This window comes from Lactuca virosa, chromosome 4 (assembly GCF_052849685.1).
Source record: "Lactuca virosa cultivar CGN04683 chromosome 4, Lactuca_virosa_CGN04683_v6, whole genome shotgun sequence".
Classification (NCBI taxonomy): domain Eukaryota; kingdom Viridiplantae; phylum Streptophyta; class Magnoliopsida; order Asterales; family Asteraceae; genus Lactuca; species Lactuca virosa.
In genome coordinates, this window is record NC_136429.1 from 141850821 (window position 1) to 141922909 (window position 72089).

The window sequence follows — 72089 nt, forward strand, 5'->3', positions numbered from 1 at the left end:
GAGTTTGATATTGAAATTATTGTTGGGAAAACATGTGACTAAATGGTATTTGTAATCGATCAAATCATGGTAGATCTTGTGAGCTTGTAGTTTTGTCTTTTTCGCAGTACGAACCCAAGTTTTTAGAATTTATGTATGCTGAAAACATTTTTAGGAACTTAAAAAATGTAGGTGAAAAAGAAATAAGAGTATAGAAGGTTGCGAGAATGGTATGAAAATGAATAAGATTTAGTAAATATGATCCCTAGACGATCGGATTGAATGACCCATTACAATCGACAAGAACACAAATAAAGAAAAAGAGAACTCCAAACGGATTCTAAATTGATAATCGAATAAACTGTATAACACAGGAAAAGAAATAGTTATAATGAAACCTTAAGAAATTAGATTGATTAGGAAAAGATTCATAATCAATTATCTAAATCAAATCTCAAAAAATAAATTGTCGAAAAAACCCATAAAAACATAATTTTGATGCCCTAAACGAACCCAAATCACCGAAAAACACCACGCATCATGATAAAACAATGAGTTTTTTTAATTGACTCATTTTACATGTCGTGTGCGGATTTCGTATAATTCCGAATTGTCCGCATATATTTTAATGTTTATCACATTTTCATTTGTACATCAAACTATATTTATTTAATTTAAAAAATTCAAAAACTAGCTGCTCTTTCTCTTTGAAATAACCATGTCAATGTGTGAATGCGGTGTAATTTTTGAAATAACCGAAAGATTTCGTTTTTGATTTCATGTGACAACTACAATATCTTTGCTCTACTTTTCTGGCAAAGTCATCAAGGGCAATTCTTATTCATATAATTGGTTACTTTTTCTAAAACATGATATTTTACAAGATATATAGAATATCGATTATCGAACATAAATTTATGGACATGAAAATGAAATCTGATTATTATTATTATTGTATATAAGTAATAAAACAATTATGATATTGTCTACTAAAGCATGATTATATATTTTTTTAGGAAAGCCTGAAAATATATTATATTTGTATAAAGAGAAACTGTAATTTGTTTTGAAAAATGGAAAATCAAAAAAAGCAAAAAAGCAAAAAGTTGCAAGACACGTCAACATCGTCATATCGTGGCTACTGTGAACTTGTAATCCAACGTTGTCCTTCCTTCTGTTGCTATTACACGTCCTTTTCCGTCATTTAAATTTGTTATGGGAAATAAATTAAAATATTGATGTTTGATAAAGAAAAATTGAATTTAAATATATTATATATTTAGAACCAAGGCCATCATAAATTGCAATATTAAAAAAAAAACAGTTTTTTACCAATGACCACCACTTGTACAATTGTTAAATTTCTAACTGTGAATTATTCATCGTCACAAAATTATTTTAAAATCTTCATAAATAAGAAAAATTCATATTTCGTTATATCAATGTAACACTGTTAATATTTTTAAAAATTATGACGTCATCTCTAAAAACTACTTTTTATTTTTCTTCGGATTTTGTCAACAAAAAGCAATTTTTCTAAAAATTATGAAGGGTAAATTACTCCAATTGTCCCTCATACACATGCCAGAAAACGTGTTTAGTCATATTTTCAAAAATTAACTCGGACCGTCCCTCATTTTGTTTAACTTTGCATGCTTCGTCCCTCAAATACGACTTTATTGCGAACTTAGTCCTTTCCAAAACTGAAATGACGATAATACCCTTATGTTTTAATTTTCAATTAATTTAATGTTTTTATTGTTTTTGTTATCAATTTTTTTAAAAGAAAAATAGACCTTACATTTTCCCACCCTTCAATTGTTGCTAATCGGAAACAAACTCACAGACTTCCTAAAATTGTCGGCTAAATCGCTGGCCACAATCATCGTCCCCACCTCTGGAGAAGGTGACCTCGCAGAGCCACCATCACCACCTATCATTGCCTCCATCCAACTCCCTCGCCCACAATCACATCCCATCCATCGATGTTCAAGCCACTTCCAGCGACATCTGAGGTCGTCGCCTCGCCGGATAAAGGTGAACTTGCAAAGCCATCATCACCACCTGTGTGACTCTTCCAGACCTCCTATCGCCACCACCTGAAACCTATCGCCACCTTCAGACGCACATCTAAAAAGACGAAGGGATACGACATCGATCTAGGGTTTGTGTTATGACACTTCAGATGCAGACGACGATTTAGGGTTTGCGTTTACCTGTCTCTTGTTCTTCTCTGACCATTTCTGACAGGGTTCGTCAACCTGTTCTTTCTTTTTGGTCCATGAAATGGAGTTATTAAAGAGAAAGGGCTACAAGAAAAAGAGAATGGTGAAGTTCTTAGAGAAAAAAATGGAGTTCTTTCTTTTCTGTTCAGAGTCACCAGAGATGTTTTTGGGGTAACCGGAGATAAAAATGACAAATATTGAATCTGAGAATACGATGGTGGTGATGTTTTGGTCTTTCCAGATAGTTAGGGAGACGAAAGAAATGTAGGGAAAGAAAAGAGGGGAGGGGTGGGTAGGTGTATATATATATATATATATATATATATATATTAACTGAAAATGATAAAACAAATAAAAAAATTAAAAAAAACAAATTGTAAAGGGTAAAATAGTCTTTTTATGTCTTGAGGGATGAAGTGTACAAGATTAAAATAAACGAGGGACGGTCCGAGTTAATTTTTGAAAATAAAGACTAAACACGCTTTCTGGCATGTGCACGAGGGACGATTGGTGTAATTTACCCAATTATGAACTCATCTCTAAAATCTGATTTTGTTAATCCGTGTAAAATAGATGAAATGAGTTCAAAGGAATTAGGGCCATCTTCTTTCGGTCTTCCAAGTGTCCTTTCTTTGAAAACCAAGGATGAAGGTAGAATGTTGAGTACATATTGAACCGTTAAATTTTTTATACATTTAAGTTGGTCAATGAAAAAGTTATTGTCATTCTATTTCTTATTTTGCTCCAATATTGATAAAATTTCAACTTTTTTATAAGATTTAACGATTCATTTACTCAAACTTTTGATTGAACAACTCATTACTTAAACTTTTGATTTTGTGTATAGATTTATAATTTTTTTTCTGTTTGATTTAGAAAAAACTCTAATTTATAGAGTGTATTATGAGATTAACAGTAACTTTTATATTGTTATATACTTTTCTCATTTTGAAGATTTTACTTAGTAATGATAATATTCTGTATTTATCGAAATCTTATAATTGTTAACCTTGTTGAGATGTTACACCTAAATAACGCATGGATCTACCCATGTCATCTATTATGCAACATATGAAGTATTTTATTTTGACTGAATGAAGTTTCGACAGTCAAATTTCTATTTCCTATTCAATTCCCACGTTTTCAATTTTCAATTTTTTTAGTTTATAACGTGACGAAACGTTTTTTGGTTTCTCTCTTAGTCAACCACACGTTATTTTTCAAAATCTATGTTTTGTTTGATTGATTAATTATGTTAAAGTAATTAAATTAAAATTTATATTATATATATATATATATATATATATATATATATATATATATATATATATATATATATATAGAGGCAAGATCAATAATAAAGAACTAAACTGGGCAGAGAACTAACAAACTTTTTATCTAAAATAAATTTAGTTACTATATTTCACTTGTACATGTTAATACATATATTTAAGAGGATTACAAAAAAATGAAAAAACATTATATGCTTGTATATATGCATTTTTTTTTGAAAATATATATATACATAAAAAAATATAAATTTGCATTAAAATACATTTTTTTTGAAAATTTCTGTTTTTAAATCTTATTTTCGAAATATAAGGCATATTTTCATATATTTTAATTTTTTTAATTATTTTAATTATTTTATTTTAATTTAATTTTTTTTAAATCTACGAAAATATTTCTTAAATTTCGAAATTAATATTTGAAAAAAGAATTTTTCAAAAAAATGCATTTTTAATGCATATTCACCTATATATTTTTTTGTGTATATGCATATTTAAAAAAAAAACATATGCAAATGCACATGCATATTTAAAAAAAAAACATTTTTAATACCTCTATATACATAAGAGTAAGGTATGCATATTCATATCCATATGAATAAGTGTATGCTTATCAATATACTAGAATGTAAAAACTATGATCTTCGCATGTTCATACCAAAAAGACAAAAAAAAAATTAGGATTTTAATATATTTAATAAGTATTCAAATGTTTAATAACTATGAAATAAGAGTTTCTACGGTGCTTAATCTTTTGTGTGGTTCTATTTGAATCTCTCTCTCTCTCTCTCTCTCTCTCTATATATATATATATATATATATATATATATATATATATATATATATATATTGATGACGTGCCCTAGCGCGCACAGAGGAGTCGCGCCCGGTCGCGCAAGAGAATGCCCCAAGGCATGACGTGCCCGGCAGGCTAAGACCTACAGAATCCAGCGCCCGTCAGCGCTCCTAAAACCACGACGCTCGCGGAGAAAGGCTCGGCCCCGCCTGGGGCGCCTTCCACTCCGAGACAAATATAATGTCACACCCCAAAACCAGAATGGCGGAAACGTTCTGGGGTGGAGGACGTCATGTATAGCATCACAACTAATGTATAATAGCAATCATCGCAACGCAACCATTACATTGAATACTTAAATAAAAATGTTTACATCAATTTGGAAATCGTCTGAAACTTGTTTGGATTACATCATATAGTTTGTATGAATATAAACATTAAACTCTTATTGCTCCAATTCCTCAAAAACCCAGCAGGTACCTGTCTACTGATTTCCTGAGAATACAAGCAGTTTGAAAATATCAGCATAAAGCTGGTGAGTTCATAAGCAGTAGTTGTAATGAAAACTTGTTGATGAGTTAGCAGAAATGTTTGTATAGTTTCAAGAAAATCCGATATTTTCTTGAATGAAGATGTAGTGTTATTGATTTCCGTATAAAACCATGAATATTCGTTACTGAAAACTGTAGTGATATGCGAAAATACTACCCCGTGTGACTAGCTAAAGCTAATCATGAAGTATAAGTGTTTTATATGTGAAACCATTGCATAATCAGTTTTGTTTGAAAACCCTGGCTTTAGCTAGTATACATAGTGTATTTTAGTTTTATTTAGTATAAATAAAACCATTGAAGAGTGCCAGGTTGTAAACTAAAGGTGATTTATGCATAATGTGAGTTGTATAACCATACTTGATATGACTAGAGACCTTTCCAACGTTCTTCAGGCGTCGAGTTAAATGACATTTGTCACCCTAGGCGTGCCTGCCTAACTGTACCTAGCAGTTCGGGTGTGGGATTGTCAGTCCCGAATAGATCTATTCACAAATCTCACGCTCTCTTTCCAGGAGACTCTGGTTATACTATGATATGATTTATCCCTGTACACCTAAGGGTACAGTATTGAAGTAGTGCCTCACAGTATCGTACAATCTAGTTTACATGTAGTGTAGTAGCGTTCTACCATAGTGAAAATCCGTATATATACCGTGTATAGTGATATTTATAGTGATAACGTAGTGATGTAAACTGTAAACTATTTCTGTCTTAGTGCATATGTTTAGTAGTGAAAATTCTTGTACTTGTTATATTTAGAAAATCCCAAACTATACCGATTATAGATTGCATGTATAACGTAGTGAATAGCGAATCCAGAAAACTATGCAATTTTAGTGAAAAACGACCCTTATGCTCAACACAGTACAAAAGGGGTTAAAGTATGAGAATTGCATGAGTTTTGAAAGCATTTATGTTTAGCTTGTATCCTCCCCCTGAAAACATTAAAAACACGGAGAAAGTAGGGGTATGAACTCACATCGGGTAAGTGGTTTGATTGCAGGATCAATACGAAGAGTCGAGTGTTCAAGTGAAGCCTTGAACACGATTCGATCCTAATAACATGTAATGACACATAAACGAGTCAAATGAAGGTATTTCACCACTATAAGTGATGGAAAACCACTCTAGGGACTTGAAACTATTTGCACCAAGTGATATGACCTTGTAGGATTGAGTGTAGGGGGTGTATGGCCATCTAGAGTGTGTGTGTGTGGCCATGAGTGTGTGGCCCAATGGGTGTGCGGCCGTACACTCATGAAATGAGGTGTCTTCGAAGTGTTCTCAAGGTCCACACTCACATCCACGAAGTGTTCTAGGTCAATACTCAATTGTAGTGCAAGATAAGGGTCCTAGAAGTGGGTTTATGGTCCTAGAATGAGTGTGTGGTCGCACACAAGAGTGTGTGGTCGCACACTTGGAGTGTGCTGCCGCACAAGGGTGTGTGCGGCCGTACACAGGTGTGTGCGGTCGTACACTCCTCAAAATGATGCCCAAAAGTCCATTCCAAGGTGTATCAAGGCTAGGGGCACATCTACATCGAATATGGAAGTTAAACTCTCACTTTGGAGGGTGTTTTAGGGGTGTGCGGCCACCCTAAGAGGGTGTGCGGCCGCACTCACTTCCAAACACGAAGAACATGTCGTTTTTGCACACATAGAGCTTGGATAAAGTGGTATTTCATGGATTGTAAGCTAGAGGAAGAAGTACTCACGTTCTTGAAGCTTTGGAAGGTTCAAAGTTGGAGAAACTTGAGAGGAAATGATGTTGTGTGCTGCCAAGGTGCTAAAGGAATGAAAGGAAGGGGGCTACCCTTTATATAGGGGTAAGGGTGCTGCCCAAAAGTGAGTGTGCTGCCAAGGGAGTGGGTGTGCGGCCGCACACCCATGTGTACGGCCGTACACTCCTCCAAGAGGTGTGTATGGCCCGATTTTCTCACTATTCAACACTCTGACTCATTCCTAAACTCAACCTTGGTTATATACAAGCTTAGAACACTTAAATGAACCCTTAAATAGCACCAGAAATCAACAAAACAAGTTGAATATTAATTGAATTGACTAAGTGTACAAGATTGAAGTTTCCAGGTTGTCACATCATCCCCCCTTTAGAGGGAATTTCGTCCCGAAATTCAAGAATAAAGCACAGTCATGAACTTGGAAAGAGATGGGGATACTTCTGCTTCATTGAATCCTTGCGCTCCCAAGTGAATTCAGGACCCCGCTTGGCATTCCAGCGGACCTTCACTATCGGGATGGGGCTCTGTTTTGTACGCTTGACTTCCCGATCCATGATTTCGACAGGTTCTTCCACGAAGTGTAGAACCTCGTCCAATTCGATCTCGTCGAGAGGAATCACAAGTGTCTCGTCGGACAGACACTTCTTTAGGTTTGACACGTGGAAGACAGGATGGACGTTGCTGAGTTCTCGCGGTAACTGTAGTTTGTATGCTACGAGACCGATCCTAGCAAGGATCTCAAATGGTCCAATGTACCTTGGGTTTAGCTTTCCACGTTTTCCGAAACGTATCATGCCTTTCCAGGGTGAGACCTTCAGGAGGACGCGGTCACCAACCTGGAATTCCAAGGGTTTTCGTCTCTTATCGGCGTAGCTCTTTTGTCTATCCCGAGAGGCTTTCAGTCGCTCTCGGATTCGTACGATCTTTTCTGTTGTCTCTCAGATGATTTAAAGGTCCAATGAGAGTACTGTCGGGGACTTGACCCCTGGCTAGCTGCGTGTCACCCACTTCAGCCCAACACAGATGGGATCTGCACTTGCGGCCATAGAGGGCTTCAAACGGCGCAGCCTTGATGATGGTATGATAGCTGTTGTTGTAGGAAAATTCGACCAAAGGAAGATGAGCGTCCCATGACATACCGAAGTCGATGACACATGCCCTCAACATATCTTCCAATGTCTGGATTGTCCTCTCACTCTGACCGTCTGTTGGAGGATGATAAGTTGTGCTCATATCCAACTTAGTTCCAAGTGCCTTCTGAAGCGATTGCCAGAACATAGAGGTGAACCTGCTATCTCGGTCGAAGATAATGGATACAGGTACCCCGTGAAGGCGAACTATCTCTCGAATGTAGATCTGCGTGAGCCTCTCCATTTTGAAGTTTTCTTTGATTGGCAGGAAGTGGGCGGATTTTGTCAACCGATCGACAATTACCCAGATGGCGTCGTGCCCACTCGGGGATCTAGGTAACTTGGTGATAAAATCCATTGTTATCATTTCCCACTTCCAGTCAGGTATTTCTGGTTGCTGGAGTAAACCTGAGGGCTTCTGATACTCCACCTTCACCTTGGCGCAAGTCAAGCACTTGCCCACGAAGTTTGCAATTTCTGCTTTCATGTTTGGCCATCAATAAAGTTCCTTGATATCCAGATACATCTTATCGGAACCTGGGTGAACGGAGTATTTTGTCTTGTGAGCCTCATTCATGACAACTTCTATGTACCCGCCAAACTTTGGGGTCCAGATCCGGTTCATGAAATAGTACACTCCGTCTCCCCTGACCTCTAAGTTCTTGTCCATTCCCCGCAATGCTTCATCCGTCACTTTCTCTGGTTTCAAGGCTTCCAGCTGAGCCTCCCTGATTTGTGCGGATAGATGGGAATGAACGGTCATTGTCAATGCCTTCACCTTTCGCCCGGAATATTCCTTTCGGCAGAGGGCATCTGCTACCACATTGGCCTTGTCGGGATGGTAGCGAATTTCGCACTCGTAGTCACTGAGTAGCTCTACCCATCGTCGCTGTCTCATGTTTAACTCTTTCTGATCAAAGATGTGCTGCAAGCTCTTATGGTCGGTGAAGATAGTGCACTTGGTTCCATAGAGATAGTGTCTCCAGATTTTCAATGCAAAGACCACTGCTCCCAACTCTAGATCGTGAGTTGTGAAATTGACCTCATGTGTTTTCAACTGCCTCGAGGCATAGGCGATGACCTTTCCTCGCTGCATGAGCACACAGCCTAGGCCCTAATTGGATGCATCACAATAGACCACGAAGTCTTCCGTCCCTTCGGGCAGGGTGGTGGTTGTCAAGGCCAAGAAAGTTAATAACCCTAAATATAACACACTAAAATAGTGTATAGTGGTAAAGGGATCGAATCCACGGAGATTGGTTCAATTTTATAACTCTATGAAAAATCTCTTTGTAAAAATACTTGTAAGATAACAATAAATGAAAAATGGGGGGGGGGGGGGGAGGTGGTCTTTTGAGATACTTGAAATAACCTAGAATTAAACTAAGATTTAAATAGACAATTTCAACAAAAATAAGAGTTTGATGTAAAATCAATAAGGGAAAGATGGTTGACTTAAGGTTTCCTCACTTTGACTTTTGATGAACATATCATTAGAATCCAATGGTGCAATACTTGATTTAAACCCTTAATTTGGCTATAGTAAACCAAGGAGCTTGAGATTACCTAGACTTTTCTTAATTGTTGAAATGGTTAGAGAAGCTCATAACAATTTCCTTAGTTAAAGTCACTAATTCCATTAAGCATGTAATTAGTGAAAGTCAACTAGCATTAAGAACCAAAAAGTCACCAAATCCAAGAGGAGTCAAAAGCTTCCACTACCATGTTGGAGAAAATGTTTTTATGATTGTGTGAAGTAAAACTAACACAAGAATCACTTGTTGCTTGCTAATTTGAAGATCCTTTACTTAATCAAGAAATTAGCCAACTAATCACCACAAACACATTTAAACTCATGAATAAAAACATGCAACTAATGATAAGATGTTAAAACACAAAACATTTTCATAAAGATTCAAACACAAATTCATGGATTCTTCAATATTCAACAAAAGTTCAAAGGATTCAACAATAGTCAACCAAGATTTGTTTAGCCAAGCATGGCTAAACTCAAGAAAACAAAGTTAGTGAAGATTATACCAAACATTTAGCAAGAATTAAGAGATGAAATGGTGAAGTTCTTGAGGGTTCTTGGCCTTCAAAATGCTCCCAAACTCCAGAGAGAAAGCCTCCAAATCGGATGTCAAAGATAAGGCTGAAGAGGCACACCAACCTTCCCAATATAGAGCTCTAGGTAAAATCCCGAAATTGCCCCTTTCAGGAATCCACGCGGGCCGCGGGATTTCTTACGCGGGGCGCGTGGCTTTGACGGGTTTTTGGGCTCCTTCATGTTTTGGGCCCCCACAGCTAGTCCATTGGCCCAATTCTAGCCCAATCAGCTTCTAGCCCATTTTTATGCAATATTTCTTCATTTTAAGCTCAATTAGCCTCTCCAAATCACTCGAGGCTTCCACAAACTCCCGATCATCGATTCCCGCATACTTGAAAATCCCTCGCATCTCGCAGATTTAAAGTTTAATTCTTCCAACCCTTCAAATAATTGACAATCCCACTCCATGCATCACCTCCATAGCCATCAAGCCCAAAACCCTCGTTGTCCTCCAAGTCCAATCGCTTCCAAAAGATCCCGCACATTCCCGCTCCGCTAGTCTCCTTAAAATCTGCAATTAAGCTCACGAAACTCGAAAGTACCCGAAAGTGGTCATAAAATAACAAAAAGGAAAATATGCATGGAAATTATCTAAATTGTGATTGAAATATGCTAAAATAAACTATAAAAAGAAGTAAATAAAATGAAGCTATCAAATCACCCCAAGCTTAAACCTTACTTGTCCTCAAGTAAGACAAGATTAAAATGAACTGGGGATGAACTATCCTAAGGAAAATAAAAAGAATGGATAGAACCGTGGAACCTGATCACCGTTAGTCAACGTGGTCAGAATTGATCTTGCTATTATCTCATTAATTTTTCATCCGATGACAAAGGGACCATAAACCACAGCTAGGACAACTCCTCTAGGTGAGTAAGGAGGGATGGACAGTCGCAGCCCCAATAGAACGTGTATACAATGAAGAACATCTGTAGTAGGGAGAAAGCAGCTGGATGGGCTCGTGTGGAGCTCTTCTCTAAGTGTACACTCTGATCTCACGTCTGCCGGTTTCTCTCATGTGTAATTGGGTTTAATCGCTCGGGCACCGTTGTAGGAATCAGTTCACTTAGTGTTGGCCCAAACCTCCCGTAGTATCCGACTCGACAGTCTCCCTAACATCACCAATTTGCGAAAAACAACTCGATCTATATACAATAAAACAAGCCTAAATAAATGAATATCAAACGCCGGGTGACCAAAATGTTGGAAAATTTGTTCAATTATTGAACCGGTCACCCTTCTCAGATAGTTGCAGCTGGAAATTTGCATGCCATTTTTTTTAAGTACTTGAAGGTAATGTATTAACAATCGAAATTTTTAACAAGAAAACCCTTTGAATCAAAATTTGGTTCCCAAAAGTGTGTAAGTGGAACTGAAAGGGTAGTAATATAATCCGAAGGGTCTAAGTGTGAAAATGACCATGTGTGGAGCATAAAGATGTAATCTAAGCTCCTTTTCAAACTTGCAATTTTTCAAAAGTAATGAAAATGTCCACATGCGGACTAAAAGACTCTCTAAAATCCTAAGAAAATTGCAAAAAGATATGGTGATGTAAAGAGACCGGATATGGATTCTACTCGGGGACAAGCACCAGTGCTTCATCTTAACGGTTCAAACATGATCAAGTGTGATCCTCTCAGCGGTAGTGACCGCAAGGCTAAGAACATCCATTGTTATAGTATATCCTACAATTGTTAGTATTGCATGCATAATTCTTCATGAAAACTACCTGGCCATGATCACTTACCCCTTTAAGCTTCCAACATCTGATCCCAAGTATGAAGTCCCAAACTGCAGCTGGTGGTCCCGGTTCGATGGGTGAGTTAGCAACAAGATCCTGGACCAATAATGATACAATAACTATGAACCTGTTCCATGACATCCAAGGGGGTGAGAATAAACTGACAACAAAAATGCATGAATGCTAATGCCCTAAGCTAAATGTTATGCAAAAATATAAAAGGTGAAAAAGAAGAAAATAAAATCTTTTTGGAATTTTATATAAATAAAAAAATGAATGAAAATTAGCTTAAAACTAAAATGTTATGCAACCTAGTTAAAAAATGCATGAAAAAGTAAAAGAAAAGGGAAATGCCCCACCCCAAGCTTAAGAACAAGCATTGTCCTCAATGCTTAAGGAAAGGGCAGAAATGACCTAAATCGGAGGGTCGGGCGGCGGGAAATGCCCGTGGCGATAGTGGTAGTCCCACATATCCTGGACCTGGCGGGAAGGACTACTCCAGCCGATCAACACGTGTCACCACATCCTGGATGGCCCGGGTGTTCTCCTGCGTCTGAGTATCGATTCGCTGGATAGTGGAGAACATTGTGGCGAACTGGTTGAAGAAGTTAGGGGGGAAGTATTGTGGGATCTCGTGTCCCCCCTGCTGCTGCGGCTGATATTGAGGCTCGACAAAATGTTGTGGAGGCTGAAATTGGTCATCTTCATCATCCACAGGAGGAGGGTAGTCGGATGGAATGACCCATTGTTCGGGGTCGGTTGGTTCGAAACACCCTATATACTCGTGCGGAAGAATGATGTATGGTTGATTGTCAAGATTCCAAATGGGACCATCGACCGAATCCCGGATGATTTGCATTCGGCGGAGTGCATGGCCGTCAAGGCTAGAGGGGTCGGGATCCTTCTCAAATGGGAGGGTGGAGAGATGAAGTTGAAGCGGGGGCCGGGAAGCAATAAGGGTGATCAATCCCCCAATGAAAATGTCTCCTTTGTCCATAGTCGTGAGGTTGTAACATTTGGTGAAGAAAAATGAGGCAAAATCCGGCCGGGGGCCATTCTCACGAGTCATGCACCAAAGAAAAAATAATTCCCCCTTTGAAATTTGACCCACTTCGGAGCGGGCAAAAATGGTGCATGTGAGTACTCGATGCGCTAGGCGCAAACATGGGTGAATTATGGAGGAGGCCTTGGACGAAGATGATGAATATCGTGGCTCGTTGGTGATCTGCTGCCAAAAATGATTATCGTTGAAGTTTCCGGGTCATGGTTCTTGTTGGTAATATAGGTTGTTCACCGGAGTGCCCATCAGGGCATTCACGACCCGATGCGGTATGGATCATTTCTCTCCGAGCATTTGGAAGGTGACGGTTTCGCCTTCCTCTTCGGGATTGAATGTGGTGAGAAATTCCAAGGTTGGTTCAACGTAGGTGGCGGCGCGGTTATAGAGGAATTGACCCCACCCGATGTTGTTAAATAACGCTTGGACTCCATCGAGTACCCCAAGACTAGAAAAAGATTCCCTATGGAGGAATTTTGTTGACTTGACTTGACGTTTGTTGGAAACGAGAAAATCATATGTTTTTCGGTCCTCACGATTCAACAAACGAAACGGGGGATCCTTGGATTTTCCTTTTGATCCACCTTTTGAGGAAGTAGCTCCCGTCCCCGTTTTTGCACGTTTAGACATTTACTCGGGACAAAATTTTATCAACAATAATCTTCAAATGACACCAAAGACCACAAAATTCCAACAACTAATGGGTAATCAAGATGCAAATAATCAAGATAAAGGAATGAAAGTACCCAATTTTCTTAGACCCGGAACGAATGGTGGAAGAGGAATTAGAGCCACCAAAGAGATTCTCCAAGACACACCCCAAGCTTATGATTTTGCTTCGTATATGACGCTTTAATCGCTAAAACAACCCCACAAACGAGCTTCAAGATGACCTTCCGGCGACTAGAGTGGCGGCACCCCGAGTTGGTCGGAAATTTTTCGTGAGTTTTTGGGAAAAGATGGGTATGGTTAGAAAGCCCTTGATGAGAGAAACAAAACCTCGTGCTCGGAATCTCCAATGGTGGCCGGAGTTGGCCGGAAAATGCAAAAGAAGGTGGTGGTGGGTGGTGGTGGCGCCCGGAATTCCGGCCACAGATCGGGCCGGATTTTGGGTGGGGTTTGTAGAGGATGAAAAATGGTGAAGAATGGCGGTGGTCTCGCAAGATTCCGACCGGTAGAACTCCGGGAAAATGGATTTTTGTGAGAAGTGGGTTATGGTGTTCTTGAGCTTCTAGAGAGAAAATGGTGGAATTTGTTAGGTTAGAATGAAGAAGATGAGTGCTGGAGATGTTTAATCCATGGTCAAGAAAGGTCAAACCCGGTCAATGTTGGTCAACTCATTAAACCCCTTGGTCAACAAAAGTCAAAGCAGTCAACAACTCAAAAGAATCAGTCAATCGACCAACACGCGGGCAGGGCGCGGGCCGCGTGCTGGCCGCGTCTACTTGCTCGAAAAGTGCTGATGCTTTCTGATCCCTCACGCGGGTTGGACACGGGCCGCGGGCTGGCCGCGGGTGCTGAACTGCAGTTGGACCCTTGAGCTACGCGGGCCGCGGGCGTTTCTTCCTATTTCTCAAGCGGGCCGCGGGCCTTTCCTGCACTTCAAAAATTTAGAACTTCCACCAAACTTGATTTTTAGCTCAAAAATGATCCCCGTAAGGCCCGGTTTCAAAATTCTCGACAAAAGTGGGAACAAAACGGGGAGTGAAGGGTGAAACCGTTCAAAAATTTATTTTTCAAAATCCCGTAAACGCTTTGTAAAATGATTTATTTGAATTTGAAAAAGTGAAAGCACAATGCTTTCCAAAAATGCCCTTCTTTAACGTCTTTGGCGAGACGTCCTTCCCTTTCGATTTCAGTATACCGGGGCATCCAATTGGATGACATCTAGGACGTTTGCGTTAAAACCTTCATAGAAAAGTTTCAAACGATGCCCATTGACTTTAAAGATTTGCCCCGTTTCTTCACTTTGGATCTCAATCACTCCGTGCTCAAAGACTTTTAGCATAACAAATGGACCTATCCATCTTGACCTCAACTTTCCGGGAAATAATTTCAATCGCGAGTGGTAAAGCAAAACCCTATGCCCGGTTCAAAATGCTTCCGGGTGATGGACTTGTCGTGGAAGAGCTTCGTTCTCTCCTTGTAAATCCTTGAGTTTTCATAGGAGTCGTTTCTCAATTCTTCCAGCTCTTGGAGTTGAAGCTTCCTATGTCTCCCCGCCTCATCAATATTGTAATTACATTGCTTGACCGCCCAAAATGCACGATGCTCTAGTTCGACGGGTAGATGACATGACTTTCCGAAAACCAACCTAAAGGGCGACATTCCTATCGGGGTCTTGTAAGCGGTCCGATAGGCCCATAAGGCATCATCAAGCCTTAAACTCCAATCTTTCCTTGTCGGATTCACTGTTTTCTCTAAAATACTCTTCACTTCACGATTTGAGACTTCCGCTTGACCATTGGTTTGATGGTGGTAGGCGGTAGAGACACGATGGGTCACGTTGTACTTTTTCAGCAAGGCCTCCATCATCTTATTGCAAAAATGCGTCCCTCGATCACTAATCAAAGCCCTAGGCACACCAAACCTCACGAAGACATTAGATTTTAAAAAGTTGATAACTGTTTTGGCATCATCCGATCTTGTGGCTTTGGCTTCAACCCACTTAGAAACATAGTCAATCGCGAGCAAGATGTAAACGTTGCCAAATGAGACGCGAAATGGGCCCATAAAATCAATCCCCCATACGTCAAAAATTTCACAAACAAGGATTGGATTTTGGGGCATTTGGTTCTTTTGCGAAATGTTCCCCGTCCTTTGGCACCGTTCACAACTTTTGCAAAACAAGTAACAGTCGCGTGACATGGTTGCCCAAAACAGTCCACACTCAAGGACCTTTCTCAGGGTCCGGTTAGGTCCGAAGTGTCCCCCACAAGCAAATTCATGACAAAATTGCAATATGGATTGATGCTCTTGTTGGGGCACACATCGCCTAATAATTTGATCAGGACAATGTTTCCACAAATAAGGTTCATCCCACACATAGTATTTTGCATCACTTTTCAATTTATCTTTTTGAGCACGTGTGAATGTGTCAGGATACCTTTTTGTGACCAAAAAGTTAACGATATCGGCATACCAAGGAGTAGATTGAGTAAGGGAAAAGAGATGCTCATCCGGAAACTCGTCCCGCAAAGGGAGAGGAGTTTCATTTTAAGTGATCCGGCTTAAGTGGTCGGCAACAAGGTTCTCACATCCACTTTTGTCCCGGATTTCCAAATCAAATTCTTGCAATAATAAGATCCACCGGATGAGTCTTGGCTTTGCATCTTTCTTTGTCATCAAGTACTTGAGAGCCGCATGATCCGAATATACTATAACTTTGGTGCCAAGTAGATATTGCCGAAACTTCTCCAAAGCGAACACTATGGCCAATAGCTCCTTCTCCGTGGTAGAGTAGTTGCTTTGAGCATTGTCTAGTGTCCTTGATGCATAGTAAATCACATGGGAGGCTCTTCCATTCTTTTGACCCAAAACGGCGTCGATAGCATAATTGCTTGCATCACACATGATCTCGAAAGGGAGATCCCAATTTGGTGCTTGTATGATGGGGGCGGATGTAAGCAATTCCTTGAGCTTGTCGAAAGCTTCTTTGCACGCCTCATTGAACTCGAAATCGGCCTCCTTTTGCAAGAGTTGGCACATTGGTCTTGTTATCTTTGAAAATTCCTTGATGAATCGTCGGTAGAAACCTGCATGGCCCAAAAAAGAACGAACTTCCCGAACACAAGTCGGGTAAGGTAAGCTTTGAATAACATCGATCTTGGCCTTATCTACCTCAATTCCTTTTTCAGACACAATGTGACCCAAAATGAGACCTTGACTCACCATGAAATGACATTTCTCAAAGTTTAAAACCAAATTTGTTTCAATGCATCTTTTCAAAATTTTGGTGAGATTGGTCAAACATTCTTGAAACGAGTTCCCATATATCGTAAAGTCATCCATAAAAACCTCAATTATGTTTTCGACATATTCGTAAAAGATACTAACCATGCAACGTTGGAAAGTGGTCGGGGCGTTACACAGTCCAAATGGCATTCTCCGGTATGCGAAAGTGCCAAATGGACATGTAAATGTTGTCTTTTCTTGGTCTTCCGGTGCCACCGGGATTTGGTGAAAACCGGAGTACCCGTCTAGACAACAATAATGAGATTTCCCGGCCAACCTTTCTAACATTTGGTCGATGAAAGGCAATGGAAAATGATCTTTTCTTGTGCTTGCATTGAGTTTGCGGTAGTCAATACATACTCTCCACCCGTTTTGCACGCGGGTGGGGACCATCATACCTTTGTTGTTCTCGACTACCGTGATTCCCGTCTTCTTTGGAACGACTTGCACCAGGCTCACCCATTTGCTATCCGAGATTGGATAGATCATCCCCGCATCAAGGAGCTTCAAAATCTCTTTCTTCACAACTTTCATCATAGGCGGGTTCAATCTTCTTTGCGCATCCCGACTCGGCTTGCATTCATCCTCCATCAAGATCTTGTGCATACAAGTGGAGGGGCTTAATCCCTTGATATCCGCAATCGTCAAACCCATGGCTTCCTTGTGTTCCTTCAACACCTTGAGGAGTTGCTCTTCCTCAAATTCGGTTAGATGAGTCGAAATGATAACCGGAAGAGTCTCATTCTTGCCCAAGTAAGCATACTTCAAATGTTGAGGTAGGACCTTTAATTCCAATTCGGGTGGTTGAACAAGGGATGGAGACAACTTCGTATGGGTTGGGGTCAACTCATTTTGCTTGACATCAAATCTTGTGGATTTCTTCACCTCTAAGTTATTGACCAACTTCTCAACCTCCGGATCCAAAGAATAAAGCTTTAATTGCTCGTCTAGCTTCCCACAATCAAATCCCTTGCTTAAAATCACACATCACCATTAGACAACTCGAACAATTCTTGGGTTAGTGGCTCAACAACATCTACAAAGTACAAAGATGAAACATCACTAGGATATCTCATAGCATCATAGATATTAAAGCTTATTGTTTCACCATCAAACTCCATTGTCAAACTTCCCGCATACACATCGATCTTCGTCCTAGCCGTCTTAAAAAACGGTCTCCCAAGCAAGATTAGAGCCGATTTGGAGGACACTTGCTCATCTAGATCAATCACATAGAAATCAGCCGAGAAGACCAATTGGTTAACTTGCACTAGGACATCTTCCAAAACACCTCTAGGAAAGACACTTGATTTATCCGCAAGAGAGATTATGACATCGGTTTCACTTAAGGGTCCGACATTCAATGATTCATACACTGAATAGGGAATGACATTGATAGAGGCACCAAGATCAAGCATAACACTACTAAAAGTGACATCTCCAATCTTGCAAGGAACCGTGAACATTCCGGGATCTTTGAATTTGGGTGGAAGTTTCCTTTGTAAAACCGCGGATGCGTTTTCATTCATCAAAATTTTCTCATTCCCCTTCAACTTCCTCTTATTGGTACAAAGTTCTTTCAAAAACTTTGCATATCTCGGGATTTGCTTGATTGCATCAAGTAGAGGGATGTTTACTTCCACCTTTCGAAAGGTGTCCAAAATTTCTTTCTCCTCCATGTTCTTTTTCGAAGTCGCAAGTCGGGAGGGGAATGGCGGTTGAGTGGCTATGGGTGTTATTAGAGGGGTAGTCTTCTTTGGAACTCCAGCTTGTGTATCGTTCTTGACTATAGGTTCTTCAACGGGAATAACTTATATTTCTTCCTCTTCATCTCTTGGCTTCTTCTTTGAACTACTCTCTCCTGCTTGTTTGCCACTTCTCAAGGTCACCACATTGACATTTGGGTTCTTTTCGGTTTGAGAATGTAATTTCCCACGGGACTCCAACTTGCTTATGGATGTAACTATATCTCCCATTTGTGCTTTAAGGTTGGAGATACTAGTTCTTGTCTCTTTTTGGAATTGGTGGGTACTAGTGGCTAAGGATTTGACAATGTCTTCAAGAGACATTCCGGAGCTACTTGTTTGGGATTGAGGGGGTTGTTGGTGATGTGGAGGGTGTGGTTTGGATTGATAGTGTGGTTGTAGATGTTGGTAGTGAGGTTGTGGTGGTGGATATGAAGGTCTAACCAATGCATTTTGAGGCAATGGTCTTGGGTTGTAGCTCATGTTGGGATTTGGCTTCCAACTTGAATTGTAAGCATTTTGGTAACCTGATGGCTTGTTGTGATAATTTTGAAACTCTCCCGTGGCATTTACATGTTCCGCATCCTCTTGAAGAATGGGACACATATCCGTAGGATGTCCCATTGTTGCACATATCCTACAAACCATCACTTGTGGAGTTTGTCCCATGGCTAGCTTTTTTGGACAACGGAGGTTAGATCTTTGATTTGAGACTCGAGGTTCGATGATCCCACTTCATTGACTTTGTGTTGTGTATCTCTCTTCATGTCTTGGCGCGGGCCAAAGTGTTGGGAGTTTGCAGCTATGGTGTTGAAAAGTTGTCTTGTTTGTTGTGGAGTTTTACTAAAGACATCTCCACCACTTGAGGCATCAACTAGTCTTCTCTCCATTGGTAACAATCCCTCATAGAAGTGTTGAATGAGGAGTTGTTCCGGGATTTGGTGTTGTGGGCAACTATAACATAAATTGTTGAACCTCTCCCAATAATCATGAAAAGTCTCGTTTTGACCTTGGCGAATTCCACAAATCTCATTTCTAATACTTGAGACTCTTGAAGCGGGATAGAACTTGTCAAGAAAAGCTCTTGCCATATCGGTCCATGAGTTGATTGACCCCGGTGGAAGATAGAATAACCAATCTTTTGCTCTATCAGCCAATGAAAAGGGGAATGCCCTTAGCTTGATTTGGTCATCGGTTGACCCTTGTGGCTTCATACTAGTGCAAATAATGTGGAACATCTTCAAGTGCTTATGCGGGTCTTCGTTCTCCAATCCATGAAAATTCGAGAGGTGATGGACTAAACTTGACTTCAATTTCGAACCTCCTTCCAAAACCGGGTAATTGATACCGGTTGGAGTTTGTGTAACATTGGTTTCCATCATTTGCCTCAAAGTTCTTTCGGGAACTTCTCCTCCGTCCGCCATTGCAATTGGTTCAATAATGGGTGGATTTTGTTGTAGAGGTGGTGTTTCGGGAATTTCTTGGCGAGGGTCGGGACTAGAATCGGGTTCCGTGTCACTTGATGAAGCGGGTTCAACCTCCGGATCCCCGTGAGGGTTAGAAGTTTGACCACGTTCAATTCGCTTTTCCTTCGCCAAACGCCTTGCTTCTTTTTCAATTTTTAGGTTGTAAATCAAGTCACCTGTACGCTGAGATCTGGGCATAGAGAAACAAATTGATTAAAAATAAACCAATCCCCGACAACGGCGCCAAAATTTGGTGGTTGTCGAGGCCAAAAAAATTAATAACCCTAAATATAACACACTAAAATAGTGTATAGTGGTAAAGGGATCGAATCCATGGAGATTGGTTCAATTTTATAACTCTATGAAAAATCTCTTTGTAAAAATACTTGTAAAATAACAATAAATGAAAAATGGGGGGGGGGGGGGTTGGTCTATTGAGATACTTGAAATAACCTAGAATTAAACTAAGATTTAAATAGACAATTTCAACAAAAATAAGAGTTTGATGTAAAATCAATAAGGGAAAGATGGTTGACTTAAGGTTTCCTCACTTTGACTTTTGATGAACATATCATTAGAATCCAATGGTGCAATACTTGATTTAAACCCTTAATTTGGCTATAGTAAACCAAGGAGCTTGAGATTACCTAGACTTTTCTTAATTGTTGAAATGGTTAGAGAAGCTCATAACAATTTCCTTAGTTAAAGTCACTAATTCCATTAAGCATGTAATTAGTGAAAGTCAACTAGCATTAAGAACCAAAAAGTCACCAAATCCAAGAGGAGTCAAAAGCTTCCACTACCATGTTGGAGAAAATGTTTTTATGATTGTGTGAAGTAAAACTAACACAAGAATCACTTGTTGCTTGCTAATTTGAAGATCCTTTACTTAATCAAGAAATTAGCCAACTAATCACCACAAACACATTTAAACTCATGAATAAAAACATGCAACTAATGATAATATGTTAAAACACAAAACATTTTCATAAAGATTCAAACACAAATTCATGGATTCTTCAATATTCAACAAAAGTTCAAAGGATTCAACAATAGTCAACCAAGATTTGTTTAGCCAAGCATGGCTAAACTCAAGAAAACAAAGTTAGTGAAGATTGTACCAAACATTTAGCAAGAATTAAGAGATGAAATGGTGAAGTTCTTGAGGGTTCTTGGCCTTCAAAATGCTCCCAAACTCCAGAGAGAAAGCCTCCAAATCGAATGTCAAAGATAAGGCTGAAGAGGCATACCAACCTTCCCAATATAGAGCTCTAGGTAAAATCCCGAAATTGCCCCTTTCAGGAATCCACGCGGGCCGCGTGACTTTGACGGGTTTTTGGGCTCCTTCATGTTTTGGGCCCCCACAGCTAGTCCATTGGCCCAATTCGAGCCCAATCAGCTTCTAGCCCATTTTTATGCAATATTTCTTCATTTTAAGCTCAATTAGCCTCTCCAAATCACTCGAGGCTTCCACAAACTCTCGATCATCGATCCCCGCATACTTGAAAATCCCCCGCATCTCGCAGATTTAAAGTTTAATTCTTCCAACCCTTCAAATAATTGACAATCCCACTCTATGCATCACCTCGATAGCCATCAAGCCCAAAATCCTCGTTGTCCTCCAAATCCAATCGCTTCCAAAAGATCCCGCACATTCCCGCTCCGCTAGTCTCCTTAAAATCTGCAATTAAGCTCACGAAACTCGAAAGTACCCGAAAGTGGTCATAAAATATCAAAAAGGAAAATATGCATGGAAATTATCTAAATTGTGAATGAAATATGCTAAAATAAACTATAAATAGAAGTATATAAAATGAAGCTATCACAGGGACAAGATAGGTGCGCTGCACAGGGCCTGCTTCAATGTTTGAAATGCAGTGTCTTGCTTGACTCCCCAACTAAAGGTTACACCTTTCTGTGTCACGGTAGTTAAGGGCTTAGCGATTCTGGAGAAGTTCTGGATGAACCTGCGATAATAGCCCACGAGGCCCAAGAATTGCCGGATTTCTGTGGGTGTCTTAGGTGCAGACCAATTCTCTATCGCTTTGATTTTGGAAGGGTCCACGTGTATAACTTCCTTGCTAACCACGTGCCCAAGGAAATTCACCTTCCTGATCCAGAACTCACACTTTGAAAATTTTGCATATAGCTTTTCCGCCCTTAATGTTTCCAGCACCTGCCTCAAGTGCTGTTTATGATCGTTCTCACTCCGAGAATAGACAAGTATATCGTCGATGAACACGATCACAAACTTGTCCAGGAAAGGGCGGCACACCCGATTCATCAGATCCATGAATACTGCCGGTGCGTTGGTCAAACCAAAGGGCATCACTACAAATTCGTAGTTTCCATAGCGAGTTCGGAATGCTGTCTTGGGCACATCATTCTCGTGAACTCGCAACTGATGGTACCCTGACCTTAGATCTATCTTTGAGAAATAACTGGCTCCCTGAAGTTGGTCGAAAAGATCATCGATTCTGGGTAAGGGATATCGGTTCTTGATGGTCAGCTTGTTCAGTTCTCGGTAGTCAATACACATCCGAAAGGATCCATCTTTCTTTTTCACGAATAAGATCGGAGCTCCCCAAGGTGAGAAACTCGGCGTTATGAACCCCTTGCTGATCATCTCATTGAGCTAGCTGGATAGCTCTTGCATTTCTGCTGGCGCTAAACGATAAGGAGATTTAGCTACAAGAGTAGCTCCAGGGATTAAGTCGATACGAAACTCAACTTGACGCTCGGGAGGAATTCCTGGGAGGTCTTCAAGGAAGACATCGGGGAAGTTGCAGACTTCGGGAAGACTCTCGAGGTATTTACCTTTTTGTGTCTCATCAACAACATGAGCTAGAAACGCATGGCATTCCTTCCACATGTACTTCTGAGCTTTGATGCACGAGATGATACGAAGGTTCGAGCTAAGCTTATCTCCGTAAATCATGAGGGTTTCACCAGAGGGAAGATTGAGACGGATAGCTTTCTCAAAACAAAGAATATCAGCACGATTGGATCTCAACCAGTCCATGCTGATGATGACATCAAAGCTCTTGATGGATACCGACATAAGATCGATGGGAAAGGAGTGATTGTCTAGGGTAAGAGTACAACCTATGAATATGTCGTTAGCGCTCTCTTTCTTTCCGTTAGCCATTTTGACAGTGAACGTTTCGGTTAAAGGTTGGGATTTACATTTGATTAGATGCTTGAATGCATGACTAACAAAACTCCTCTCCGCACCAGAATCGAAAAGAATGCATGCATAAGAGTTGTCAAGGAGGAACGTACCCATAACAACGGTAGGATCAGCGACCGCTTCATCCTGGCCCATCGCCAAAACTCTTCCTGTATTGCCACCAGTTGTTGCCTTGGGGCAGTTTCTCCTGAAGTGCCCAACCTCTCCACATCCATAACAAGCTTGACCCGCACCTGCTCCCGCAGTCTGGTTGGTTGGTTGTGCTGGCACCTTGCAGTATCGACCTGTGTGACCCTTCTTCCCACAGCTGTTGCAACTCAACTCACGACAGGGTCCGTGATGATGGAAGTTACACTTGTTGCACAAAGGTAGTTTCCCAGCATAAACACTGGTAGGAGCTTGGGTGGTTGGAACAGTAGCTGGAGCAACAGCAGGAGCAGTAACATCATGAACTGCCACTATGTTGTTTCTTGGAGGGCTCCTTCGAAGACTGACCCTTCCGCTTGTTCCATGATTTCTTCTTCTTCCCACCACTTTCCTTCTGTGGCTCGGAAACAGCTGCCACCTCATCTAGATCAACCCCATTATCGATCAGAACCTGCGCCAGATCCTTGGCGCTCTCAAATGTAGTCGGTCTAGCAGCCAAGACATTTCCTTTGGTTGGTTGTGTCAGTCCCCAGATGTACCTCTCGATTTTCTTGCTTTCCGGGGTGACCATTCCCGGACAGAGAAGCGCCAGATCACAGAATCTAGCAGTGTAGGCAGCAATGTCAGAACCCTTCATCTTCAAGTTCCAAAGTTCGTGTTCCAACTTTTGCACCTCGCCCCTCGGGCAGTATTCGGCCAGCATGAGTTCCTTCAGTCTTTCCCAACCCATGGCATTAGCCACTGGCAGGGTTAGGGTTTTGACTCGACCATTCCACCAGGTCAAAGCTCTGTCGGTGAAGGTGCAGACGGCGAACTTCACCTTGTTTGCTTCGGAACAGGCGCAAATTTCGAAGATGGATTCGATCTTCTCGAACCATCGAATCAGCGCGATGACTCCTCCGTTTTCGTTGAAGGACTTGGGTTTTGAGGTCATGAAGTCCTTGTAGGAACACTCCTTTTGATGCCCGTGACTTCCGTCTTGCCGTTGGGGGTCGGTTCCACCTCCAGCCCCACAAGAGTTCACTTGTGCCCATGCTGCGGTTACAGCGGCGGTAACTACTTCCTGGAACATGACCGGGTCGAACTGGGGTGGTGGTGGTGGCGGCAGAGTGTCGTTCCTTCTGTTGGGTCTTGGTCGAGGAGGCATCTTCTTCTAGAAACAATCAGGAAGAATAGGATGGTAAGTCCTCAAGATCTATGAAACATGATATATCTCATCCTGATAATGAAAGCATTCTACCAAGCGATAAGCACAGGAATGTTACTAATGCAAGAAGGTTATCGCTACGAAATAGATAGGTAGCAACACTAAGAATGAATCTCTTCATTGAATTTGGCTCTAGAAAAATACTCCTATAGTATTTTATGATGAAAGTTTTTGGTAAGTTTTAGGCCTGCTGTAACACCACCGTCACTCCCAAGCACATGTTGGTCATGTTTTGACTGAGTATAGTTGATCAGGCTATATTCACCTGAAACATGATTACATAACAGCCCAGGTTTGACCGCAGTGTCCCAACATCCAAATACTTTTTTTGTTGTTCCACTAATGACACGAATTCTGTTATGTATGCATGCTCGTATACTTTTTATAAAAATACTTATATTTTTGAAAGTATACTTTTAGTGTAGATCACTTAGGCCCCTTTAGTGTTTATAGTTGTATACCATGTAAGGTTCGATATACTAGTTCACTATAAACAAGGGCTCTGATACCAATCTGTCACACCCCAAAACCAGAATGGCGGAAATGTTCTGGGGTGGAGGACGTCATGTATAGCATCACAACCAATATACAATAGCAATCATAGCAACGCAACCATTACATTGAATACTTAAATAAAAATGTTTACATCAATTTGGAAATCGTCTGAAACTTGTTTGGGTTACATCATATAGTTTGTATGAATATAAACATTAAACTCTTATTGCTCCAACTCCTCAAAAACCCAGCAGGTACCTGTCTACTGATTTCCTGAGAATACAAGCAGTTTGAAAATATCAGCATAAAGCTGGTGAGTTCATAAGCAGTAGTTGTAATGAAAACTTGTTGATGAGTTAGCAGAAATGTTTGTATAGTTTCAAGAAAATCTGATATTTTCTTGAATGAAGATGTAGTGTTATTGATTTCCGTATAAAACCATGAATATTCGTTACTGAAAACTGTAGTGATATGCGAAAATACTACCCCGTGTGACTAGCTAAAGCTAATCATGAAGTATACGTGTTTTGTATGTGAAACCATTGCATAATCAGTTCTGTTTGAAAACCCTGGATTTAGCCAGTATACATAGTGTATTTTAGTTCTATTTAGTGTAAATAAAACCATTGAAGAGTGCCAGGTTGTAAACTAAAGGTGATTTATGCATAATGTGAGTCGTATAACCATACTTGATATGACTAGAGACCTTTCCAACGTTCTTCAGGCGTCGAGTTAAATGATATTTTTCACCCTAGGCATGCCTGCCTAACTGTAGCTAGCAGTTCGGGTGTGGGATTGTCAGTCCCGAATAGATCTATTCACAAATCTCACGCTCTCCCTCCAGGAGACTCTGGTTATACTATGATAGGATTTATCCCTGTACACCTAAGGGTACAGTATTGAAGTAGTTCCTCACAGTATCGTACAATCTAGTTTACATGTAGTGTAGTAGCGTTCTCCCATAGTGAAAATCCGTATGTATATCGTGTATAGTGATATTTATAGTGATAACGTAGTGATGTAAACTGTAAACTATTTCTGTCTTAGTGCGTATGTTTAGTAGTGAAAATTCCTGTACTTGTTATATTTAGAAAATCCCAAACTATACCGATTATAGATTGCATTTATAACGTAGTGAATAGTGAATCCAGAAAACTATGCAATTTTAGTGAAAAACGACCCTTATGCTCAACACAGTACAAAAGGGGTTAAAGTATGAGAATTGCATGAGTTTTGAAAGCATTTATGTTTAGCTTGTATCCTCCCCCTGAAAACATTAAAAACAAGGAGAAAGTAGGGGTATGAACTCACCTCGGGTAAGTGGTTTGATTGCAGGATCGATACGAAGAGCCGGGTGTTCAAGTGAAGCCTTGAACACGATTCGATCCTAATAACATGTAATGACACATAAACGAGTCAAATGAAGGTATTTCACCACTATAAGTGATGGAAAACCACTCTAGGGACTTGAAACTATTTGCACCAAGTGATAGGACCTTGTAGGATTGAGTGTAGGGGTGTATGGCCATCTAGAGTGTGTGTGCGGCCATGAGTGTGCTGTTGGATTAATTTCTAAGTCCATAACTATATTTGGTATGTACTTGACCCGACCCGGCATGGTCCATTTGGGTTGCACTTCACCGACACAATTTATATGGATAGTCTTTTGAGAATAGTATATTTATGATTTATATTAATATATTATAAGTTCTAATATATTAATATATAATCATATTATTTAATTAGTATTGATCAAGAATTAATTTATAATTAATTAAGTGATCAAAATGAACTAATTAAATATGGACTCTTAGATATATATATGTGTAGTGGGCCAAGTTCATTTAGGTTGGGCTAAGTCTTCATGGATAGTCCATGGAGCTTTAACCCATGGATCCTAGGAAATGAAAGGTCATGGGTATTAGGGTTTAACCCTAATCCTCCACACTATATAAAGGGTCTTATGGTCATGAAATTATGCTAGTGGCTAGTGTGGATACACTAAAGAGGGCAATAACCGATTTCATAGTGTGAGCCAAGTATCCATATTCTCTAAAGGTTTTCCAAGGTGTTTTGGTGATTTGTGATTCCACTTGAGGCTTCCACACTATTGAGGCTAAGCTCTTAAAGCTTGAAGACATCAAGCTACATCAAAAGGTATGTCATCTAACTAGAACTTTGTAGTATAGGTGCTTCATAATATGCTAGTTAGGATGAAACCTTGGAATACTTAATATTTGCATGTATAATAGAGAAAACATAGATCCAAAGTTTATAGGGTTGCATGTACACCATAGGAATGTTAGAATGCTCAAAACCCAACATGTACGGCCATAAGTGTGCGGCCCAATGGGTGTGCGGCCGTACACTCATAAAATGAGGTGTCTTCGAAGTGTTCTCAAGGTCCACACTCACATCCACGAAGTGTTCTAGGTCAATACTCAATTGTAGTGCAAGATAAGGGTCCTAGAAGTGGGTTTATGGTCCTAGAATGAGTGTGTGGTCGCACACTTGGAGTGTGCTGCCGCACAAGGGTGTGTGAGGCCGTACACAGGTGTGTGCGGTCGTACACTCCTCAAAATGATGCCCAAAAGTCCATTCCAAGGTGTAGCAAGGCTACGGGCACATCTACATCGAATATGGAAGTTAAACTCTCACTTTGGAGGGTGTTTTAGGGGTGTGCGGCCACCCTAAGAGGGTGTGCGGCCGCACTCACTTCCAAACACGAAGAACATGTCGTTTTTGCACACATAGAGCTTGGATAGAGTGGTCTTTCATGGATTGTAAGCTAGAGGAAGAAGTACTCACGTTCTTGAAGCTTTGGAAGGTTCAAAGTTGGAGAAACTTGAGAGGAAATGATGTTATGTGCTGCCAAGGTGCTAAAGGAATGAAAGGAAGGGGGCTACCCTTTATATAGGGGTAAGGGTGCTGCCCAAAAGTGAGTGTGCTGCCAAGGGAGTGGGTGTGCGGCCGCACACCCATGTGTACGGCCGTACACTCCTCCAAGAGGTGTGTATGGCCCGATTTTCTCACTATTCAACACTCTAACTCATTCCTAAACTCAACCTTGGTTATATACAAGCTTAGAACACTTAAATGAACCCTTAAATAGCACCAGAAATCAACAAAACAAGTTGAATATTAATTGAATTGACTAAGTGTACAAGATTGAAGTTTCCAGGTTGTCACATATAACAGTTAGGCGACAAGGCAGATGCTCAGAGCATTACCGCCTGGACCAATCGTTGACTCTAACAGATTAAGGAGCACGATCCACCAATCGGCGCCCTTGATCCTGTCGGGTCTGACGCCCTTGTCCTGTACGGACTAGCAGAAGGGTCTAGTATAAAAGGCTACTCCAGGTGCCTTGGGAAGTAAGTGACTCTCTCTCAGTTTTACCCACAATACAACCCCAAGTCTATCCACTGATTTGACCGTCGAAGCGTTTTCCCAGGAGCTCCTCCCGGAGAACGGCTGACGGCCCATTTCTTGCTGTGGCCTCGCAGGTTCGCCGGACCTACTAAGAACGAAGGGCGTTACTGAGGAGGAACCATGTCACATCATTTGGCGCCATCCGAAGTGTGACGAAAAACAAACCAAAAGCACACTACTCATCCGTGAAAAATGGCGTCCGGTGATACAGGAGAGATCGGTGGAACGCCAACTACCCCCATTAGGTCTATGATGTCACTGGAGCAAACCACTACTCCGACTCCCACAATAATCGCCGACGAAGCGTCAAAAGAAGGCGGTTCAGTGGTAACTGTTGCGCCAACAACCGGACAAGAGCAACCAGTCGATGGAGGACAACCTTCTTCCACCGTTGTGTCAACGCAAAGCACTCTGATACAAGCACCCCAGCTAGCAGTGATACCAAGCAGTACGATGACGCCAACGGTGGAAGACGCTAGCGCCACACCGAGTCTCTTCCAACAGCTACCGCAAAATCAGATAACATGCGCACAACCGGTGGTTTTCCAGACACCACCACCGCCAAATCAGATGGCAGGCGCACAACCGGTGTGTAACATCCCGATTTCCAGGTATGAGATTTATTATTCAAAAGGCAAGTTTCCCTTGGAACTCGGTGAGTTGATGGCCTCAACTCGACGTGTTGGAAGGCTTTGGGTCGCGCATCTTTTTGGACCAACTCGACGAGTTGGAGAGGAAAACTCGACGAGTTGGCGGCTGATTATGAAACCCTAAATTTTAGGGTTTGCACCCTATATAACCTCCTTAAGTCCTTGAGGCTGATCTTTTATCAGCCTCCAAACTCTCATATCGGCCTTGTGAACCCTAATCATCATTCCATCTCTTATTGTGAGCTAGTGTGGCATTTTGGAGCAAAAGAAGGAGAAGATTGAGAGAAAGAAGTAAGGATCTAGCAAGCAAAGCTCTTATTTTCAGTTTGGCACTCTTTTGGACCATTGTAAGTGTTCAAGATCCGATTTTTATCTATCTATGTAGCTAGATCTTGTGTTTTGTCCCTTTTTCTCCTTATTATTGGATGTTGCAATGGATGGGCTTCATAATGTTTGCAACTTTATGAATCTCCAGGTCAATGTGACCTAATAGTAGGGCTTCATATGTTGATATAGTGCGGTTGGGTTGAGGCAATACTGCTTTGTGCGGAAGCCAAAAAACCTAGGAGCAAGCCATATATAAGTTGTGGGCCAGAAAGGCAAGCCAAATTTATGGTGTAGGCTTGGGAGCAATCCAGACATGAGTTGTGGGCCAGATGGGCAAACCAGACTCATGTTGTGGGCTCAAGGGTAAACCAACCCGATGGTTGTGGACCCGGTATGCATGTTGTTATATATTGTGTGGTGGTATTTTGGGGAAACTCACGAAGATTTGGTTTACAGTTTAAGTGTTATGTTTTAGGTACTTCCGATGATCGGGCAAGACAAAGGCGTGATTATACACATCCTTCAGTGAAGTGATTTTGTAAATTTCATGATACTCTGATTTTGAAATATTTGTATTGGATATTTGGTTCTTATGACTTGGGTTTTGATTGAAACAATGATTTTTACTAAATTGAAAAATTAAAAATATTGTTGTGATTTTTTTTGGTGTTGCATGTATACAAGGAATATCTTATAACACTTATAGTTCAACTTCTTCTTATCTAGCTTCTTCCACAACACCATGAACCTCTTCTATAAGTTGTTCCACAACTTCATGAATTTCATCCATGTTTTTTGGCACACATAATTCAACTTTTTCTCACTATTCTTTTTGTTCTTCCACAACTGATTCTTCATTATGATGGTATTCCGATATTTTTTTTATGATAAATTGATTGATATATCATCTTTTACTATGAATAAATTGTTCTTTTTTTTATGTTTAGAATAACTCGATTCTAATTTTCTAGTTAAAGGCATCTTTTCTAAATAAAAAATCAATGTTAATAACTTAACATTATATACTTGTAATATTTATCAAAAAGGTGATGTTTAAAATAGTTAGATCATCAAACAAAATTCTTGTTTTTTTAATCATTCTAAGTATTAGATTATATATATCTATCTATATCTATATCTATATATTCTATATATCTTATAAAGCTAACATTTTTCTAAGCATCACATTGATTTGAAACCCCTTTGTCATTTCATATTCTCAAAACTTATAAAAGAGACAAATTTCCAAGCACCATATTGATTTGAAACTCCCATGTTTTTTCATATTCTCCAGTGACTTTTCAAATGCATTTTAGTAATGATTATTAATTGCTTATACGTCAAACATGTTATATAAGTTGTTACATGTGATTTATGAATCTTTGTTTCTCTCTTTAGTTCTTGGTTTCCTAAACATCTCACTTTGAGTGAAATTCTTTCTGCATCTTCTTAGTTTATAATGTCACCAACTTGAAACATTACAGTTTTAGCAACATTGCACCACACTTCTCCAATCACTCATGTAAGAAGAATGTTGATTACATTGTGTTTTTATATAGAAAAGGCAAAATATGATTTATTGTGTTATGGATTTAAAAAAAAATGGTGGTCGGATGTTGTATATTTAATTGTAGTAGATGTCTGATATTAAGATTTGGTTCATAATATTCTTTTTATATGTTAATATCCTTTTGTTTATGTTATATGAAGATTATTGTGCAATGTGGGTGGTTGTGTGGTAACTTTATGTTTGTAATTATATTTTAGTTTTCATTTATGGGTGGTTGTAATTGTACTTTATATTTGTAATTGTATTTTAGTTTGTATTTTACTTTGCGTTTATGGTGTTTACGGGAAGAAAAATATGAGAATGATCGATACTTTGATTGTTGGTGTTTTCTTGTTGTATGCATCATATCCACGTTAAACATAGATGAACATTTAACCTTATAGTTTGTGTTATGATAGTGTAAAAAAAATTATATTTGTTTGATTTAGGTACCTTTATCTTTGTTTTGAAAAAGTCTTGCTACACAAGTTTTATCTTTGTTCCACTTATATAGAAGAAATTCTAAAATGTTTACCTTTTTTTAATATTGGAATGCGATTGTCTTTTCTATTTTTTCCCTTTGGTGCACGACACAAATGAACACAAGTAAGATTTAAAATAATTAGCATTATTAATAACTTATTTATAAATAACTTAAAATTCCATACAGTTGTAGTATATGAAATATTTTCAACCAAATGCTCAATTTCCTTAACAATTAAACACCAATAGATGTTTATAATTCTCATTTTATTAACAAATATTATTTTTTCTATGATAAGTAAATAAAAATTGTTATAACTATTTTCTTAAAACAACATGATAACAATAATAATTTAAACAACATAAATTAAAAAAAAATAGATTATGATACACTGGAAAAACGATTAATGTTTGAAATTAATCATAAACGAAATAAAAAAAATGTTTAAATAAATGGTTTTCCAATTAACAATGTCAATAGTTAAAAAATGTATCAAATAAAAAATTACATTTAACTAACTAAATTCACACACAACATATAAATGGATACCAGTGAGATGATATGATCCTAAAATACATCTATCTAAATTGATTGACCATAAGTAGATGCTATTATAATGATTTGGTTTTAATATATATATATATATATATATATATATATATATATATATATATATATATATATATATATAGGGAAGGGTTATTTGGAAAACAAAAAAAGCCTAAAAAAACCCCAAAAATCATAAAAATGCATAAAAAACTACCTAGAGATCACAAAACTTTTTTTGACATTTTTTATGAAAAAATCGCAGGTTTTTAAAGAAATTCGCTGAAAAAAAAAACTAAAAAAAAAAAAAAAAAAAAAAACTTAATTTTTTATTTATCCGGATACGTCGCATTCGGGATCTACCACCGGCTCCAACAAAAGGTCGAGAATGTCCGAGTCAGATATTGTGTTAACCTCGACCTCAATGATGAGTTCGACGCCACCGAGGGGGAGGGTCCACCGGACGTCCAACTTCGTCGACCACCGGGAAGGGACAAAGAGAGAAAAGGGCGTCTTCTAGCGGAAAATCAACCAACGAGGATGTACTAACGGAGAAAATAGACAAAACTCTAAATTTTTTAGAAAAAAAAATTGAATCAACGGAGGAAGCTCGTCGACGAAAATTGGCACTCACCGATCTTCAAATTATAAACACGGTGACGCAACCGAATCTCGACCCGGAAAATTTAAGGGTGTTTTTAAAAATTCAACAATAAGTTCTCGACAAATATCGCAACTAGATTCTATGTTTTTTATGCTTTTTAATAATTTAGGTTTAATTTTCTATGTTATTTTTGTGTTTTTTTAGTATTTTAGTTTTCATTTTCTATGTGTTTTTATGTTTTTTTAGTAATTTAGGTTTAGTTTTCTATTTTTTAGGTTTAATTTTCTTTGTTTTTTTAATTAATGTAATGTGGTTTCAATTAATGTAAAATATTTTATTATGTTTTTATTTAATTTATTCATAAAAAAAAAATTGTGGAGTGGTAATTATTTCCTATGTCTAGTAGGTTGGTGGTGAAGCTGACGTAACACAGAGATGACAACACTTTTTCGGTTGGTTGGTGTTGACCACTCTCCATAGTCTTACTTGTTAGGTTAATCCTTTTAATTGTGACATTTTTTGCTAGGTTTGAGTTTGTTATTTGATTATGTCACGTAGTCAAATAAATATATCACGTTAGAAAAAATATATACTTTTTTCTAAATTTTTTGATCATTTGGATTTTTTTTTTTAAGAAAAAAAACCTTATGTATTACAAAAGATTATCTAAGAACCGAATAAATGAGAAAATAAATAATTGATAACATGTGAAAAAGTTTTGCTTTAGCAAAGAAAACAAAATGTCACCCTATCCTTTATACCTATAGCAAATAATCTACTATATATTTTATTGACACTTTTGTCATTTGGATTAGATTTTAGAAACAAAATGTTAGAATACATAAAAATATAAATATAAACGAAATATTTTAAAAACAAATTAATAAAAATACGCTACTCTTTTTTCTTTATAAATTAGTATAACGCTAAAAATTTAAAATACCATTTTTATTACACATTACTCTTTTTCTTTTTAACCTCCCTTAAAATACCATTTTTATCACTAGTTTCCAAACACAAAGTTATCGCCTCAAATTGCTCCAATTTAATGCACCAACCTTAAGCAAGTAAGCATTTCTTATCCCCAAATTCAACTGTACTCTTCAGACCCCACCACCAAATCCTCCTTCCCAATGGGTTGCTGTCTAGGCACCACCGCCGCAAACAACCGTCAACCGGATAAATCCAAGCTCAAAACAGAGCCTCGACCAGCTTCCCACTCTCCTCCGCCGGCATTCGAAGAAGAGACGGTAAAGGAAGTCCTTTCTGAAACCCCCATCGTCCCCAAAACTCCACCGACAGTCATCGTAGACCGCCCACAGATTCTTCAATCGGAGGAACGCAGAGCCGTTGATTTAACGAAAAAACCATCAGAGGAAGTTCAAGAGAATGTTTCCGAGATGTCGGAGATGTATAGTTACAGTGAGAGCTTCTCTGCTGCAACAACGGCGACGGTGGCGGATGCTAAGAAAGACGAAATCGAGATGGACGATGAAGGTGAAGTCACCCAAAAAGTGAAAATCAGGTCTCCGCCGGCCAAGAGGGTTGTCAGAAAACGTCCGATGGCGACTTCAGGCGAACTTGCTGGGAAGAAGGAACGAATCACCAGACCTGCGGCTAGAAGGCAAATGGCTCCTTCTCCGGAGAAAAAACGTCAGTCGCCGTCGAGGACTACGACGAACGTACAACGCCAACGAAATGTAGGACAACCCAATGATGCCCGGAGAGAAGTCACGGCTCGGAGATCGAGGTCACCGGCAGTGCGTGGTGAAGCAGGTCAACGTCGGAAAATAAGAGACAGAAGTCCCGCTGAGAAATCCAGTGACGTGATACCTGTTAACACCGTGGAAAGTGAAGAAAAGAGTACGGTGGAAAAGGCCGACGACGGTGCCGCCTCGCCGGAGCCGCAGACAACCGAGTCGTTGGAAAACCCTCTTGTTTCCCTAGAGTGCTTCATTTTCCTATAGTGCCAAGTCGCCGACTTAGACGACGCCGTTTGCCTTGTTTTTTTGATGAAATGTACTTATTTATTTTTCATCGAAATGATATTTTTTGGGTTGTAAATATCGTATTTACTATTTAGTACTTTTTAATTAGGAAAATGCTACAAAAGCTTTTAAATTTGCTTCCTTTTTTTTTTTTTGACGAATTTACCCTAACATCTAGACCTCCCAATGGGGCGGGTTTGGAGCGAATCGAACTTGATTCAAACCCTTTTAACAAATTACAAAATCCGATCCAAACCTGCTCCGTAACCCGCAGGGTTTTGAATAATCAAACTCATACCCTTATCCACCGAATCAACAGATATCCAAACCCGCCCCGTAACCGTAGGTTTTTTGAATAATCAAATACATTTTACTTAAATCATAAAATCACATTTATTAAATAAAACTAAGTGTTGATTTAGAAAACACATTATGTACTTGAGGACTTTCTATTGGAATTAAAATCATTACTTTTGTTACTTCCGATTAGTTTTTGACCGTCGATTGTATTGATAGAGAATAACAATTACAAACTTTCTTCTGGTTGATAAATGACCCTGTTGATTTATAAATGAAATTGGTGATTACATGATGAAATATAAATGAAAGGAAATCATGACTCTTGGGAGAATACTGGAAGTCTAGAAGTTGAGCCCTCGAGCCCTACGTAAAAACAGTTTAGTCTTCGGTCTTTTCTCTTTGGACTTCCGATTGGAATTTAATGTAACTTTAGGAAATATAAAATATAAATGTATAATTCTAAAATTTATATGGGAAGGGTTATAAACGGATCGGATCAGTGATGATACATACCCGACCCTTTTAATAAAAGGGTTAGCGGGTACGGATCATTAACGGATAAACGGATCAAAAACTATGCTCCAAACCCGTATAATTGTTAAGGGTTTGGATCGGATCAGGGTCAAAACTCACTCCATTGCCAGGCCTACTAACATCCATTTTTTTGTTAAAGTGTTAAACTTGCGAAGTTTTTTTTTCAAAGTTAGCATTAATCACATAACCATTTCTTTGGCTGGTTATCAATGCTGTGGGTTGTGTATGGTGAGTAGTGTGCCACACGTAGGGCACCATCACATGGAGATCTGTCAATTCGAGACTCGAATACACGAATCTATTGTCAGAGACACGACAAAAATACATCTTCAAAATTGAGATAAAGCTTATTTCTCATCATATAATCGTATCGTGTCAAATTCGTGGCTGACACGTTTTCATGACACGAATACACAAATTGTTAGGTCTACTCATGAAACATATATAAAAATCGGGACCCACTTTTACTTTTTTTCATATTTTATTAATATATAAGTAATAAATAATAATTTCTAAAATAAAAATTATATTATAACGAACCCTCGCTAAGAGGCTCGAGATCAAGCTTGCTTATTACATGGACTTTATTTTAGCGTTACGACTCAACTTATTTCGATCTTTTAACGATCTGAGTTCAGATAACTCGCGAGTAGCTCGTCTCATTTGCATCCATAACAATATGTTTCCTTAATAAATGAGAGATACGTTGAAAAGAAGAAAAAAAAAAGTTTTCATGTCAGTAGAATGTCAACTTCTTCAACCAAAAACAAAGTTGTTGCTTAATGCAAGTGTGGTGATTGTTCGTCGTTCAGTGCAAGTGTGGTGATTGTTCGCACAATTTCGGTCGGAAGAACATGGGACACCTTGGGAAGAAGGTTTTGAGCTTTCTTTAATTTTAAGGTAGTTTTCTTTCTAACTTTTGAAGAGATTTTAGTTAAATAACCTTACTCTTTTGGTAGTACCTTAAAGATAATTGTAATTTTTAAAAATAGATTGACCCACCAAGTTGAAGTTATGAAAGAGAAGATGGGAAAAGTAAAAATTTAGGATGATACTATACCTATCATTCTCACATAAATTGTCAAATCATAGGATATACATACACTACTTTGTTTGGTTGTTGTTATTGTGTGTTTTTTTTTATTATTTTTTGTATTTGCTTTATATGGGAGTGAAATGTAGTTTTGTGTGGAAGATGATATGTAAATGTACTTTGTTTGTTATGTTTGAAATGGTAATGCATTTTTTTTTGTAAGAGATGAAATGAAAATGTAGGTTGTCTGTCATGGAACAAATTGTAATGTATTTATGTTGTCATTTAGTAAATAGTGTTGTACTTTGGCTATAATTGAGCATATGTCAATGTATTTTGTATGTAATTAAACAAATGGCAAGGTACTTTGAATTAAACAAACGAATAACATTATTAGGGTTAACCATTACAAAAGCTTTAATGTTACTAACATGCAACATCCATCCAATTGTACCAAATGTATAAACAAATTTTCAAAAAAAAAAAAAAAAAAAATCAACCATAATGATAACAAAAAAACAAGATGATTAATGTTGCAAGTAGCGGGTGAAAAGATGAATCAAAATTGGGCTACCTAAACATATGCCCAAGTAAACTATCCCATTACCACCATCTTTGTAAAAAAAAAAGAACTTTATTCAGTTTAGTCTCTCATATGGTTTCCTTTTCTTATTGTTGAACGAAAGTTGTTTCTCATGGCCTTTAGCATCAACTTCATTCCATACATCATCACCTACATTAGCCTTATTGAATTTTGCTTCATGTGTTTGAGCATCACAATCACCTTCATCAACATCACCTTCACCATCATCATCCTCATTTAGTTCATGTTTTTGATATATAGATATATAGCTTAAGTAATAGGACAAATGTAGAAATGTTTCATAATTTAAAAAGATAATGACTTTAGTATTACCAACACAACCGGTTGCATGTTATGATGTATAATTTGTTATGTCTATTGCTTTCAATTTCCTCATTTTGTAGCGTGACTCTAGTAACATGATAAGTTCATCACTACCTTAAGGACATTATCATATGCATTGCCCTCATCAAACTCAGGTTCAACAGTAGCAACTTTATTAACATAATCCTTAGATTGACTAACATCAACAGTTTGAGTCCATTATCACCCTCATATAGACCCAAAATTTTAAACTTTCGTTAATATTTATGGGTATCAAACTATCAATCACGCCTTTAACTTGGAATAATATTTCTTTGTACATCTATGTTGCATAAAGTTTAAATGGGCATAAGTTCTTTTCTTTCCTCTTTCCCTATCTTGTTACAATCCTTGTAGTGCCACACTTCTCAAAGTAAATATGATAACAACTTGAGACTACATAGTTTGCGATACAAAATTTGAGTTGCACATGGGACTCACAAATATCACCAACCATTGGTTTCATTTTGTTTCATTCGGTAGTTAGATCATAAATCATGTATTTGGTACTTATTTCCTCCTCATCCTCCTTCAAGTTGCCAATCACTAGCATGGTAAACTTGAGCTCTAATTTCATCACTTATACTTGTATTATGTAAATTTTCATCACTCAATTAAAATATTAAGAAATATGTCCTTATACTTATCTATTGTTGTAACGGATTATTCCTCTAGTCCATGATCCATGTAACATGAAGCTCCAAGTTTTTCATTCGATCCAAAAAGGGTTTGTATAAACCAACATATGGGTTCTTGAAACAATCCACTAATGAAGCCATTTCTAACACATACACAACATTACGAATGTCAAAAACCTAATACATTCTTTTAAGAAACCACAATTAAAGAAAGATAACAAAAATTACATTAATATGGACTAATACAAACTTACTTTGTGCATGGATATCTTATCCAAATCCTTGAATTACCTAAACTTTTATTTGATTCTGGAAACTAAAATACAAATCTAACATTTTGTTTCCTATTAAACACTTCTTTCGTGATTATTTCTTGGAAATATCCAAGAAATCATGCTTGATCAAGTACGTAAATGTGATGTGTTGAGAAGTCTTTGGTTTCTCAAGGCGTAACGGTTGCAAACAGAAGGTGTGTAACAGTTTTAAGGGTTTAACGACCATGTTGAATGCCACATCAACAGAGATAACCAAATAAGAGAAGAGTTACTTGATAAATATCAATTTTGAGAAACTTTACAATGTAAGACTTCCACACAAAAACTTCGATGTTGGGTAAATTCATCAAAAAAAAAAAAAAAAAAAAAAAGCAAACTTAAAGACTTTTGTGGCATTTTCCCCTTTCTAATTAGCAATTAAGTTCCATTTTTAGTTAAGATGGTATTTTGATAATTTTATAGGATAATTTTTGTCACTCATTTATTTAAATATGTATTTCTATGTGCAAAAATTAGTCTTGGGGGCGGACGATATTAGACCACGCTATATTATGTTTAGTTATCAATTTAATTTTGTTGATAAAAAATGTGTGTTAGTTTTTTTTTTTTTTTTTTTTTTTTTTTTTTTTTTTTTTACAAAAGATGTACGTAATATTTGCAATTTTTGTTCCGGTAATGTTCGTCTCAATCTCAATTGTTGGTGTATGGCATGACAAACACATAACAAATGGCTATGTAATATTGTAATGCAATATGAAACAAGTAAGGCCCACATGATATAGTTTGTTTTATTTTCCTTTTATCAATTTACACACTAATGTTTCATTTCCTTACAATTTTGTACAACAATGTTTCACCATGTCACCAATTTATACAAAAATATTTAATATTTCTTCCAATTTATGCAATAACATGTTTTTAGATAAATTTGCAACCACATTATGCTTACATTATCAGACAATCATTCACCTCATGGGCTCGATTAGCTAGATACCTACTATAAAAAAGACATCATTCAACACTGTTTCACTTTTTGCAATATATTTAACCAAAACAAATTATTTACCACTCTTCAAAACATATTACATGTGAAATACTAATATCGCATATCTTGGCCCTACATCAAAACGTTATCATATGTTTTGTCTAAAAAACACTTTGTTACATAAATAAACATTTAAACCTAATAATACATATTAATCAAATTAACCATCTCCGTTATTTGCTTAAATAAACGATAAAATGTTGGCGCGTTGTCTTTTTTGTAGCACTTTGTATAGTTTGCAAATACATGATTTTAAATAAACATAAAAAAAATACACAAAATAAATATAAAAACACATGAACCCAAAAAATAAAATTCCTCTAAACATGTTCTTTACTTGTTTACTGAAGGGACAGGATTCGCGATAAAAGTCGGGGTTTCTTCTCCGGGCATTAATACAGAAACTTCTCTTGCATAAATATTATTAGCCTGCATGATCATTAGAAGGCATTTTTGACTTTAATCACTCTTATATTACCATATTAATACATAAGACAATATGTTGGGTTAAAATTAATCTATAATAATCAATAAAAGACAGACGACATGAAGAAGTTTGACTTCTTTTATCCTCAAATCATGGATAAGATTTTATTTTATTTAATAAATCAAGTTTCTGTACATACCATCAGCATATGGAAACTTATGGATTTGACATTCGCTACGATGTTGCATATTTGGCTATTGCATATTGTATTTTACAACTAATTTTTTTTATTAAGACATTATATCTTAAAAAGATTTATCCAATTATAAATTTTGATATACGCAAGATAGATATATCAAAAAAATATAATACTATTATAATAGAGAAAAATAAAAGTTAGATGATAAGGAATGAGTGAAAAATGTATGTTATTTTGATGTTGTACCTAAAAGTCACATGGGGTTGGTAATAAACAATAATGTTTTTAGGGTACCAAGATTGAAGGAGATATTAAAAGTAGATAAAGTTTTGTTTGGTTTACTAATTGAAACTTGGACATCACCACATGTTTGTAGCCTAAATAGGTGACCTCTTGGTCCTAACAAATCATAAAAAGCAAACACACCATTATACTCTATTCAACTTGTTTAATAATTCCCCTTTTTATTAATATTTTATTAACTCTCTTACTACTACTTTAAAGGAAAAGAACCATTTTATAACTACAAAAAAAAGATAATAGTTGGTAATGTACTTTATTTTTTAACCAATAACAACATCGAACATGTAATTTTTGGACAATCTATTCTTTTTATTATATATTGTTATGTATCGGTTAAGAAATGAAAATGTGTTGCTATTATAGTATTATGAGTAAGGAAATATAAATATGTTAGCTTTTATGTGAAAAGAAATTTAAGTAGATTGTTATCATGAGTAATAAATAAATTACATTCTCCAAAGTAACATATTGCTCTCTATTATCATTAAAAATGTATATTGCTATTATAGGTAAAGAAATGTAAATGCATTGCTATTATGAGTAAATAATATAACAAAACAGCTTAATTGGTGAAAAGAGTAATGTACGTTGTAATTTATTGCAATTTGTCCTTATGATTATATAGTACACATAAAACTCTGAGGCAAATATTAAGTATATGTATCAAGTACAATGACCACACGACAATCCAAGAATTTAATTTTTGAAAATTTGCTGATAACTGCCAACATTTTATTGGGTTTTTGAATTTCATCAACTAAAGGGGAATTATCGTTACTTTTTTTTAATCTATTTTTTTTTTTTTTAATTTAGTTTTATTGTTTCTTTTTTTTTATATTGGATAATTTATATGACATTATGATGGCGGTGGACGTTTATGTAAAGGTGGTCCACCAAATGAAAGTTGACGATGTAAAAGTAAGGAAACATTTAAATTTGTTGTCAGTAACAAAATAATATTTCTAGTTAAATGCACATGAAGCGTCAATTAAACCATAATTTGAAAATGAAAGAACATTCATTTATTTTTGTTTATATATTTAAAAAAAAAATCTATGTATTTTCGTTCATTATTTTTCAGTTACCCGGTTCTAATGCCATGGAAAAGATGTAACACAAACTCCCCATTTTTCTATTGATTAAACCAAGCTATTATTATTATTCTTTTTTAATTTAGTCACTGAGCTAATATTATTATAATCAAATAAAAATAATAATTAAACGACTAAATAGATAAAACAGTGAAAATATATTTCAAAAGAACACGTAGCAATCAAATGGTTTTTTTGAAGGATAAAATTATACAATGGTTTTAATTATTAAAATAAAACAGTTAAATGACTAAATCAATAAAATAGTGACTGGTTTTCTATTTTTGACTATCACTTTTTGAAGAGAAACTAATGATTACATAAAAAAAAGACAAGACAGAAATACAAATATATGGTGTTAAAGTTAATAATAAAATAATAATAAATATTTAATATTTAACGTCAAAGAAAGATAACTAACAGAAAACACATGGAGTAGATGACTAGCATTTTGCCTCATGCTAAATTCTAACCTTTTTATGTGTGTATTATAGAATAACACTCACATTTTTTTTAATTACAATATGGTACTTTAAAAAAAAATCAATTAAAAGTACTGTATTTTGAAAAATCTACTCATTTATAAAAAAATGTTTTGTATTTGAATGACATAGTTATAATTAGATAGATTTTCCAAAGCACATTGTTAATAAAACTACATTGTTATTTAGTTTCTGATGTTTAACCCTTTAATTAACTAATATATTTCACGAACATAACTATTTTATTCACAATTTTGATGCCAACTCGTGTGTTTTCTTTTGCTTTGCATGATGATTGTTTAAAAACATAATACTGAGTTTAAAACATTAATTCCCCAATTTAATTTTATCTTTAATCTCAAATTCTCTCTTGTCTAATCTTATCAGTTATCTCCCTTTTCCGTCCCTTTGGACAAAATCATATGGAAAAATTCCCAAAATCTACTTTTGAATCCACTAACAGCAATTATTCACTCACTAAACACATACAATTATGGAAAAAAATTGAAATAAAGCCATTATTCACTTTAAAACACACAATAAATATGTCTTAATTCCTGTTTTATTAAATATCAGAGTGATTCGAACCCATTGTCCTTCCAACTTGAATGGTGTGGATGGGTATCATCTCATTATAATTCTCCCTAAAAGGAATAAAATACTTTTTTTTTTACCAATTATGTTGGCGTTTATACTTTTATATTAACTTAACAACGACAAAAACTTAATCTGATAAGTTAACAACTTGCCCTAATTTGTTTTCTCAAATATACTATCATTTTTTCAAAATAGAAAATCTTGCAATTTAAATATATCAAAAAAAAGGAAAAAGGCTACGTTGTCCCATAAATTAGCATACAAATAAAATAAAATAATAAACAATAAAATTGAAAGAATTTTTATTTTTGGGGAAATGCAGAGAAGGAGGAGGAGGATAACGTACTTTTGGAGATGGAAATTCCAGTTTCCCATGGGCAACCATTTGTGACTCGAGATCTCCACGATTACGGGCGCCGGTGGCTGCGGCGGCGGAGGAAGGTGGCCGGAGAAACCTTTCAAACAGAGCCATGGCAAGGAACATAGAAATGAGAATTGCAGTAGCGACAAGTCCAAACGACACCGCACTGACCGAGTTATCGAAATTCCTCCAATGTTGATCGTCTTCACCAACATCTCTACCTACAAGTGTACAACTGGTACTTCTGCTTGTACTACAACTGCTCAATGGAGCTACACTTGGTGATGGTGTTCGCATTTTGTTTCTCTCTCATCACCAATGAAGCACACACAGCAAAGTATTTCTACTGACGGAGATGCAGATCGAGATCGAAAGGAAACCAGATGCTGAATTTGTATGGAGATTGATTTTGTTTTTTGGTTGATGAAAGTTTGAGGATCCGTGAGAAGGAAAATGGGGTTTTTGAGGTGTTGCAGGAGAGAAGGACGAGGTTATGAACTTCTGGGTAAAATCTGTTTTCTTTGAAGCCAAAGTAATGTCACGAGAATGAATAATTACCAAAATCAAAATAAAAAAAAAATTATGCTTTTTTTTTTTTTTTTTTTTTAATATAATTGTGTTTGTTTGTTCTGTTAGGACACGTTAAAACTCCCAAATGAAAATTCGAATTTTTATTTGTAGATGTTTGACATAAATAAAAAGAAAATTTTAAAATATGTAAAATTATCTAAAAATACATATAGATATAAAATTAAAAGATGATAATGATAAATTATTTTTTCTAAACTATAATTACCAGACATTAAAAACTATTTATTTTTTAATATCAAATGTACCGGTTAAACTTCTTAATTGGTAAAAAAAGTTATACATATTTATAAATGATGAAGTTTTTAAAAATAAAATGAATAAGATTTTTCAATTTTATAAGAACTCAGACCAATTTTTTTTATATATTACAAGCTGTCAACTTTTTCAGCGTTCTTGTAACATCCAAAATCTTGAGGTATTACTTCTTATATTATTTGTTGAGTTTTGCATTAAATGAAGGGCCACGGCATGGTGGGGGCACCACCACGACATGGCATCACAAGGTTGAACGCGAACCCTATCTTGAATCCCACGGCATGACACTCTTTGGGTCATGACGTGGTGACCTGTTATGATTGAAACCCTATTTTGAGGGCTTGAGCCCTATTTAAATGAAAGTGATGGCTAGGGTTTCCCCTTCAGCCTCCATCACCTCCTAATCGACCCTTGAAGCAAACCTAGCCACTTGGGGCTTTTTGTGCTCATTTTGCAAGCTTTTGGGGGTTTTGAAGGAAGAAGAAGAAGAGTTGGTGCCTTGGTTCAACTAGAAAACCTGTCCCTCAGTTGTGTGCATCTTCTGGACTTTTTATAAGTCCTCAAGTTTCCATCTTTTAATGCTTTCCTCCTTAGATCCAGGTTTTATGTCATGTTTTGGTCCATTTGATTTGGTTTGTATGGTTTGAGAGACTCGCAGGGTTGGATCCAGTGTAACGCTTGCAGAAACTATGCGATGGAGTTTCGTTTCAGGGGTTTGGATTGTTATTGGGATTGGAAGGAAGTGTTACACCATGTCCTCGGGATGGTCGAGGTAACATAGGAGGAGATGGTTAGGATTCCTTCAGATGTTGTGGATATGCTACCTTCTGCCACTTCAGATAAATATAGGGAATGTGCATCGCTTTGGAATTGTGATAAGTTAGATCTCGGGTCGGTTCTCCGCTATTGTCTGAGTTAGCAAGGGTTGTCAGATGCCATTCAGCATGTCGAGGAATCTTTGAGAAATCTTCAGGCGGATGTATCTCGCGGAGCGGATCCCGCGTGTACCGTTATTGTTCCGAGTCCTTGTCGGAATCTGTTCAGGGATCTGGATTGATATAGGTGTAGCAGGGTGGGTCACGTCAGCAGGGATTGCCCACAGGGGGCAAGCCCGTTATATTCTCATTGTGATCAGGTGGGTGACAAGGAGGTCGACTGTCCGATAATCAGAGAGGAGTAGTGAGTGCACCTGCTCCAGATATTTTGAGGATCACCGACGGATGAGAGGGTAAGGAAGGAGCCCTAACAGAGAGGGGCCACACTTTGTAGTACCAGACAGGGGAGGTCGTAACTTCAACAGGCGATGGTGCGGGGTACGTACCCTTTTCGCCTTCCTTCCAGCTTTACCTGGATTTGTGGAGGTTATCTTGCATCAGCGTGATGTAAGCGCGTCGGGAGGTTGTTATCTTTGTTTGTGGTCAAGGGTATTATATTCAAGAAGGATTACATGTCATCTGCATACCATGAATCTTTGGTGGAGTGGTACGAGGCCGTACCCTTATAAGTAGCCGATCCCCAGTGTTCGGATGTCATCTGGGGTGTAGTCGGGGTTAGTTCAAGGGCTTGTACGAGGGAACTATGATTGGTTTTCAGTAGCCTTAGTAATTGTGCTTGGAAGAGCAATCAGGATTGCCGAGGGAAGGGAGAGTTGTTGCTGAGGTTTTGGTTAGACCATCCGTCCTTTGGACTTCAAAATCTGTATGTGATATCAGTTTAAGCATTTGGAATCATTAATGTTGTTAGGATTCAAAAAGTATTAGCCGGTTTTTTAGGAATTATGTCGTTTTGGGAAGGGTTACTTGGGAGCACTAGCGTTGGTAAGCATCGGTCGTCAACAGATTGATCATTGGAACGTAAGAAGGATCGGGAATCCTTCGATTTTCATGTGCCGAGCGGACTTAGGTGAATCTAAGTGGGGGAGAACCGTCCAGGTAGCCAGAACAGAAGCAAGGGTGAAACTAGGATACGTTTCGTATCCCCATCAGAGAAAGGAAGACGACCCTAGTGGTTGTCTGGATATAGGATTCTGCAGGATGGGAGTTCGGGAAACTCCCCAACATTGGATCGCGTCTTCTGGACGTCAGATATCAGGCTTTGGGGGAGGGAACCAGGTGGGGTTCCAGTCATGGATGGAGTTCAGTTTGGGTGATTGGTCGAGTGCGTGCTCGACTCTGTACGCGTTTCGAATTGACAGATTAGGGGTAAGGCATTGGGTTGCGTTTGTGTTAGGATGAAAGTGTTGTAAGACTATGGGGGAGCTGTAGCATTCACTAATGGTCAGTTGGAGTGAAAGTGTTGTAAGACTACGGGGGAGTCGTAACATTCACTAATGGTCAGTTGGGGGTGAAAGTGTTGTAAAACTACGGGGGAGCCGTAGCATTCACTAATGGTTAGTTAGGATGAAAGTGTTGTAAGACTACGGGGGAGTCGTAGCATTCACTCATGGTCAGTAGGGTGTAAGTGTTGTAAGACTCCGGGGGAGCCGTAGCATTCACTAGTAGTCAGATAGTGTGGAGAGTGTTGTAAGATTGCGGGGGAGCCGTAGCATTCATAAGCGGTCAGATAGTGCGGGAAGTGTAGAAAGACTGTAGGGTAGCCGTGACATTCACAGATTCGTTCAGATGAATTAGGCCAGGATGGACCAGTTCACAAGGTTGTGATTAGGTCACAACACAACGAAAGTTAGGAAACGGTAGGTCGAAGGAGACTGGGTATGATGTAAGACTACAGTTATTCTAGTAGCATTCACCTTTTGCGTCATATTCAGTGGCGACAGGTTGTCAGCCTATCATGATCAGATGGATCAAAGGATTGAAGGAGCCATGAGTGGCGGTATATAGAGGACAGTTATTGTCAGACGAGGTATCCTTCGGGGGTCATGTGGGAATGTTGTGCGTGTGTCCTGGCCCAACAATCAGTTAGGTGACTGATGTTTCGAGCAGTTGACAGATAAGGTGAGATCAGGGTGGTCTCGGCTGCCTTTAGAGAGTAGTAAGTAGTAGCAAGAAGAGTCGAGGTGGGTTCAATGACTTGGGATTCGTGTGTGGAGTCGCTTATAATTGGGTTATACACTAAGTTGTTTGTAGTTGGATTAAATAATCTCAGAGTGGTTGATCTGACCCTGTTGCGCAGCTCTCCTCTGAGTCTAACCGTTGCAGGGATGAGTCTTTTACTTGAAGGATTATCTGATCTGCACGTTGAGTTGGGTGTTCATCACCGACACATAGTAAGTGGAAGCAGTCAGTAAGTAGCAACGAGGTGACCAGCACTAGGAGTGGCTGAAGATTTAGTTTCAGTGAAGGATCCATCCTTCACATGGATAGGAAAGGTTGTTGCGTATGAACAACTGCCTTGGGAAGGCCGTGGACTGCGCAGGGTAAAGGGCGAACCCCTTGGATGTCAAGTGTAAGTACTCGGGGAGTACCAGAAGGGTTGTCGGTTGGGTAAGAGTGATGTATCCAGGATTGACAGTGATTAGAGTACCCTCAAGATTTTTAACTCTAAGGGTTAGCTTTTCGCTCAGGAAGACCGTACGGAAGGCCAATAGAAGTGGTCTTTCGAGGAGTGGACCGAGCAGACGGAGTTATGCATCATATATAATTGTTGTGAGATGTATGCACGGTAGGTGATAGATAGAAGAAGCTGAGGGCATTACGCGTGAGGAGTATCCGAGATGGGTAACCGCAGAAGACTTCGAGGACGAAGTCTGTTTAAGTGGGGGAGAGTTGTAACACCCGAAATCCAGAAGGCTAATTAAAGGAAGAAAACCCCAAGTAAATAAGGTCTACTCGCCGAGTCCAAGGGGGTGAGTCGACGAGTAGAAGCAAGATCAGGACGTGGGTAGGAAGGACCTGCTCGACGAGTCGGGAAGACCTACTCGACGAGTTGGTCAGGGTTTGAGAAACCCTAAATCTGGGTTTGTGTCTCCTATTTAAGCATCTTATTCTCCACCTTTCAGCCCCATTCTCAGCCTCCACTGTCCAAACCCTAGATCTCAAACCCTAATGATATAGTGAGCCATTATTGAGTGTTCTTGAGTGCTTTGAAGCTTGAAGAAGAAGGAGAAGCTTGGGGGATTCAAGGAAAGGCTTGTAGATCCAGAAATAACTTCCCATCCTCTTCATTTTCTGGTAAGCAAGTCTCAACCTTGCTTAATAGCTTGATAGATCTCTTCTTTGTTACTTTATGGGGTTTTTGGTCCAAGGAACTTGATTCTTGGGTTATGGATGTCCCAAGAAAGGATCTATTAAGATCTGTAATAATTGAGGAGTGTTAAGGCATAAAGGTGCAAACTTTATGCCATTGAAGTCCCCATGCAAGCTCTAAGGTGTTAGTTTGGCCTTGATAAGCCCAAAAGGCCATATATGGGTGGAAAGCCTGAGACTTTATGTGCTCATATGGTGTCTAAGATCTGGATCTCGATTTTCATGCTTTGGTTTGAAGTAATATGAGTTTTGGGACAAAGACTTATGTCTTAAGGAGCTAGGGTTTGAGCTAAACCCATTGAGAAGGACTAGTAATGGGTAAAGTTTCCACTTTACCCTTAAGAGGTCATTTCCAGCAGGTAGACAAAGTTTGGGACTTAGATCTGAAGTGTAGGGGCTTAATCCATTAAGATAGCCCAAACAGACCGAGGGACTCGGCGAGTCCAGGGAGGAACTCAATGAGTCGAAGTGAGTTGTCCCGTTTTCTGTTATGGTAGAACTCGACGAGTCTGAGGAATGACTCGAAGAGTTGATGTGATAAGTCGCGACCATGAGTAGTCAGGGAACTTGGCGAGTCAGGGGTTGACTCGACGAGTTGGTTCGCGAATTCAGGAATCTGAGTTTTAGAACTCGACGAGTTGATGGGGCATCTCGGCGGGTTGAGTCAACTCGGAGCGTTGACTTTGACTTTGACCAAGGTTGACTTTGATGGTGATTATGGGATTATGACAAGTTAATCACTTAATGATTATAGGCAGTTGAGTTAGAGCAGCGTGGGACATATCTGACTCTAGCTTGTCAGTTCAACATCCTAGAGGTGAGTCTTCTCACCATACCAATGGGTCTACAACACCAAGGCCGGCCCATTTTATGATATGTGGTACACTAGCTGTAGTAGAGATATGTGGTATGATAGTTAGCTTTATGCTAAGTGGAATGCTAGTGATTATGTATGTTATTGCATGGAAGACCCCGGGGGGAGCCCGTGGCAGTTGGATATAAGACCACGTGGGGGAGCCCGTGGCATTCCTAGGTGAAGACCATGTGGGGGAGCCCATGTCATGATTGTATAAGACCCTGGGGGGAACCCATGACATCCTTATATGTTTATGTATGTGTTAGGTAGTATGATTGATACCTCTGTGATATATGATATGCTAGTTGATTATGTATGTTATTGCATGGAAGACCCCGGGGGGAGCCCGTGGCAGTTGGATATAAGACCATGTGGGGGAGCCTATGGCATTCCTAGGTAAAGACCATGAGGGAGCCCATGGCATGAAGGTATAAGACCCTAGGGGGAGCCCACGACATCCTTATATGTTGGTATGCATGGCTTATGTGATATATGCATCTTTTATAGCTAATATGATATGTGTTATGTGGATTGTGTGTGGGGTATGCTCTAGGGAACTCACTAAGCTTTGTGTTTACAGTTTACAGTTTTGGTTTCAGGTATCATCGATTTGGAAAAGAAGGGCTCGGATTGATCGTAGTGCACACACCTATGGTTTCCGCAATGAATGATTTTGGGATGAACTCTGATAAATGTTTTACTTAATGATGATTTGAAATGTTTGAAATAAATGGTATCAATGTTTTAGCTATATTAAAAATGAAATTTTTACCCTTGATTTTTGGGTCGTTACATAAAGTTTGGATTTTTATGGACCTCTAGGGGTCCTAGAACGGTTCTGGAAAAAGTTGGGTTAAGTGCTTAGTGTATTAAGGGCTGAATGCTTAAAGACATTTATGCACCGTCACTAAGACGTGGCGGTTGGATTCAACAACGTGGGGACTAAAGGAAGGTCGTGACTATTTTGTCGGTTAGCAATCACGATGTGGCTAAGGATTGGCCACGTCGTGACGATCATATGATGAGGATTTTTTATCTGACTTTGACTTTAACCGTTGACTTTTTGACCAAGTTTGACTTTAGGTCAGATTTGGGGTTTTGGGTTGTAGTTTGAGATGTGGTCTCTGTGTTGTATAGGTGACCTGTAGTTTTAATTATTGGATATGTGATCGGTATTGATATCCTCTGACTGCAAGGTGAGTTTTCTCACTATACTTTGTAATGTAGTATGTATCCTTATGTGTTGGATGTTGGTATACTGTAGTGATCTATTAGATTTGTATGATTACATATACTTGCTGATTATTGATTATTGTTTTCATATGTTGACATGGTGTGGTTGGGTTGAGACAATATTGTTTTGTGTTGTAAGCCAACAAACCCGGGAACAATCCAATCATAAGCTGAGGGCCGGGAGGGCATTCCAGTCTTATGTTGTGGGCACGGGGGCAATCCAGTCTTATATTGTGGGCCCGGTGTGCACGCATTGCATATATATTGTAGTGTGGGGTATTTTGGGGGAACTCACTAAACTTTGGCTTACAGTTGTTGATTTCAATGTTTGCAGGTACATCAAATGATCGGGACAAGGCGAAGGTGTGATCGTACACATCCTCATGCTAATTTATGTTTTGAGAGATTATTTGATACTCTGATACTAAGGATTTGATTTGAAAACAATGGTTAATCATTTTATGGTTTTTGTGGAAATGTTTTACAAAAATGAAAAATTAAATCATGATTTTTAGGATGTTAGAAGTTGGTATCAGATCCCTGATTTGAGAGAATTGGATGAACACTTATTTGATTCCAGATTCAAACTATGGAACTGCAAAATATTTTTCATAATTAAATTTAAAATAATCTAAGGAGAGGATGCGATGTGTACAATCAGTCGGAGCCCAAGGAAAGTTATTCCCCAAGATACCCACACTTGTTTTATGTGTATTGATGATATGTTAAAAATTCATGCTAGTTGGCTAGAGATCTTCAGGAATTACATTATAGAATTGCCTGATTTATGATGCCTGGTAGCCTAGGGGGATTTCTTGATATACTATATGGAACTAACATTATTATTGTAGTTGCTTGGTGTGTACATCATGGTTATGCATAACTAAGATTTTATAGCATGAGAATGTTTGATTTAGCCTTATTTCCTGTTCCTTGTCTAGTTGTGGGCTTAGGGTAGAATCAATTATTCGATTGTCTATCGAATCCAGTGTTATGTATGATTAGCATGCACCAAGCGGTACAGGGTTAGTGGAAGTTTCATGAGTTGGTATGGTTGTTAGGAGGCCAGCGCAAGGAATGATTAGCTACTCTTGAGATAGTGAGTATAGGATGTGTACATATCCTAATGACTTTGGCTTTATGGTCGGGAGGTCTGTGACGATCCTTCGAGGCAAATATGGGTAAGCATGAAAGGTAGTATAAGCCCATACTACTGAAAGCACAGGACCCGTAAGTGTATCAAGGAAGTCACGAATTCTGAGGGTTTAGTGGTCGAGTAGTGATGTGTTGGAATATAATGTGACTATTTTGATGTGTTCCGGTTTATTTTCAGTATAGCGATAACTAGAGGTTTAGGATCAGGAGCTGACAGCCCAAAGAGGTTAGGATTGACTGACGATGAGATTCACAAGATGATCACCACTCAGGTGAACATGACAGTTAGGGAGGCGATCTCAGAGATGTTTGGGTATGTCGATACTGCTATGATTGAGTTATTCGATGAGCATTATGCCTCCGTTTCTGAGGCTGCTGCAACCGCAGCCACTGTAGCCGCAGTTACTGCGAGATTTCAGGGGAGAGGGATAATGTAGTACCGAGACTTCAGCAACACGAAGCCCACGGAGTTCGACGGGGTCAAGGACTCAATCGTCTCCATGAGGTGGATATCTGATGTGGAGGGTTTTTTCTTCACATACTCATGCCTATAGGACCAAAAGGTCAAGTTCTCCATGAACCTTCTTCATTTGGGGGCGACGGATTAGTGGAAGCTGGTGACTGGTGCTTACTCTCCTGTGGAGAAGGCCGCAGTGAACTGGGAGTAGTTCACGGAGATGTTCTGCACTGAGTATGTTCCATTGGCGGAGAGGGAGAGGTTAGTCCAGGAGTACTTGTCATTGAAGCAGATGACAGAGTCGGTGATGGAGATCACCAAGATGTTTGTTCAGAGAGCCCTTTTCTGCCGCGAGTATGTTACTTCGAAGCATATCCAGATGTCCCGCTACTTGAGCATGCTCAAGAAGGAGATTCATGAGTTTGTGTTGACTCAGCACTATAGTTCCCTCTCTGAGCTGTAGTCATTCACTCAGAGGATGGAGATTGATATTGAGACCCAGGCGAGAGAGAATAGGCAGACTGTAACACCTAGTTTCTGAATGTTTCTAATTTCATAATAGCGAGCCATAAATGGATCAAGAAAAGGTTTTGGGCTTCAAGGGAATAGAGTTTAGACCCTATCATATGTTGATAATATTGGTTAAGTAATTAAAGCCTTCGAATTGTGCTTTGAAGAAAAAGGGTAAAATGGGAAAAGTAATATTACATGATTCTTGCATTGATTATGGTTTTATTTCTACATGTATTGAGTCAAAAGTAATTAGATAGGGTTTTAGGGCTCGTCAATACCTTTCTGTGCATATAAAGATCGCCGGAAACGGAGTTAAAACGAAGAAGTTATGATTGTTTGAAGTTGGAATGAAATTGGGTGAAAACCCATTTGTCACAAGGCGGGGAGCATATTCTCACGACATGAGGAGCATGTTCTCACGATGTGACAAGTAGACTGTCATGAGGTGAGAACTGGGCAACCCAAGCCCAAAAGTTTTAGGTTTTTCTACGTATTTAAAGGGTGGTTCCGTGTTTTTGGGGTATTTTTCCACCCTCCATCATACCTAAAGCCTTTTGAGAGAAACCCTAGCCTCCCTTTCACCACTTTGAGTCTCCCCTCTCCTCTCTCATCTATTTTTGTAGTTTTTCGTGGTTTTGGAGCAATGCTTTCATGCAAGATTGATCATTGGAGCTTGGCAATTGAAGATCTCAACTTTCATCTACCTTCTAGACCTTTGTAAGTTATAAAGTTCCAAGATTTATTGCATTTCATCTTTGGATCTAAGTGTATTTGGTGTTTTGGTCCATTTTAATGAGTTTTGAGTGAGAGTTGGGAATAAAGTTTTCAGCTTTATTAATCTTTAAGGTCCAAAGAACATTGTATGTTTCAGATCTGGACTCAAAAGTAGTTTTGATGTCATGCATGGGATTTTGACCCATTTCTTACCCCCCTTTTCACATAGTTTTTTGAAGGATCTTTATTGGACATGCATGACCATAAAGCAAGGATTTTTATTTTACATTTGAGTGTATGAGAGCCTTCTGGAAAGTATGGATGAGTGGCTTAAAGGATTAAGAGCTTAATGCATTAAGAAGGCCAAACTTGTTCTCATGACGTGAAGGGTTAGCCTTCACGACGTGAGAAAGGGGCAGTCTCCGCGGTTGTTTTGTCTTGAGGCCACCACGACGTGACACAATCTTGGTCACGACGTAGCGACCGGCCGTGGGATTTTTGATTGTTGATTTTGATCGTTAATTTTTTGACCAAGTTTGGCTTTGGGTCATATTTTGGGGTTTGGGGCTGTAGTTTGAGATTTGGTCATTTCTTGTTCTATCGGAGATCTGTAGTTGCATTTATTGGATCTGTGAGCATTGTTGTTTCTGCTAGACTGTGAGGTGAGTTTCCTCATTGTACTCGTGGGTCGAAGGCACCAATATCTCGCCCACTAGATTGTGTTATGTATCATTACATGTAGGATGCTGCTATGTTGTAGTGATATGTTAGATTGGTAGATTTGTATGATTACCAATACTCGCTGGTTTTCATTATTGTTTGCATATGTCTCGACATAGTGCGGTTGGGTTGAGGCGGTCCTACTTTGTGCTGTAGGCCAAGATACCCGGGAGCAGTCCAACTTTATGTTGCAGGTTCGGGAGCGCCTCAGCTTTATGCTACAGGCTTAGGGGCGGTCCAGTCTTGTGCTGTAGGCCCAGTATGCATGCATTGTGTGTGTATATATATATATATATATATATATATATATATATATATATTTGTGTGAGGTATTTTGGGGGATCTCACTATGCTTTGGATTACAATTGTGGATTTAAATGTTTTTCAGGTACTTATCAGATTGCGAAGGTGGGAATATACACACACATCAATGGTTTTGTGATTCTAGATTCCACATTGTTTTCCTTATAACTCTGATTTTAAATTATGGTTTTTGAACAAATGGTTTGACTTAATGTAATTTTATAAAAATAGGTGTTTATTCCATTTTTAAAATGAAAATTTTTATTCTGGAATTTGGGATGTTACACAGACCCCAGTCCAGACGCAGTCAGCAACAAAGTAGTTCAAGCATGCCGATTAACGATCTGGAGGTCAAAGGGGCCGCACTTGTGGTAAGTGCGGGAAGATGCATGAGGGAACATGCCAATCAGCGAAAGGCTGCCGTAATTGTGACAGGGAGGATCATTACGCGAGGTGGTGTCGCCAGCAGGCTCCGTCGCTGAGCACCAAGATTTGTTATCATTGTGATCAGGTTGTCCATATGAGGGCTAATTGTCCCTTGCTCACTTCTAGGACAGTGCAGGCACCATCTCCAACTACCCATTCGGATCACAAACTAACGCTAGGGGAGGGTTGAGGACCCAAAGGCTAGGGGTTGTGCATTTCAGCTTACAGTAGAGGAGGCCAGGGCGGCTCCTGACGTCGTTACTGGTATGTATTAATTTATTATTTTGTCAAGTTAATTTATGTATACCTATATTTGTATTCCTGATAGGTACCTTCTTAGTGAACTCCTTGCATGATCTTGTGCTTTTTGACTCGGTTGCGATTTGGTCTTTTGTATCTCAGTCCTTCGGTAAGGATTTCAATATGATACTTAGGGAGTTGGAGTGTCCGTTGCGAGTTTCCATCACTAACGAACACAAGGTTTCTGCTTTGAGTGTTTTCGTGATTGTACTTTGGAGATTTTCAGGGTTCCCTACCCGATTGACTTGATTCCCATCCCTATGGGGGATATGTGTATGATCATGGGGATGGAATGGTTAAGCAAGTGTGGAGCTGTGATCGATTGTGAGAGCCAGCTAGTGGTGGTTCGAATCCTAAGTGGGGGAGAACTAATCGTTTATGGCTAGGGTACCAGGGTTGGTTTGACTTTTTGTTCAGATGCTAGGAGTAGGTAGTATATCCAACACATATGTTTGGGTTATCTCGCATATGTGGTTGACACTCGAGATGAGGGGAAGAAGTTGGTTATAGATGTACCGATAGTTAGAGAGTTTCTTGATGATTTTCTGGAGGAGTTACCGGGTGTGCCTCCCACGAGGCAGGTGGAGTTTCGGATCGACCTGATCCCCAGTGTGGCACCGATTGTTAAGCTGTTGTATCGCCTCGCACCGCCAGAGATGCATGAGTTGTCCTCCCTGCTCCAAGTGCTGTTGGGCAAGTAGTTTATCAAACAGAGCAGTTCACCGTGGAGAACACCGATTCTGTTTATGAATAAAAGGATGGGTATCACCGTATGTGCATAGATTGTTAGGAATTGAAAAAGTTGACGGTGAAGAATCGTTACCCACTTCCTACGATTGGTGATCTTTTCAATCAGTTACGGGGAGCATATTGGTTTTCCAAGATTGATCTGAGGTCGGGTTACCATCAGATTAGGGTCAGAGAGGAGGATGTGGAGAAGACGGCGTTCTGAAATCGTTATGGTTATTATGAGTTCGTGGTGATGCCGTTCAGGCTCACTAATTCACCTGTAACATTTATGGATTTGATGAATCGGGTATGCAGACCAATGCTCGAACAATCAGTCATTATTTTATATAACATCCCAAAAGGAGGTATAACTTTTTTGATCTTAATCTTTTATGTATATGTCAAGATTGGTCCTTATATTGAGAAAGGTGGCGTTCGAGTACGCGGGGCATATGCATGAGTACGCGTAGCGTACTCATGCACTTAGCATTGTCGCGGAGGCCACCTAGGACGCTGGGCGTACCAAAGTGTATGTTGGGCGTACTAGGTCCAGTGAGAAACCTTAATATTTTTGGGTGTCCCTATTTAAGGAACATGATAGCCTCATTTCTAGCCACCATTATCAGCCTCTAACCTCCTCAAAACCCTAATCTCATTTCTCTAGCTTGTGTGAGTGCTTGTGGCTCATTTGAGTGTTTTTGTGAATCTTTTGGTGGAGGAGAAGCCTTGAAGGAAGGATACTTGGTGTTTCTAGATCTTGTATCTGAGTTCTACTTCAGTTGGTGCATCTTCCAGAGGTATCAAGTCCAGAACTTGTTCATTGTTTGTTCTAGTTCTTGTTTTAGGTCCTTTTTAGGGTTTTATGTGCCAAGTATGGAACTTTATGAGTTTGATGAACTCCAAAGCTATTCTCCTGTCCTTTTAGGTGTATTAGAGTGTTCTAATCTATAAAAATTAGTGCTTGGACGTCTTAATCTCTTCATGCATGAGTTGTATGGTCTTTTCTGTTGAGAAAGTTAGAGTTTTTGGGATTGGGTCTTGACTAGCCATGCAAAGGCTTAAAGCCAGCAACTTTATGAAGTTAGAGGTCTTATCTGGCTAAAATCTATGGTTGAAATGCTTGTCTTAACGGATTAAGACCAAAAGGAGTGGGAAGTGGGAGTCCGAGGAGTACGATGTTCGTACTTCCAGCTACGCGCAACGTAGAGTCAAAAACCCCTCGTCGCATGCTTAGCCAGCAGTACGCCCAACATAGGGAGTTGTACGCCCAACTTACTCGCTGGGTGTTGACTTCCGTTGACTTTTGAGTTTTAGGTCAATTTTTGGACCTTTGACCAACGAGGGGAAAAATGGTCTTTTTACCCTTCTGAGATTTAGTTGAGAGGCTCGGTATAGCATTTTGAGGTTATTAATATTATTTATTAATTAGAGTTGCATGTGGCATATTTTAGGCGAGTCTAGACCGGCAGTTCGGGTGCAAGGTTTATATGCTTTTCTACGTGAGGTGAGTCTTCTCACTATTGTTACCTGTGTATGTGGTGATTTATGTATGACAGAGGGTCTTATTCGTGTTATTGACCGGAGGGTTTTAATTGCTTATATATGTGTTATTATGCATTCTGTCTTTGTGACTTATGCTCTTATATTATTCGGTGTGTGTGTGTATATATATATATATATATATATATATATATATATATATATTGAGTTATGACCGGAGGGTCCATACTGAGGCGTGAGACCGGAGGGTCTTCACTGTGACACATGACCGGAGGGTCCTTATAGAGTTATAGCCATGGGAGGCTAATTATTTGTGTATGTGGTATTTTTGGGAACTCACTAAGCTCTGTGCTTACAGTTTTGATTTAAATGTGTTTTAGGTACATCTCAGGATCGCGAGAAGGATCTGACATGATTCTACACGCTCGTTGGCTATATATTTGAGGATTTTGGGACACTGTGTTTCTGTTTGATGTTGATGTTTTGTTAGACAATCAAACTTATGATGTTTTGGAATTTATAACTTGATATTTTGGAATGTTTAAAAATGAAAATTTTGTTTAAAAATTTAAGTTGTTACATTTTCATTGATGATATTATGTTCTACTCCAAGACCAGGGAGCAACATGAGGAGCATCTTCGAGAATTACTTGGAGTGCTGAGGAGGGAAAGGCTATATGCCAAGTACTCCAAGTGTGATTTCTGTTATGCGAGGTCCATTTCTTGGGACACCTCGTCAATCAGAAAGAGATTCTGGTCGATCCAACCAAGATTGAGGCAGTTATGCAGTGGGAGGTCCCGAAGTCCCCATCCGAGAAGTTTTCTGGGGTTAGCAGGTTATTATCGGAGATTCATTTAGGATTTTTCCAAGATTGTCGTTCCTCTAACTGATGGGTTATGAGCAAAACAACAAACCTATGTGTTCATGCAACCCTAATTGCTTTGGATCTAAGTTTTTCACTAATTGAACAAGCAAATTGAATTCCAAAGCAATAACCCTATGAACTAGCATACAAATCGAAATTCATGTATAAATTAGGGTTAGAAGATTACCTTACTTGTTATGTAGTAATAATAATACAATCTTGAAGATGCTTGACTCTTGAAAGCTTAGTGCCCCAAATGTTGCACCTCTAATGGCTCACAAACACTACTAGCAAGAGGATGAGAGGATAGAGGAGGGATACACTTAGAATTTCGGCTAGGGTATCTAATACACAATCATTGGCCGAAAATCACAAGGCATGGGGGCTTTATATAGCTGTGGGTCGCTAGGGTTTTTGGAGGAAACCCTATTTTCCTTCTTAAGTGTAACGCCCCGACTCTCAGGTATTAAGTTTATGGCTTTAATTTTCATAAATTGCAAGGTCTACTCGACGAGTTGGATGCCCTGAATCGTCGAGTAGGAGCGGGTTTGGACACGTGTTAAGTGACCGACTCTCCGAGTCCAAGATAGGACTCGACGAGTAGGAGCTGGGGGATGAAACACTAATTTCTGGGGTTTTGCACCCTATTTAAAGGATCATTAGCCTCCTTTAGCCCCTTACAGCCTCATGAGAGTCCAACAAACCCTAATCCGTGTGTGTGCTCCATTCTTGTGTATTTTAAGCTTTGGAAGGTGGATCTTAGTGAGAAAAGCTTGGAGAAACAAGTGGCTAGAAGCAATGAGCGTGTGGGGATCTGAAATCTACCTCAGTTAGCATCTTCTGAAGGTATCAAGTCGTTACCTTGACCTCATTTCCTTCTAGATCTCATTTGGCTAAAGATTAGGGCTTTTCTAGCATATTAGGAAGCTATTCTTGGGTGTGAGCTAAGATCTGAAGTTGCAACTTCAGATCTGAACTCTCTTTGGTCTCTAAATCCATAAAGCTTCCAGCTTTAGCAAGTATGAACCTCTCCTTAGGTGTACACGCTTGGTTTTGACATTATAAGTCTTTAGAGCCTTGCATGCACGTAAAGTTTGCAAAAGTATGTGATAACCATGCCTTGGGAAGCTGGATCTGCAATATGGAACCTTAAAATGGCTTAAAAAGCATCTGAATGGATAATGGACTGAAGGGAATCGGCGAGGTGCATGGCCAACGAGACTGTTGACCTTGACTGTTGACTTTGACTTTGACCAAGGGTTGACCAGTTTGACCTCTGGGGGTAATTTGGAAATTTATGGAAATGGTTTTATGGTAACTATAGGTGGTGGAGTTCGTGTCGGTGATTCGAGAGTTGAGCTTATCACTTCAGTGCGACATTTGTGAGGTGAGTTATCCTCACTATACTAAGGGGTCTAAGGCACCAAGTCCGGCCCATTGGATATGATATCCTAGTAGTTGGTAGTATGTTGAGTATGAGTTAGTGTTGCATGCTAGTTGCTATGCCAGTTAGGTAGATCTGTAGGACTACCTGTGTTATTATGTGATTATCTGTATGCGCATTAGTTGTGTTATATGTCGACATATTATGTGGGATGGTTTGAGGTGATATTGCTCCGTGCGGTAACCAACAAACCCGGGAGCATTCCAGATACGAGCTGAGGGCCAGGTGGGGCATGCCAGACTCGTACTGTGGGCTCGGGAGCATTCCAGATACGAGCTGAGGGAGACTCGTACTGTGGGATCGGTGGCAATCCAGATGTGAGCTGTGGGCCCGGAAGGCAATCCAGACTCATACTGTGGGCACAGGGGTAATCCAGACTGTAAAGTTGTGGACCCAGTACATGCTTTTATTTGTATATGTGTTATGTGAAGTGTATCGGTATTTTGGGGGAACTCACTAAGCCTCGGGCTTACAGTTTCAGTTTATTGTTTCAGGTACATCAGGGGATCGCGGCAAGGCAAAGGCGTGATCGTACAACTCCTCCTATTTATGTTTATGCTTCTGGGATACTCTGATATTATACATTTTGAAAACAAGTTTTGTAATGATTAATGGTTTTGAAATGTTTTAAAAGATTAAATTTGGCACGATTTTTATGGGTGTGACATTAAGGCTTAAGCAACCCATGGACTCTCCTTAAGAAGCCTTGGACGGAAATCTCATAGGGCCTCCTATAGTTTTCGTCCATGCCATTGTAGGGAGTCCATTAGCCCAGTTTCACAACTATCAATGATTTGCGAAACAACCCATGTTCCTTTAATTAGTTCCTTTGATCCCAAAATTAATTCCAAATTAATTTTTGATTAAATACTAATTAAAATAACATGATTTCTAATTAATATATTATTTTCATAATACATTAATAAATCAATTTATTATTCCAAATAATAAATTCAACCTCTCTCTCCAAAAGTCATCTTTTCAAGTTGCTAGAGTGAAGCCAACCCAAAAGGACCATGCTACAAACAAATCAAGTACATACCCATTATAGTTATGGGCTTAGACACCAAATCCAATAGTCTCCCACTTTGATAAGTCTAATAACTACGATTGCAAGTATGACCTTAAAATTTGACTAGCAATCGGAGTTTTCAAAAGCCGCTGTCGAACTCTGACATAGTCAGTTACGTGTCCTTTAGATAAGTGATCAAATATCCCACTGTTCTACAAGATATCGTATGGACATGAGAAATGGATTGTAATCATTATCTTTGTCCCAGATTTGTCCCGATTTTTGATTTATGACGACTGGCAACAGACTTCTAATTGAACACATCAATTCAGTCCATGCTTGGCTAAGCGCTTTAGATGTCATCCTCAAATAATCGAGGGGCCCATAGATATCACTTTTCCCTGTTAGGGAAAAAGGAACAGATAAACTTCGACTCATATGCTTGCACTATTCACTCATCAAATCACGCACAACAATACGTTTTATAACATCAAGTTACTGATGCGTTTACGTATTATCAATGCACAACTGACTTGTAAACAACAACTCATATGTCTCCGTTTCAAGAATATGAGATATTATCGTCTCAGAATTACTCGTGATAAAGTCCATGAAGTAATTCTCTGAGCGTGGGTTCATCCAATACTTAAATTCCCATTTCAGGAGTACTCATGATGACTGCAGCGAACCGGTGCCATGTCTAAGCTCTTAGACAATCTACAGTCAGATTCATGTCAATTTAAATTCACTACGTACTTCCAAAAGTATGATCGATTGTGGATGTTTGAATAACCTAGTTATTCGGGAAGTAAAACATGCGAAGTGAAACACAAGAATAACCTAATTAACTATGGTCTCAAAACTTTTGAATATAAATAAAACACTTATTATTTAATCATCATATTAATAAGACTTTATTCATTGTATAATGTTTCGAGTAATCAACTTAATACTTGAATTAAAATAACAGTCATGCCATGCTCCAAGCACACACACTATGTTTATCTATGGTCCTTCCTTTGTGAAACATATCAATTGAACACATTTCCAATGATGCTCATTTCACAATTCCAAATCCTTACCACAAGTGTAAGAATACCCAATTCTTGCCACTACTAGAATCCGTTAGAGTCTAAACTTACATGCAATGATCCTTTTGTAATGTCAAGGCACCAAAGTCACAGAGACTTTGCCAATGATATTACAAAGCATTCCATTGGATATTGGTTACAAAAACAATTCCATGGAAATGAAGTCTCACATTCAAAGAGCATTCCTTGAACATCCTTCTGCATTAAAGTTACTAATCTTACACACAAATCTCAATAACCAACTCCCAGTATGGAAACATTTTCATATTCCCATATGACTATCAATTCTGAACAAGAGTTACCTCCACTCAGAACATGTCAATATGGTCCTTCCATTATTATACTATACTTCCAACTGTCCACAAGCAACCAATATTTGGCAAACCTCAGATTGTCCTTGACAGTTGTTTAACAACTTTAGTCATATCCGGTTGTATTCCTTTTCCCTCTTAATGCCCTAGGCATTTGGAAAATCATAACAAGTGAATATTATAGCATATGTGATCAATCCTATATCTCAAAACAAGTGAAGCATATGGGATTTGATACTAAAACATCCCAAAAATACGGTCTAAAAATTTCATTTTTAATTATTAATAAAAACCATAGTTATCACATAAAATCATAAGTCATTGTATCTCAAAACATCATAAACATCTGTCAAATATATCAGAGTAAAACATCCTAGGCTAAAATCATGGTGTGTGCACTGCGGTCATCCCGAGCTCTTCCCTTTGCTACCGGAAGTACCTGAAACCAAAACTGAAAATTGTAAGCACAAAGCTTAGCTAGTCTCCACAAACTACCACATACCATACACATAATCACACAATAACATATCATGGGCCTTGCCCGCTTCATCGGGACCTGCCCAGCATCGGACAGCATCGGGCCCCGCCCGACATCAGACTGAAATCCGGCAGCGTGCCCCGCCCGACATCGAGAAAAGCTCGGTATACATATAAACGTATTAACAAATACACATAATAATCATGTAACATAAACATATAAACATTCCTCGAGCCCCGCCCGACATCGGACCGAAATTCGGAAGCATACAAACATTCCTCGATGAGTCAACCAAGGATTTCACAACTTCTTGAGTTCAGGAAGGACTCGACGAGTCGGTGAACTGCACTCGACGAGTCAGGTCAACATGGACTGTTGACCTTGACTGTTGAATTTGACTTTGACCAAGGGTTGACCAGTTTGACCTCTGGGGGTAATTTGGAAATTTATGGAAATGGTTTTATGGTTTTAAGTGACCGACTCTCCGAGTCCAAGATAGGACTCGACGAGTAGGAGCTGGGGGATGAAACACTAATTTCTGGGGTTTTGCACCCTATTTAAAGGATCATTAGCCTCCTTTAGCCCCTTACAGCCTCTTGAGAGTCCAACAAACCCTAATCCGTGTGTGTGCTCCATTCTTGTGTATTTTAAGCTTTGGAAGGTGGATCTTAGTGAGAAAAGCTTGGAGAAACAAGTGGCTAGAAGCAATGAGCGTGTGGGGATCTGAAATCTACCTCAGTTAGCATTTTCTGAAGGTATCAAGTCGTTACCTTGACCTCATTTCCTTCTAGATCTCATTTGGCTAAAGATTAGGGCTTTTCTAGCATATTAGGAAGCTATTCTTGGGTGTGAGATAAGATCTGAAGTTGCAACTTCAAATCTGAACTCTCTTTGGTCTCTAAATCCATAAAGCTTCCAGCTTTAGCAAGTATGAACCTCTCCTTAGGTGTACACGCTTGGTTTTGACATTATAAGTCTTTAGAGCCTTGCATGCACGTAAAGTTTGCAAAAGTATGTGATAAACATGCCTTGGGAAGCTGGATCTGCAATATGGAACCTTAAAATGGCTTAAAAAGCATCTGAATGGATAATGGACTGAAGGGAATCGGCGAGTTGCATGGCCAACGAGACTGTTGACCTTAACTGTTGACTTTGACTTTGACCAAGGGTTGACCAGTTTGACCTCTGGGGGTAATTTGGAAATTTATGGAAATGGTTTTATGGTAACTATAGGTGGTGGAGTTCGTGTCGGTGATTCAAGAGTTGAGCTTATCACTTCAGTGCGACATTTGTGAGGTGAGTTATCCTCACTATACTAAGGGGTCTAAGGCACCAAGGTCGGCCCATTAGATATGATATCCTAGTAGTTGGTAGTATGTTGAGTATGAGTTAGTGTTGCATGCTAGTTGCTATGCCAGTTAGGTAGATCTGTAGGGCTACCTGTGTTATTATGTGATTATCTGTATGCGCATTAGTTGTATTATATGTCGACATATTATGTGGGATGGTTTGAGGTGATACTGCTCCGTACGGTAACCAACAAACCCGGGAGCATTCCAGATACGAGTTGAGGGCCAGGTGGGGTATGCCAAACTCGTACTATGGGCTCAGGAGCATTCCAGATACAAGTTGAGGGAGACTCGTACTGTGGGCTCGGTGGCAATACAGATGTGAGCTGTGGGCTCGGAAGGCAATCCAGACTCACACTGTGGGCCCAAAGGTAATCCATACTGTAAAGTTGTGGACCCAGTACATGCTGTTATTTGTATATGTGTTATGTGCAGTGTATCGGTATTTTGGGGGAACTCACTAAGCCTCGGGCTTACAGTTTCATTTTATTGTTTCAGGTACATCAGGGGATCGCGGCAAGGCAAAGGCGTGATCGTACAGCTCCTCATATTTATGTTTATGCTTATGGGATACTCTGATATTATACATTTTGAAAACAAGTTTTGTAATGATTAATGGTTTTGAAATGTTTTAAAAGTTTAAATTTGGCACGGTTTTTATGGGTGTTACAAGTTGGTATCAGAGCCTTGGTTTGAGTGAACTGGAGGAACACTTGTGTAAATCCAGTCTCAAACCAAGGAAAAGATTTTCAAAATGGCTTTTAAAAAAAAGGTTTTCGAAATATCAAAGGAGGATACAGGGTGTACGATCAACCGGAGCCAGTAAGTAGATCCCAAAATACCATACAGTTATTTAATATTGTGATATGTTAGAACAACATGCTAGTACTAGGATAGGGATCTTCAGGAATTGCATGATAAAATTGCCTGATTACATGATGCCTGCTAGCCTAGGGTTTTCTCTATATGAAATTGACATCATTACTGTAGTTGCTTAGTGTATGCATCACGGTCGTACATAACTAAGATCTTATAGCCTGAGAATGTTTGGTTTGACCTTATTTCCTGTTCTTGTTTGATGAAGGGCTTAGGGTAGGATCAGGTATTCGAAAGTCTATAGGGTCCAGCATTATGTATGACTAGCATGCACTAGTACTGCATGGTTGGTGGAAGTTTCATGGATGGCTGGGTCATGCGAGGCCGGGAGGCCAGTTATGAGATATTTAGCATTCCACTAGGAGTGAGGATTGAGTGCTCGCTATGTTTATATATGGTTAGGGTGTTGTGGTGATACTTGAGACAAATATGGGTAGGTGTGGAAGGTAGTATGGGCCCGTACTACGGAAAGCACAGGACCCATACGTGTAGCAAGGAAGTCACAACCCCTAGGGTTTAGTTGGAAGTTTGTCCCTTGTTATTATGTGGCTTATCTGATATCTTCTTGGTATGTTTTCAGAATGGTGGTGACGAGACGCTTTGTGACTGGATCCGGGTCAGGATCAGGATCAGGAGACGTAGGCCAGGAGGGGCCAACAGCACCCGAGACTGTGGTGCAGATGGGGACAAAGGAGATAGATGCCAGGATTCGAGAGATCTTGCATGATGAGGTTTCTGCTATGTTCCGGGAACAGCTATCGAAGATGTTTGGGTCTATTAAGACCGCCATGGTCGAGTACTTTGACGAGCGTTACGTAGCCCTTGCAGAGATGGTTGCCGCTGCAGCTGCATCAGCTGTAACAGCGGCAAAAGGAGGAGGAGCCAGTCGGGCTTTCCAGTACAGGGACTTCGATAACACGAAGCCCCCTACTTTTGATGGGACTCAGGACCCCATCAAAGCCATGAGGTGGATTTCGGATGTGGAGGGGTGTTTCTTTACTTGCTCGTGTCCTACTGACCAGAGGTTCAGATGTGCCCTGAACCTGCTGAGGCTCGGGGCTAAGGATTGGTGGAGATTGACGGCAGGTTCGTACACTGATGATCAGAGAGCTGCTGTTACTTGGGAGCAGTTCAGGGATATGTTCCGCGCTCGATACATTCCACGGGTTGAGCGGGAACAGTTCGCTCATTAGTTTTTGAGTTTGAGACAGGATGGAGAGTCGGTGACGGAGATCACCCGCATGTTCACTGAGAGGGCGATGTTCTGCCCGGAGTTTGCTACTGAGCAGGCCCAAATGACACGTTATCTCAGCATGCTCAAGACTGACATTCGTTAGTTCGTTGCCACACAGCGATGTGATACTCTACTAGATTTACAGGAGGCCGCTAGGCAGCGTGAGTTGGAGATTGAGCTGCAGTTGAGGGAGCAGCGACAGGCCCCGACACAGTCACAGCCGGCACCGAAGCGGTCTAAGACCGCTGATTCTACGACCGGGGGTCAGCAGAGCCGCACTTCTGGAAAGTGTGGCAAGGGTCATTCTGGGGTTTGTCGAGCTGCTAGTGGGTGTCACAGGTGTGGTAAGGATGGGCATTATGCGAAGGATTGTCGCCAGCCCGCAACGGTTCCAAGCATGAGGTTGTATTATCACTGTGGTCAGGTTGGCCACTTGAAGACCAACTGTTCGTTGCTTGCCGCTAAGCCGGCACAGGCTCCCGCTCCAGCTACATTGAGGATTACGGACGGGAGGTCAGGTAGAGCAGAGCCCCCGAAGGCTTAGGGGCGCGCCTTCCAGCTCACCGCAGAGGAGGCCAGGGCAGCACTAAATGTGGTTGCTGGTATGTTTCGATCCCTTATCTTACTTATTATATATGTTTTATGATTATATGTTTGTACTTGTGATTAGGTACGTTTTTAGTGAACTCCTTACCTGCTTTGGTATTATTTGACTCGGGGGCGAGTCGGTCGTTTGTTTCTCAGACTTTTTGTAGGGAGTTCAGATTGCCGGTAGGAGAGTTAGAATGTCCGTTGCGAGTTTCCATCGCCAACGAACACGGGATTTCTGCTTCTTCGGTCTATCGGGGTTGAGTATTGGAGATTTTCGGAGTATCTTTTCCGATATACCTGATTCTGATTCCCATGGGAGATGTATGTGTGATCGTGGGTATGGACTGGCTTAGTCGTTTCGGTGCCATGATCGACTGTGAGGGTCAACAAGTTGTAGTTCGAACCCCAAGTGGGGGAGAACTGATTGTTTATGGCGAGGGCACCAGATTGGGATCAGGGTTTTGTTCAGATGCCAGGGCTCGCAGTACATTCAGCACGGGTGTGCAGGTTATCTAGCGTACGTGGTAGATACGCGGGCCAGAGATCAGGTTTCAGTTTCAGAGGTTCCGGTGGTCAGGGAGTTCGCTGATGTGTTCCCGGAGGAGTTACTAGGAGTACCTCCGGAGAGGCAGGTCGAGTTCAAGATCGACCTAGTGCTAGGTGCGGCCCCTATCGCCAAGGCGTCGTATCGGTTGGCACCGCTAGAGATGCAGGAGCTGTCATCACAGCTGCAGGAGCTGATGGGAAAGCAGTTCATTCGTTCGAGCAGTTCCCCTTGGGGAGCACCGATACTCTTCGTCAGGAAGAAGGATGGTTCACACCAAATGTGCATTGATTACCGGGAGTTGATCAAGTTAACGGTGAAAAACCGTTATCCACTCCCGAGGATAGACGATCTTTTCGATCAGTTGCAGGGTGCGTCTTGGTTTTCCAGGATAGACTTGAGGTCTGGTTATCATCAGGTCAGGGTCAGAGAGGAGGACGTGGAGAAGACCGCGTTCCAGACTCGTTATGGACATTACGAGTTCGTGGTGATGCCGTTTGGGCTCACCAACGTGCCTACAGTATTCATGGACCTGATGAATTGGGTCTGTAGACCGATGCTCGATCGGTCATAGTGTTTCTTGACGATATCTTGGTGTATTCCAGGACCCGAGAGCAGCATGAGGAGCATCTACGGGAGTTATTGGGAGTTCTGAGACGAGAACGGCTTTATGCCAAGTTCTCGAAATGCGAGTTTTGGTTACAAGAGGTCCAGTTCACGGGAGACCTCGTTAACCAGGAGGGGATTTTGGTCGATCCGGCCAAGATCGAGGCGGTTATGCAGTGGGAGGTTCCAAAATCTCCCTCGGACATCACGAGCTTCTTGGGATTAGCATGTTACTACCGGAGATTCATACAAGATTTCTCCAAGATTGCAGTACCCCTCACTCTTCTGACGAGGAAGGGGGTGGATTTCCGGTGGGGCCTCAAGCAGCAGAGGGCTTTTGAGACCCTCAGACAGCGACAATGCGAGGCTCCAGTCTTGACTCTTCCAGAGGGAGTTGAGGATTTTTTGGTGTTCTGTGATGCATCCATCACGGGACTAGGAGCGGTCCTCATGCAGAGGGGACGTGTGATAGCCTATGCATCGCGGCAGTTGAAGCTGCATGAGACGAGATACCCTACTCATGATCTGGAGTTGGGAGTGGTGGTATTCGCTCTCAAGATTTGGAGACATTACCTCTATGGGGTCCGCTGTACCATATACACGGATCACAAGAGCCCGAGACACATCATAGATCAGCCGAACCTGAACATGAGGCAGCATAGGTGGCTGGATGTAGTCAAGGACTACGATTGCGAGATCCTTTACCACCCCGGTAAAGCGAATGTGGTGGCGGACGCTCTGAGCCGCAAGTCAGCTGGGTCTTCCACCCCAGCGATGTGTATGAGGATAGCGGTGGATTATCCGCTTGTGGGCTTGATCAAGGAAGCCCAGGCTGAGGGTATGCGTCAGGAGAACTGGAAACTCGAGAGGATCAGGGGTGAGAACACCCGGTTTGTGCAGGATAGCCGGGGATTATTGACCAGTTGCGGTTGGGTCTGGGTTCCGATGTCTGGTGGGGTCAGACAGACTATATTGGAGGAGGCTCATAAGTCTCACTTCTCTATTCACCAGGGGGCCACCAAGATGTACCGAGAATTGAGATTGAGTTATTGGTGGCCGTGCATGAAGCGAGAAATCGCTTGGTACGTTGAGAGGTGCTTGACCTGCAGGATGGTCAAGGCCGAGCACCAGAGGCCGCATGGAAAGCTGCTGCCTCTGGAGATTCCCATGTGGAAACGGGAGCAGATCACGATGGACTTCATTACCAAGCTGCCGAGGACGGCAAAGGGGTTCGATGCTATCTGGGTCATCATGGATCGATTGACCAAGAGTGCTCATTTTCTGCCCATTCGGGAGAGCTCATCGGCCGAGAAGCTGGCCGATGTGTATATACGCGAGATTGTCACTCGTCATGGGGTTCCGGTCTCTATCATCTCAGACCGTGATGTTCGGTTTACCTCCCGATTTTGGCAGAAGTTCCACGAGGAACTGGGCACACGACTGCATTTCAGTACAGCCTATCATCCGTAGACGGACGAACAGAGTGAGCGGACGATACAGACTCTTGAGGATATGCTGAGAGCCTGCGTTATTGACTTCGGTGGGAGCTGGGACTCCTACCTACCACTTGCAGAGTTCTCCTACAACAACAACTTTCACTCCAGCATTGGTGCTCCACCGTATGAGTTGTTATATGGGCGGAGGTGCCACACCCCATTCTGTTGGGGTGAGGTGGGTCATAGGGTGATGGGTCGGACCGAGGTAGTCCTAAAGACTACCGATATGATTAAGCAGATTAGACAGTGGCTGCAGACCGCACAGAGTCGGCAGAAGAGCTACGCCGACAAACGCCGATCTGAGTTGGAGTTTTAGGTCGGTGACATGGTACTCCTGAAGGTCTCACCCTGGAAGGGTGTGATCCGCTTCAGGAAAAGGGGGAAACTGGGTCCCCGATACATTGGACCGTTCAGGATCATTGCCAGGGTTGGCAAGGTGGCATATAGACTCGAGTTACCAGAGGAGCTTAGTCAGATCCACAGTACCTTCCACGTTTCGCAATTGTGGAAGTGTGTTCTGGATGAGGAGGCGGTGGTGTCATTAGGCGATATTCAGGTCGATGAGCGCCTGAATTATGTCGAGAGGCCGGTAGCAGTTCTGGAAAAGAAAAGTGAAGGTTCTATGGAACAAGGAAGTACCTTTGGTAAAGGTACAATGGGAGCACCAGAAGGGATCCGAGTGGACATGGGAGCCGGAGGCTGAGATGCGGGAGCATTATCGAGAGTTGTTCACCGCAGTAGACTTCAAGGACGAAGTCTAGTTCAAGTGGGGGAGAATTGGAACGCCCCGACTCTCAGGTATTAATTTTATGGATTTAATTTTCATAAATTGCAAGGTCTACTCAACGAGTTGGATGCCCTGACTCGTCGAATAGGAGCGGGTTTGGCCACGTGTTAAGTGACTGAATCGCCGAGTCCAAGATAGGACTCGACGAGTAGGAGCTGGGGGATGAAACCTTAATTTCCGGGGTTTTGCACCCTATTTAAAGGACCATTAGCCTCCTTTAGCCCCTACAGCCTCTTGAGATTCCAACAAACCCTAATCCGTGTGTGTGCTCCATTCTTGTGTATTTTAAGCTTTGGAAGGTGGATCTTAGTGAGAAAAGCTTGGAGAAACAAGTTTCTAGAAGCAATGAGCGTGTGGGGATCTGAAATCTGCCTCAGTTAGCATCTTATGAAGGTATCAAGTTGTTACCTTGACCTCATTTCCTTCTAGATCTCATTTGGCTAAAGATTAGGGCTTTTCTAGCATATTAGGAAGCTATTCTTGGGTATGAGCTAAGATCTGAAGTTGCAACTTCAGATACGAACTCTCTTTGGTCTCTAAGTCCATAAAGCTTCCAGCTTTAGCAAGTATGAACCTCTCCTTAGGTGTACAAGCTTGGTTTTGACATTACAAGTCTTTAGAGCCTTGCATGCACGTAAAGTTTGCAACATTACGTGATAAGCATGCCTTGGGAAACTGGATCTGCAATATGAAACCTTAAAATGGCTTAAAAAGCATCTGAATGGATAATAGACTGAAGGGACTCGGCGAGTCCGATGAAGATTGTCGTGAAAGGACTTCTGCATGGACTCGACGTGTCAGTGGGGTGACTCGGCGAGTCAACTAGGGTTTTCCCGACATTTGGACACGCATGAACTCAGCGAGTTGTAGGGAAACTCGACGAGTCAACCAAGGATTTCACAACTTCTTGAGTTCAGGAGGGACTCGACGAGTCGGTGAACTGCACTCGACGAGTCAGGTCAACATGGACTGTTGACCTTGACTGTTGAATTTGACTTTGACCAAGGGTTGACCAGTTTGACCTCTGGGGGTAATTTGGAAATTTATGGAAATGGTTTTATGATAACTATAGGTGGTGGAGTTCGTGTCGGTGATTCGAGAGTTGAGCTTATCACTTCAGTGCGATATTTGTGAGGTGAGTTATCCTCACTATACTAAGGGGTCTAAGGCACCAAGGCCGGCCCATTGGATATGATATCCTAGTAGTTGGTAGTATGTTAAGTATGAGTTAGTGTTGCATGCTAGTTGCTATGCCAGTTAGGTAGATCTGTAGGACTACCTGTGTTATTATGTTATTATCTGTATGCGCATTAGTTGTGTTATATGTCGACATATTATGTGGGATGGTTTGAGGTGATACTGCTCCGTGCGGTAACCAACAAACCCGGGAGCATTCCAGATACGAGCTGAGGGCCAGGTGGGGCATGCCAGACTCGTACTGTGGGCTCGGGAGCATTCCAGATACGAGCTGAGGGAGACTCGTACTGTGGGCTCGGTGGCAATCCAGATGTGAGCTGTGGGCCCGGAAGGTAATCCAGACTCACACTGTGGGCCCAGGGGTAATCCAAAATATAAAGTTGTGGACCCAATACATGCTTTTATTTGTATATGTGTTATGTGAAGTGTATCGGTATTTTGGGGGAACTCACTAAGCCTCGGGCTTACAGTTTCAGTTTATTGTTTCAGGTATGTCAGGGGATCGCGGCAAGTCAAAGGCGTGATCGTACAACTCCTCCTATTTATGTTTATGCTTCTGGGATACTCTGATATTATACATTTTGAAAACAAGTTTTGTAATGATTAATGGTTTTGAAATGTTTTAAAAGTTTAAATTTGGCATGATTTTTATGGGTGTGACATTAAGGCTTAAGCAACCCATGGACTCTCCTTAAGAAGCCTTGGACGGAAATCTCATAGGGCCTCCTATAGTTTTCGTCCGCGCCATTGTAGGGAGTCCATTAGCCCAGTTTCACAACTATCAATGATTTGCGAAACAACCCATGTTCCTTTAATTAGTTCCTTTAATCCCAAAATTAATTCCAAATTAATTTTTGATTAAATACTAATTAAAATAACATGATTTCTAATTAATATATTATTTTCATAATACATTAATAAATCAATTTATTATTCCAAATAATAAATTCAACCTCTCTCTCCAAAAGTCATCTTTTCAAGTTGCTAGAGTGAAGCCAACCCAAAAGGACCATGCTACAATCAAATCAAGTACATACCCATTATAGTTATGGGCTTAGACACCAAATCCAATAGTCTCCCACTTTGATAAGTCTAATAACTACGATTGCAAGTATGACCTTAAAATTTGACTAGCAATCGTAGTTTTCAAAATCCGTTGTCGAACTCTGACATAGTCAGTTACGTGTCCTTTAGATAAGTGATCAAATATCCCACTGTTCTACAAGATATCGTATGGACCTGAGAAATGGATTGTAATCATTATCTTTGTCCAAGATTTGTCCCGATTTTTGATTTATGACGACTGGCAACAGACTTCTAATTGAACACATCAATTCAGTCCATGCTTGGCTAAGCGCTTTAGATGTCATCCTCAAATAATCGAGGGGCCCATAGATATCACTTTTCCCTGTTAGGGAAAAAGGAACAGATAAACTTCGACTCATATGCTTGCACTATTCACTCATCAAATCACGCACAACAATACGTTTTATAACATCAAGTTACTGATGCGTTTACGTATTATCAATGCACAACTGACTTGTAAACAACAACTCATATGTCTCCGTTTCAAGAATATGAGATATTATCGTCTCAGAATTACTCGTGATAAAGT

At 39.9% G+C, this 72089-nt stretch overlaps 3 protein-coding genes across 3 annotated transcripts; 1 reads left to right on the forward strand and 2 right to left on the reverse strand.

Annotated features, from left to right (window-relative positions):
• Positions 1–15836: 15836 nt before the first annotated feature.
• On the reverse strand, positions 15837–18253 carry LOC145105134 (uncharacterized). Its single transcript, XM_079042265.1, has 3 exons — positions 17622–18253; positions 16973–17547; positions 15837–16375 (listed from the first exon to the last, which is right to left on the reverse strand). Exons 1-3 carry the CDS (start codon positions 18251–18253, stop codon positions 15837–15839), a joined length of 1746 nt encoding a protein of 581 aa, XP_078898391.1.
• Positions 18254–33426: 15173 nt separating this feature from the next.
• On the forward strand, positions 33427–34480 carry LOC145107488 (uncharacterized). The gene has a single exon (XM_079044379.1). The coding sequence runs from the start codon at positions 33550–33552 to the stop codon at positions 34381–34383; it is 834 nt and encodes a 277-aa protein (XP_078900505.1). The 5' UTR covers positions 33427–33549; the 3' UTR covers positions 34384–34480.
• A 4761-nt stretch (positions 34481–39241) lies between these two features.
• Positions 39242–43153, reverse strand: LOC145107489 (uncharacterized). The gene is made up of 2 exons (XM_079044380.1): positions 42621–43153; positions 39242–39604 (listed from the first exon to the last, which is right to left on the reverse strand). The coding sequence occupies exons 1-2, from the start codon at positions 42930–42932 to the stop codon at positions 39509–39511; spliced, it is 408 nt and encodes a 135-aa protein (XP_078900506.1). The 5' UTR covers positions 42933–43153; the 3' UTR covers positions 39242–39508.
• Between the last annotated feature and the right edge of the window lie 28936 nt (positions 43154–72089).

What these genes read in the sequence shown, in the direction of transcription:
- LOC145105134 (XM_079042265.1), bottom strand. Translation starts at nt 18,253, where the DNA reads ATGGAGGAGAAAGAAATTTTGGACACCTTTCGAAAGGTGGAAGTAAAC. An exon ending in CCTAGTGATGTTTCATCTTT is followed by an intron (nt 17,548 to 17,621) that starts GTACTTTGTAGA and finishes TGTGATTTTAAG; the next exon opens with CAAGGGATTTGATTGTGGGA. An exon ending in GGTAGTCGAGAACAACAAAG is followed by an intron (nt 16,376 to 16,972) that starts GTATGATGGTCC and finishes TGGGCCATGCAG; the next exon opens with GTTTCTACCGACGATTCATC.
- LOC145107488 (XM_079044379.1), top strand. Translation starts at nt 33,550, where the DNA reads ATGGGTTGCTGTCTAGGCACCACCGCCGCAAACAACCGTCAACCGGAT.
- LOC145107489 (XM_079044380.1), bottom strand. Translation starts at nt 42,932, where the DNA reads ATGCGAACACCATCACCAAGTGTAGCTCCATTGAGCAGTTGTAGTACA. An exon ending in TGGAATTTCCATCTCCAAAA is followed by an intron (nt 39,605 to 42,620) that starts GTACGTTATCCT and finishes ATGATCATGCAG; the next exon opens with GCTAATAATATTTATGCAAG.